This window comes from Onychomys torridus, chromosome 4, assembly GCF_903995425.1.
Source record: "Onychomys torridus chromosome 4, mOncTor1.1, whole genome shotgun sequence".
In the NCBI taxonomy this organism is placed as follows: Eukaryota; Metazoa; Chordata; class Mammalia; order Rodentia; family Cricetidae; genus Onychomys; species Onychomys torridus.
In genome coordinates, this window is record NC_050446.1 from 5199338 (window position 1) to 5271426 (window position 72089).

The following is a 72089-nucleotide window of genomic DNA, read 5'->3' on the forward strand; positions in this document are numbered from 1 at the left end:
AAAAATAAATTATTTAAATTCAAGAATGTTCAATACTGGGAAGAGGGCCTGGGCAATGTACTCAGTAAGCTAAGGAAATACAACCACAGTCCTGTCACCCACTGCAGAAGGTGCATTTAACAGAAACCTTAATTTAGGAGCCTCTGTAAGCACCAACCTTATCCTTATGGATAAGAACAAGTCAAGGATACAGGCCTGTGACCACCATTTCCTCACCGTGCACGGAGGTGTAAGCCAATGTAAGACATGGAGGAAAGGCAGAATACAGCTGAGAAGGAGAGGCTTGGCCTGTTATGTAATCATCTGCAGAGAAAACCAAAAGGAACCAACAAATGGTCAGAATGAAGAGAGGTGAGCAAGGGTGTCAGACATAAGACGGCCATCAGGAAAGGTCTGTGCTTCTCTGTATAGAAGGCAGCTGACCAAGAAATGAAATCCAAAGTCTTTCAAACAGGCATAAATATATTGAGGAATTAACAAGGTGCAAGTTGTCTGTGGAGATTTATGAATACATAAAAGCAAAGGATGTCTAAATTAGTAGAAAGGCCCTATGTTTTTATTATTATCATTATGAGTTTGGATGTTTGCAGGTATGTCTGTGCACCACTTGCATGCCTGGTACCCATGAAGGCTAGAAGAGGGCATCAGTTCCCCTGGAACTAAGTTAGAGTTGTGGGTGCTGGGAATTGAACCCAGGTCCTTTGGAAGAACAGTCAGTGCTCTTAACTGCAGAACCATCTCTCCAGCCCTAAAAATACCCTATGTTACCTTAACATTCTAAAACCATTTTATGCTTCATAAAAGCAAGAATTATTAATTACTCTTAGCTTAGACTCTAATGATCAGGACCATGTTTGGCATAAGATAGGTCCTTGGTAATTATTTATTGAATTAATGTGAAAATGCTGCCTTTTCCAACTAATATGTTCAGTTCAAGTCAGCAGAAAATTATACAACTTTTAAAAATTATAAAATTTCTAAAAATGGGGCTGGAGAGATGGCTCAGTGGTTAAGAGCACTGACTATTCTTCCAGAGGTCCTGAGTTCAATTCCCAGCACCCACATGGTGGCTCACAACCATCTGTAATGAGATCTGCAGCCTCTTCTGGCCTGCAAGGACACATGCAGACAGAATACTGTATACATAATAAATAAATAAACCAGAAAGAAAGAAAGAAAGAAAGAAAGAAAGAAAGAAAGAAAGAAAGAAAGAAAGAAAGAAAGAAAATCAGATTTGATGGAGGAAGAACCCCCCTTAAAAAAAATTCTAAAAGTAAAAATTCATGCAAGAATCCTGCTAGCATTTGACAGTTATTCTAAAATGCTCAAGTGTTTAATGAAGGTTAAAAGTCTACATTAAGCTTGTCCAAAAATGTTTTTATTTGTGTATATGTGGAAACACATTAGTACAGTGATGTGCATGTGGAGGTCAGAGGTCACTTCCAGCAGTGGGTTCTTCCCTTCCTCCACGTGGGGCCTGGGGATCAAACTCAAGTCACCAGCTTGGCAGCAAGGATCTTCCCGCATAGAGTCATCTCACTAGCTCAGCATTAAACAGTTTGGGCCCCTTCTGAATACTAGGCAAATGCACTTTTCTGAGCTATAGCCCCAGCTCTAAACCTGTTTCAAAGAGGGATTCTTTCTTCCAGATACAGATACTGCACAGCTAATGAAACAGTGTGTCACGGAGAGACGCTACCTCAGCAGTTAGGAGCACTGGCTGCTCTTCCAGAGGACCCGAGTTCAGTTCCCAGCACCCACACCAGGCAGCTCATAACTGTCTGTAATTCCAGCTTCAGGCTGTCTGATGCCTTTGGCCTCCATGAGCACTGTACATGTACAGACATGCACATAACTGAAAATAATGAAATCACTCTTAAAAATACATACTGTCACCACACTCCTGAGGGACATTAATAAGAAGCAAAACTACATGCAGACTCTGAGAAATGGTGCTTTTTCTACAGTTGAAACTGTCCTATGTTCTTTAAGGTTTAAAAGCAGTGTGGCCCTGAATCGGAGGTAGGGGACAGGATGTTCCCATAGACCCATTTCCTTAACTAAATCCTAGGTCTTTCAGGCTTTTAGCCAGTGTGAACTTGCATCTTGTGGTTGAAATGTGTTTCTCTGTTGACAAATGGAGCTGAGCTCATTTTCATATGTCTATGGGTCATTGGTAACAGCTATGCAGGCCTGAAAGTCTTTCCTCAACTGTGGGGGCAGGAGAACTTTTCCCTCTTCTCTTTACCCTGCTTCTTTGGGGCAGAGGGTCCCACTCTGTTGCCCATGTTGGCCTAAAACATCTCAGTTCAAGTGATCCTTCTGCCTCAGCCACCCAAGTAGCCAAGGCTCAATGCCGCCACACCTGGCATGTGGTGTTTATACACATTCAAAGGGACTCCTTTGCTGTATTTGTGTGCAATACCATTCCCAGCTCCATTTCTTCCTTGGCAGTTCTTCCCATGAACATAATAATCAATCTGGGTCACTGGTCCATCTTTTCCTCTACAGTTAGTCTCCTATGCCTTAATTAAAAAACCTTTGTCTGCCATCTGTGATCCCCATGCTCCAGAGGCAGAGTGAGAGGGTCACTGCAAGTTTGAAGCCAGCCTGCTGTACATGGCACACTCCAGGCCAGCCAGGGCTGCACAGCAAGACCTTGTTAATTTTAGAGACAAAGGGAGATACGGAGAGACGGCACAGTGGGTAAGAGCATTTCCTGTCCTTGCCAAGGACTGGACCCAAGCTCCCAGCACACATGTCAGGAAGCTTATAGCCACCTGTAACTCTAGCTCCAGAGGATGATGTCCCCTCCTGACTTCTATGAGAGCGCACGCACGCGCGCACACACACACACACATAACTTAATACACACTTTTTTTTTTTTAAATCTCCTTGTCCTCTCAAATAGTTTTAAGGTGGATGTTATCCTGACAATTTATTTCTTCCAAGACAGGTGAGAGATGGGTGGAGAAACTTCCTGGAGGATGGAGGTATGCCCTGAGCCTGGGGGCTGGCCCAAGATGGCAGCAGTCACTGGGTGAACACGTGTGAGGGGTGAGGAGATGCTCTTTGGAGATGATGAGGAATGCCAGTGTTCCAGTGGATGTGATCAGCAAACGAGGAAACTGAGGCCTAGGTGATGCCTAGAAGGTCCCATCAAACCAAGAACAGTATCCCACACAGCCCTGACTCCAGTGCCTGAACGTAGCCCAGAGGGGGTCATCTAAAGGGAAATGTTCTGTTGTAGAGGTTATGGGGACAGGATGGCTCCTGAAGTCAGGCAGTTCAGGCCTGCCACCTCTCATTCATATGATCCAGACCTGGGAGTTCCAGGTTAACAGCCATCAGCCACTCTAGGACTTTCTGATGGAGGGTGTGAGGTCAGGACAGTGAGCACAGTGCTGGAATGGGGTTGTCCAGAAAAAACACCATCCACTGAAGTGGTCCCTAAAAACCCCTCCACTGTGGGCAGGAAGGGGTCTGAGGATGTAAGGTTGTGACCCCCTGCATACCTGTGCACACAGGCACCCTCCTCTTGCTCATCACCCATTCTTGTCAGACATCCCCAGATCCTGTCTGAAATCTACTTTCAAGCTAAACTGAAATTCAACAGACTTACCCAAAGCTGCAAGAGCCCAGCACAGGACTCCACTGCTTAAAGGGGAATCCTGGGTGGGTCTCTGAGTTCCAGAAGTCCCTCTTTTAGGTCCCCAGAGAAGCAGCACTTCACAGCTATATAGGCCCAACCTGGTCCTATGGGTGGCTGTGAAGTGGGTCTCTAGTCATTTTCGATGAAGTGAAGGCTGTTATAGCACCTTGCCTACAGGGTGTGGGCTAGCCTAGATGGGGACCCACTGTGTCCCCAGCCTTAGCTTGGCTCTGGACAGCTGGCTTGCACCTAGTCAGGCCACACTGGACTGCTGGGGTAAGCACATGTGGCCTGGTGCCAGCCCTCACTGGACCCCTCACTGGCCTCACACGTGCTACCATGGACCTTAGGCCCTCAGAACGACGGTCTCACAGGGAAAGGAGCACTATGTGGGACTCCTTTAATAGATGGAAGACAAATCTACTGTCTGCATGCTGCTGACGTGTGTTTGGAAAGATGCCAGCCCACAGTGGGGTCCTCGTCCTCACTGCTTGGGAGTCCCACCATTGCCAGCAGGGCTTGGAGAAGTCAGCCTTGAGCCTCAACTTCTGCACAAGTAACCCAGCGAGTTAACAACCCCTTCTTTGAAAAGGTGTTTAAAAGGTTAAGGAAGTGTGTCACTGTTTCTTGGTTTCCAGCGCTTAGGCAAGCCACCCAAGGCACATCCCTGAGCCTCAATTTGCTCTGTTGGAAAGTAGGCTCAGTTCAAGCCCTTCCAGGCTTTTTCTTCCAGGATGTGAGTAAACCTGTAACACACCTCCATAGGTCTCTGTGCCCTCAATAAACAGGGCCTTTGGAAAATGGAGGTCTGGCCACTGCCAAGAGCCTGCACCCCAAGAGTCTATGCTAGAAGCCCAAAGTCTTGGAAGTGACTTGATGTGTGGCCCTGGGGTCTAGTGAAGGGCATGGGTAATGCTCTCCCCTAGCTGGTCTTCAGGGCCCTCTCTGCTCCAGAGGCCAGGAAAAAATGCTCAGCCTTTGACACCATCCAGAAAATGAAAATGTCCCAGACGGCTAATCCCTCCGTTCAGCAACTTAAAGGGCTCTGAAACACAGCCAAGACCTTGGACATAGTGTGAGCAGTCAAGCCAACATGGAGGCCTCCTGCAAAGCAAGGTGTGAGGACCTGTGCCTCAGAGCAAGGGGCTTGACTGGGCCCAGCCTCACCAGGCACCTACAAGCAACCTCAGCCCCAGTGGTCTACACCACAGCATGCCCCTGGAGCCCAGCCTGAGGGGCACCCCAGGAACCTGACTGCCTTCCCAGATAGGGCTGCTCTCCACCCCCTCCCTCCCACCCCCAGAAAAATATTTGGAATGGTCTTTTGACTGAAGTGAGATTAATCCTCCGTTCCCTGACAGTGTCTCTGGGCATGTGTTTTTATAACCTCCCTTTCAAACAAGAACCATTTGTCGTTGGGAGGTTAAGGAGACCCTGCCCGGACTGCTGGGCCAGGCATCACCAGCACCTGATTGAATGTCACGGGCAGTGCAAGGGGGCAGGGCTGGGGTGAGAGCAGCTTGTCCCTTGCTGGCCCCTGCCCCGGCCATTGACGTAGGCGCTCTAGCCCTGACTTCTCCAGTACCACAACATCCTCTTGAGGTGGTCATTTTGTCCTCTCTCACCTCACTTTCCTTGTCTGACAAAAGGGGAGGGGTGGCCCATGCACCCCGAGGGGGATGCCCGCCCAGGACTGTTTTGGAAGATTGTAGATCAATGTTTAATAAAGCCGTTGAACAGTCTTAGCTCCTAGTGGAAGGCAAAATGCCCTGGCTGGGGCCTTCCAGGGGCCTGCAAAACCTTCTCAGTGTGGCTTGAGTCTCCTCCCACTTCCAGTCTGCCAGCCGTGAGAGCTGGTGGCCCCCGCAAGCAACAAGCAGTGGGCTTTAATGTATGAAGGGCTGAGTTTATAGGTGTAAGCACAGTCTCTTTAATTAACTCGGAGTCCTTGGTCGGTGGCCTCCTCTCTCTGCACAGCCCCCCATCCTGTTTGAAGTTTGCAAAAAAAAAAAAAAAAAAAAAAAAAAGGAAAGAAAAAAGGAAAAAACCCTCCCCACCACCCCTGCTTGCTGAAGCTAGCTGCAGACCCTTAGGGCTCAGCTGGGAGGGATTTATTGGGGAATTTCAATCACAGGGTCTTGGCTCAAACTTGTTGCTTCCCCAAAAATTCTGCCCAGAAGTTTGATACATGTGTGACTGGTGCATGAGGGGCACTCTGATGATCTTTTGGCTCAGAAGTCCACCTGGGCCTGTGGGAGCGTCACAGCCCAGCACACTTGGAGGAAGAGAACACTAGACACGACAGCCAGAGAGATGCAGGTTCTGGAACGATCTGGAGGTACTGGGACTCGCTGGTCTAAAGGATGCCTAGAAACTGAGTTTCTAGGCTGGGGTCAGGGGAACAGCTCAGTAGAGGAGCACTTGTTTAGCAGACATGAAACACTGGATTCCAACCCCAGCACTGCCGACAGACAGACGGACAGACGGACAGACGAGGAGAGGAGATTGGAGGATTTCTGTCTTGGCCTTCTCCCACAGCAGGGACAGGTCCGTGCAGGTGCCTGTGCTCTGTGTGACAGCTTCTTGTTGGTCCCTGGCGGGGGGGAAATAGGGGAAAGTTCTGAGCTACACAATGGGACAACAGAACCTGGTGACATGCCATTCTTCTAAGCTGTGGCTTGGCTCCCCCAACAGCATTCCCTTCTCAGACTATATTAGCCCACGCCCTTCCATGGGAGCCCAGCCAGAACATGGAGGACAAGGAGGCCCTGAGTGCTCACTTCTCCACTCTGGGCAGCTTTGACTCTTCTATTTCTCCATACGGCCTTGTGACGGATAGGTTGTGGTCCCAAGTGCCGCAGCCCAAGGGACAACAATCATCTTTTGGTCTCTCCCGCCAGCCTCCCACTTCTTGCTTAATAAGTGTAGAAAGAAGCATAAACAGAAATTCCCCGGGTCTCCCGTGACTAACGAGATGACCACATCAGGCCGACAGTGCTTGGGGATAAAGGTCCCCAGAGTGAGGTGTCCGATTCCCAAGACGCTCCACTAACTGCGCTTTGAAGCTGAAGCCGAGCCTCAGGCTGGGGTGGGCCAGCGGGGCTGAGCTCTGAGCCTCCCCGCCCCATGACATGCACAGATTGCCCCAGATAAAGGACCCTCAGCGGCTTCACCCAACTTCTGCTGAATCGTGCTTTTCAGAAAGTCTTTTCACGTGTTTTCACTTCTCTGGCCTCTTTGTTGAAAGATGTAAAAATTTCAAACCACCACAAAGTAAACATTTCAAAACCCTCGCTTTTCAAAATCACTCACATTTAAAAAAAAAAAATCCCTTGAATTCCATCATCTCCCCTCCACCACTACCACCCCAAGACTTTTTCTTTTGCAGAATGTGGAATTGGCGTGGTTTTCATTAATTTCAAAACAGCCCAGGTAACGCCGGTGACTTGGGCTATGTTTTACAGGCCGGAAGTAGCTTTGTTACTTGGTAGATAGATAGATAAGTGGCTGTCTTGTCAGAGTAAGCAGGTTTTCTTTATTACAGCACAATCCTAATGAACTCATCTGCTTCTAATATTTATAAAGAGAAGAGAGGCCATTAATTCTACTGCTTGTGAATAAAACCATCTGGGATTTCTCTCCATGTGATGGGTTTTGGTTTTAATATACATTTTTCACAAATAAGCGCAGAGATTTTTTTTTCGGTGTGAATGTCACAATTTGGGATCTCATAAAGAAAGAATGCAAAGAGGGGTTGGGGAAACGGAATATTTTGTTAGCTAAGTAATTTCTCACCTTGCAGAGCGAAGGGGACATCAGAGCCAACTTTAGCACATTAGGTGACGGGCTCGCCGGCTGGACGCTAATGCAATCCATGGTATGTTACAAGGCTAACCGAGTCCGTTTTGAAGTTTGTTTTCCTTCGGGAATTACACAGTTCGTTTAACCTAATCTGTCCTGACACTTGAATTATAATATTATGGGCTTCTTCAGGGAAGTAAAACAGTAGTTGCTTGCCTAAAAGCAGAGCAGAAGTTAATAAAATGGGCAAAATGTCAAGGAAAAAGGCTAATCGAATCATGGTGTCATTCTCTAGAGAAAATACAGTCAAGTTGTACTTTTTTCTCTCTCTCTCTCCAGTGAAAATCTTGGATGCCTAATGACATATTTTTGTCCAGGAGGAATTTTGAACTCTGAAGGTGCACTTGATTCAAACCCCAAACTGTGAGCCGTTGCCCGATGAAACCTCCCGAGACTTTGACTCCTGGGTTTTGGAGCTTAATTAAAATATTCACCCAGCTGCTCTCCCCTTGCCAAGGGGCCCAAAGGAATTAAACCAATAAGCTTAATTCTGTTAGGTCACCTGCCTGTGTATACAGAGACACCGAAGACCATTTACCAGTTCAGAAAAAAATGTCAGCCCCACTCTGCAAACCCAGCATGGACCACACAGTGCAACGGTCCTTCAGATGGACAGCAGCACTCCCAGCCACCTCAGCTTTGGACTTGGAACACACTCAGTTTTTTTCAGGTCTCTTCCAGGAAAATCAAAGTGACACACCAGCCAATATATGGATTAACATGTGCAGATTGATTTATGTGTCGTTTATGAAACACAGGATTTAGCGACGTCCCTGGGCTGTGCTTACATCTCAAAGATGTGAATTCTATTGTTCTGGCATCACTCCACTCAGCGGATGGGGAAACTGAGGCTGTGAGATGGGCCATGAAGCCCAGAATTGCCCGCCCACAGAACCCACTCAGCCCTTAGTGCAGAAAAAGGAGCGCCTGGGGACATTTGGATCTCTGTTTTCAGTGTTGACCCATTTGCTATCACATGCACACATGGTGTGACATTCGAACGGCTCAAAGGCGATGAAACGGAGTCAGCTCCACTGCCACCTGCCCTCAGACTCCTCTTCCAGTCCTCCAGGTAAGCTTTGAACAACTTCTCACGCCCCTTCCCATCTAGAAGGTGGAGACCAGAAAATAGGTGTGTGTCTTTTGGAGCACATAAGCACACAGCTGGTGCACAGCTCTATAGCTTGCCTTTTTGTTTAATAATATACCTTGGTGTAGCATCTCCATCTCTCTCCTAAGACTGTAAGCCACTCCATTCAAAGGATGTGTTAGAATAAGTTCACACATGACCAACATTCAACCACTCACAAAAATGGCAATTACCATTAACTACCCCATACCTTCTTCTCTGGTTCATCTTCAGTGATGGACATGGAGGCAGCTCCATCCTTGATGCCCTGCTCAGCAGTACTGATGTGAATGCTTTCTCTACCTCCTACAGAATAAACTTCTAGAAACACCCCTAACTCTTGGGTAGCTCAAGACTGTGATCTTGCATCTTAGCTATAGCTTTCCTGTCGCAGCCTCAAAACTGCCATCATAGCTCTAGCTCAGGGTCCCCCAGATTAGTCTGCAAACAAATGTCTTCCTGCCAGTGCTCACAAGTCCCCAGCTGGCCCTACTTGTCACCCAGGAAATGAGATCTATCCCTGTGATTAATAAAAATGGAACAGAGATCTATTCGGGAACAGCCATGAGCCCTGTCTGCAGTTAAGGGGACCTGAGGGTGGCGTTGCCTCACTCCAACAATGCCAGCAGACTCGGGGTTCTAGTTTCAGAATCTGTTTAGTACAGAAGTGAGAGTGTGAGTCCAGCCATGGACTCATGCAGCATGGGCAGGAACCACGCAGATTTGTGAAGCTAGAACCTGCCTGCCACTGCCTGTCCTCAGCTTCCTGCAGGCCACCTGGTCAGAAGCAGCCAAATTTGCCAGCTGGACTATGGTGGAGCTGGCATGGCCGGCTAGCCAGTGTCTGCAGTCACAGACCTGGTTATTTACAGCTTGCTATGGTCCACAGCCATCAAGCAGCTGCAAGCCCAGGTACCTGGGCAGAGCTGCCAGGAAGTGCAGGAAGGCTGCATGGAATGTGTCCTTTCTTATTGTCAGTGAATCTAGCGATAGGGTAACCCAAGTCCATCCAGCAAAAACTTAAGACTGAACATGGGGGAAAGAAAACCAGGACACTTAGCCCCAGTCCTGCCCACACAGCTGAGCAGCCACAGTGGGTTCCATCTTTCCATCCTGCTATTGATTCGATAATTATCTGCAGCTACAACTGGGGCCCAGAACGGTGGCGGCGGCAGCAGCTTGACCGGGAGACCGGATCGGCAGGGATTTCTTTCCAAAGATTGGATATGTTCACTTATTGTTACGTGTGTACAATAAATCAAACTTTTAAATAACCATTGGCAGAGTCTTATTCCCTCTCTTTAAAAAAAAATCTTTTCGAATTTTCTCTCACCTAGATGGCTGCTTCTTGAAGTCAAATGTGTCACTAAGAAGGTTCACTCAGGAAAGAGCATGTCACCACATTCCTTCCCTGCCCGCTGGGATGTCTATCTTGCCACTTAGAAAGGTCTTATCCTGTTTTTAAAAATTAGAAAAATAAAGGCAGGGTAGATTCATTGTTTATGATACATTGTGTCTGAACCTATGTAAATATAGTTAGTCCTCTGGCCTTTTAAGTACCCAATTCGTTTTAGGAATTTTAAATACCATGATGGATTTATTGTGACTTTTCCAAAATTGCATACACCAAAGCCTTAAACAATCAGGCATCGAAGTCCCTCAAGGACTCCAGTTAGGCTAGCCTCCCTGCTCCCCACCCCAGCATTGCCTCATGGGTGCCCTTGGACCCTGGGCCGCAAGTCCCTGACTGGAGCTATAGCTTAAAACTAATCATGGCCGAGGCAAGAGGTCAGCAGTTGAGGCTTTCACAGTGTGGACTCAGGCAAGGTCCGAGCGGTCTCTGGGAAGGATAGAACAAGTTGTAAAAAGGGCAGGGGGAGGGGGTGGGGAGAAAGGCAGAGGGGAGGAGGGCAGAATTACATTTTCACAGTTAAGTATATTCATTTTTTCATTTAGTTAATTTCCAGCCGCTCACGTTTATTGCACATTAATTATGCATACAGCTTTTGTACGACTTAAAAAGTGAAGAACGAACTCCTTTATCCTTTATAGAGGCTCAGCTGCGGAGCTCGGCTGTGGTGGTAGCAGTGGCTGGGAGAGCTTCAGGACAGAAGAGGCAGGAGCCAGGCAGGGGCTGGCACACTAGGCTCCCTATCTGATGTCTCCTGTTCCCCCACCTTGTCTTTCTTAAAAACATTTCCCAAAGCACAGTGGTGGTTCAGGGACATAGGAGTCCTGCACAGTTGGGCAGATGTGCTCTGGACTCTCTGGGGACAAAAGGACCCAAAATAACTCATGGCCAGCCTCATTGGTTCCTCTTGCCCAAAAATGTATGCACAAAAGTAGAAATGTGATACATGAGGTGGTTCGGGTAAGGGACACATTACATGCCTAAAGGGGGAAGCAGAAAGTGGCGGCAGCGGCGGCCAGAGACCGCATGGGAATGCAGTGATAAGAGAGAGACTCTTACCAAGTTCAGCCCAGGAAGGACTGGCAGGAAGTCCCTCTGCCAAAGGGCTGTGCCCTACTCACGAAATGATCATGGAAACTGCTCTGCGTGCCTGCCCCTGTACTTCCCATCTTGCAAAGGCCACTATAACCACGGCCCTGCCACCAGGAGCTAGTTTCCCAGCTCAAAACCCGAAGAGCCAAGTTACAATTGAAGCGGGTTTCACTAACCTCGGGGTGGAGCTTCAGTTGAGAGTACAGACCCAGGAGCTGAGAGGCACTCACTCCACCTAAGGAGGACAGACCCTCCCGGTTTTGCAAAGGTACATCAGTGTAGCCAAGACCACTTAGCTCTGCTCAGAGCAGGACTCCCCACCTATCCTCAGCCCTGAAGTCAGGTATGGAATCACCTCCTGGGCGAAGAGCATCCATGTCAGCGACCCAGTGAGGCAGGCACAGTGTTTCCTGGACGCATACTTATCAGACAGACCTGGGGTTACTGCAGCCGACATGGGGTGGGGGTGGGGGTACTGAAAGAGAGGCCTGTGGATGTGGGTGGGGCATCCCCTCCATTCCCTCCAAAGCACCCAGCCCAGGAGCAGACCCAGAGGGAAGGAGTCCGGCACAGCCTGAGGGTATCAGGGCCAGCTGTGGGGTGGCTCAGGGTCTCCCCCAGGCCCCATAGACCTCAGCATGCTGAAAGCCCTGAAAGCCGTACTAAGCCCGACCCTCGTTGGAGATCTGCAAAGGGAAAGATGCCACCCAAACAAGGAACAGAGTCAGAGCATATATTACCGTGGCGTCAGCCGGTAGACACCAGCTCCCTCTGTTCTGGTTGCCATCAGTAACCACCAGCCAAAGCTCCAGAGCCAAGAACCCCAGAACTGCACCACACAGACCCCTGACAAAAGAGGGGCTGGGCCTCAGCAGTCCACTTTCATTTCAAATAAAAGCTGGTTTCCCCCTGGTTCTTTAAGACATTACTCCCCTTCTAGAATTCTTCTAGAACCCGCAACACACACACACACACACACACACACACGCACACGCACGCACGGTACTGCAGTCACTCTGTGACAAACTTTTAAATAAGACTGTCATCATAAAGAAATCCACTGTGCACAATAATAAACAACATGCTTAACATTTATGGTCCTACGTTTTGACAAACTGGAACGTGCAAACACGTCGGAATTCAGGTTTCATAAAACAGTTTTTCATCAAGGTCCTTGCCTTTGACAAAATGCCTCTGATGTTGCTGGCTGGAGGGACAAGCTTCCAAAGGCAGAAGTGATGGGTCTCAGGGCTGAGTACCCACATGCCCCTCCAAGCGTGCCTTTGGCACCAGCTCAGTGTCTCTGTGACTGACAGTATCTGGCCTTCCTGGAGAACAATGGGCGGTGATCCATCATGTCACCTGGGGAGCGGGGGCAGGAGATGGCGCCACCGTCCTTCTGAAACGGGAAGCCAGGGAGAGCAGCAGCCGGGACACCAAAACCTCACCTGTTCTGTTTTGTTTAATTATGCTGTGCTTCAATCCATGTAACAAGATCCACTAAGTCTTTAAACACAATTCAGGGACACTGGGCACACACCCAGGTGCCCACGTCCAACTCCAGACTTCATCTTAGGAAACAAAACTCCTGACCTCTCCCTTTCTCCCTCTCCCAGTCCTGACAGCTACCATTCTGCCTCCTCGGCTGCCTTCGGCGGCCACACCTCAATGTTCCTTGCCGTTTCTCTTCGTGACTGGCTTCTTTCACTTAACTTAAAGTTTCCTAGGCCCACCTATGCCTCAGCCTTGGTCAAAATTCCTTACTTCCTTCTTTTTTTTTTTTTTTCTTTCTAAAAACAAACAAAAACCACGGTTTCTATAGTGCAGGCTTAGCTTCAAACTGGCTGTGGAGCAAAGGATGAATTTCAGCTTCTGCTCCTCCTGGTTCTAACTCCCAATTGCTGAAACTGCAGGCGTGCACCCCTGCATGCAACTTTTTAATCCTTCCCCTTTGAAGGATAACATTTATTCACTGACTCAGGTCCTGTTGGTGATATCACACAGGAATACAGGTCCATGTTCCTATATGAAGATCCACTTGGACATGAACCCCAAGTTGCCACGTATATAGATACACACTACAATAATACACTCTCTGCTCCATTTTTTTCACACATGGGCACAGATGTGGGCACATGTAGGCCACTCTCCTAGACCTGTACGAAAAACAGTCACACATCAGTGGAGACACACCTGTATATAGGTCTCCATATGCTGATACATTGTCAGGGGTACACATGAAGGGTCAGGTAAACAGCCCTGCAACACTGGCCCAGGTAGGAAGGGGCTGTGGGAGATTTTGCAGGCTCTTAGATATCATAGCTGGAAGCCCCAAGGACCCATCCCCACACTGAGAAATGAGAGAGGGGGCATTCAGGTACTTGAACTCCAACCTTGTTTCATGTGTCCCCATGTTGTCTTCGGGTTCCCACCTCAGGGGTCAAAGCAGGGGCCACTGCTCCATCTTGTCTAAACTCAGCCTCCAAAGTCCCAGGAGAGCTGGGACCCTAGTCAGCTTAAGTCTCACAGGAAATCAAACCCAGTTCCAGGCCCTGCAAAGCTCCCCTCTCCCACCAGCCCCTCTCCTCTGACAAGGCAGAGCTAAAACAACAATCCGGAGGCCAGGCTCTGTGGGGGAGAGCTTCCCTTTCTACTCACAGTTGAGGGGTACAGCTGAGAGTCTGCTGTGTGCCAACCAGCCTCAGCTCTTGTGAGCCTCTCCAGCTTGGACTCTATAACCCAAGCATCTGTCTATCTTCCCCCTGCTGCCCAGCAGGGGACAGAAACCAAAGGGAGACTTCCATGGAATAGTACTCTGTAAAGCCCAGGATTTCAAACTGCGATACTGTACTGGTGTCCCAACAACCCTAGGTCCCTCCCTCTCCGATTGCTGTTAATTTTCTTCAAATGGTTTGTGGTTAAGAGAATACCCTTACCCACAGAAAAGCACACTGAAGTGTTTAAGGATGGCGTCTGCAGCTTACTTCCAAACATGTAGACATGTGTATACACAGACAGAGAGCTGGGGCAGCCAAGGCTTTATGTGTATGGGGGCGGGAGAGCGTGCATTACAGGAACTCTTTCTCTGGAAATATGTAGATACACATGAACCTCTCCTGGGAGAACACCCAAAGACAAACCAAAATGTAATTCTACCAAAGGCCTACCTGGGGAACCAGTGAGATTCTTGGGCTTGGTCACAGAGTATGGGTGCTGCTCCCACTAAAAGCCTTAGTCCAGCACAGGTGGGAACTCCCCAGGGCTGCTGAGAGGACTTTCCCCTTCAGTTAACCCTCCACACTCACATGCTCTAACAGCCCCTGAGACCACAAGGCCATGTGTGGGGAGGACTGAATTTCACGCATAGCTGGGAGGTGCAGGAGGGGATGAGGTAAGGGTGTGACGACCCTTCCCACACACCCCTGCTGTGTGGAAACATCAGCAGTGAACAGGCCCAATCTTTCAGGTCACTTGAAGTGGTCTGCCACTCTGATGAATATGATGTTTATTAGGCTCAGAGGACAACTCTCTACAACACATGTGAGCGCTCGCTGTATAGTCACCCCTCTATCCACTGAAGATACATACTAAGACCCTCATCTCGTCTGCGATCACCATTTGTGGATCATGTACAGACACTTATGCACACATTGTGTATTCTTGCATATGTCCCTATGATGAGTTTATTTTATAAATTATGCACAATAATATCTTATAATAAAATAACATGACAATATAATATAATAAAAGTTATGTAAGGGACCAATGAGATGGCTCAGCAGATAAAGGTGCTTGCTGCTGACCTGTGTTCCATCCCTGGAAGCCACATGATGAAGCCACAAGAAGAACTGATGAATTATCTTCTGACTTCCACACATATGTACACACACAGACATACACACTAAATAAATTAATTTAATTTTTAGAAAGAAATAGTTATACAAATGTGGTCTTTTCTTCCAAGTGAGTCATATTGAGTATTTATACTTTGGAAACCAGGTTTTTTACAAAAGACTAACAGCAGAAAGCCAGATGACCAGCAGAGGATCTGTCAGGCTCCTTAAACTTTTGCTTTTCTGTATTTGGATATTTTCATATTAAAAACCTGGTGGAATTTTTAAAATATATTTATTTATTATAATTTTTTTTATTTTACATACCAACCCTAGTTCCCCCCACCCCACCCCGCGCCTTCTCCCGACTCCTCACCTCCCTCCCACTCTGCCCCCATCCACTCCTCAGATTGGGTAAGGCCTCCCATGGTAGTCAACAAAGTCTGGCATACCAAGTTGAAGGAGAGCCCAGCCCCTCCCCATTGTATCAAGGCTGAGCAAGGTGTCCCTGGTGGAATTTTTTAAAGATGAAGTTAGGAGGAAGGAACTGGGAAGGAGGAGCTGGGGAAAGGACCACATTTCATTGTATACATACAGGACATTCTCAATAATAAAGACAAAATCTTAAGTTGGGGGGTTCTTCCCTCTCGCCTCACCCCCCCTCTTTACTTCTCTCTCTGGAGTCTCTACCCATGGAGAAACCTTGTAGTGCTCACAGGTGTGCCCAGATTTCCTGCTCCTCACAGAGACATCCTGAGGTCAGCCTGTGAGCTGTTGTGGGCCCACCAAGATGGAAACATGAAACACCCAGTGTGACATCCTCACACCCTCCTTCCCCAGGAGCAGCCACCAGAGGGTCCTTGGCTTCTTCTGCCACAGCATGGCCACACTCTGGGCTTCCCCAAGCAGCTGCACGGAGGAGACTCTAATGTAGGGGCCACATCCCTCCCTGACCCCCACCACCCCCACTGGCTCCTGGACACAGGGCGATGCTCTAGAGAGCAGTCACAACCCTCATCCAGTGTCCTGCTTCTCACAAGAAAGTCAAGGCCATTCCTCACAGAGCAGCAGCCTGCAGAGAGAAGGGATGAGTGGCCGGGATGATAGGGGACTGGCCACCCTGCCACCTGCCTTCTTGGGCAGCAGCAGTGGGATATAAGCAAGCAAGCAGGCTGGCTGCCCATGAAGGCAGGTGCCCAGGAGAAGGATGTGGAATCCCGGTGGAGAAGCCTAAAGCACCAGCTGCTGCCCAGGGCAAGAGAGGAACAGCTGGGGTCAGCAGAGGAGGTGCAGGTCCCTGGACTACAGACAGGGCTGCCGTGACCAGAGCCGGGCACTTCATAGCTGCTTTGGAATCAAGGCCAGACTGGACATACCAGCCACAATCTGCTGGATGTCTGCTGACCAGGAAGGAGGGCATCCTCAAAGGAGGAGCCGCCCACCCAGAGGGAGTTGGTTTTAATCACCAGAGATCAAAGCCAAGGCCCACTGGGCTGCCATTCCTTCAGGGGACAGCTGCAGTGTGCAACAAGCCTCCCTCGCCTCCTGCCTATCCACGTGTGGCTGGCTCAGCAGCGCCTCTTCCAGAGCCTTGCAGGCCAGTGAGGGCTCAGAGGAGTCTGGATGCTGTGTTCTATCATTAGATGGGGAGAGAGGCAAGGACAGGCGCCCTGGGATCCCAGAGCCAGGGTGCTGCTGATTCACAGACATGGTCTTGATGTTAATAAGACACAAATACAGGCAAGAGCAATGTACAACCAAAACTGAGGGTGCTCAGGGGCCTGAAAACCACTGGGGCTCTAACCAAGGATCTGTCACCTCCTGCCTCTGCCCAACAGACCATCTAATTCTCTAAATTGGTTTATCCTCTACCAAAGGGCATGATTGCTTGGAGGCTGCAATCGATGGTCCTTGTCAGACCATTGGCTTCAAGCCTGGTGCAGAGAGATCCACAGACAGTAGTCAGCAGCACCAATACTGTTGTGATTCAGGCCTGTGACTGCACCCCAAGCTAGCTGGCGGGCTGCTGTGGTTTCCTAAGCTGCCTACGCACCCCTGCTTGATGGACAAAGACGTTGGAAAATGCAGTTCCCCCAAGTCCCCTTTTGACCTACTGCTAATGACCATGGTCTTCCTTATCCCCCAACACTGGGGTATCCTGGGAGGTAAGATGGCCTGCACCAACTGAGGCCAGAGGCTAGACACTTTGTCCCCACTCTGCAGGCCATGAAAGAACAAAACCACCACAAGGTTCAAAAGGGAAAGGAATGGGACCCAGTAACTCGTCCCAGACGGTCTGTCCACTTTATCAAAGCCAGTTTCAGGGAGTGAAGTTCTCATGGTGAGAGGCCACAGCCTCATTAGGGCATTCAGAAAGGGTGAAAAAACGTCAAGCTGCTATGCACATCCCGGGGACAATTAGGCCTTGTCTCTCCTTCAAAGGGGAGGAGCCCACTGTCCCTGCTTGCACCAGGTAGGAGCTTGTGACCACATCTACCTATATGAGGCTCTCTTTCCTCTCTTTTATCGCTAGTTTGTTTTGTGGTTTTTTTTGAGACAGGATCTCCCGCTGTAGCCCAGGCTGGCTTGGAACTCACTATGTAGACCAGACCAGCCTCAAACTCAAGATGATCTTCCAGAGTGCTCAGACCACAGGTGGGAGCTGCTAGAGCTCTTTGATCTGTTTGTGTTTTTCTTGATGATTCTCTTTCCAGCCTCATCCTCCCTAGGCTTGGCCCCAATCTCCTCACAAGCCCACAAGCCTTCTGCCCACAAGGAGAACCTTCTCAAGGTATCTCATCCCTACAGTCTCCTCTCCTAGCAGGTCCCATCCTGGGGGAGACTCCAGGACACTGCTTCAGCCCCCAGTCTGGTGAAATGGCTAGCAGGTGCAATCTCCTCCCATGCAGAGTCCCTGTCCTGAACTCAGATTATCTCCTGCATCTGAGCACATGATACAAACTAGTTGCTCCAGGCTCAGGTTTCCAGAAGCCTCTCACAGATGCCAGCAGCACAAGCTAACCCGGATTCTTCAAATCCCAGCTAGTAGGCTCCCTTGGCCCAGCCCTGAGGAATGTCTGGGAGTTAGAACAAGGACAGTCACATTCTTCCACTTTCCTGGATGCTGCCAAGCCTTGATTTGAAAGGCTTCCTACTCCCCACAGACAACGGGCTCACTTCAAGAATGCCACCCAACTGGAGCCAAGTGTCAAAAGCACGCAACCTCGGCCTGCTCACATCCCTGCTCTGGCATCGTGGAAGCTCCCTGTTCTACCTACTACTCATGAGGTACATGTTCATATGGTGGGCCATTATTTGCAGGACCCGCCTGTTGCTTTAAGTTCTACACAACTTGTTTTTGTCATAACACCAAAGGAAGCAGGCGCAATATTTTTGAAATTAGAAACAGCCCCCGAGTCTTTGTCCCCTCACTGACGGTGCTTCGTATTAATCCATTAAGGCAATCAAAACAGCTTAAATAAAAGTCTGAAGCCTGCAATATACATGTCAATGAACAAGCAGTAAAGTTTCCTGCAAAGGTGATTTCAAAGCCATATTGCCCACGCTTGGCAAATTGCATATTTAATTACTGTGTCAGTCCTCCAGCTCTAATCTTTGGGGAAAATGCCTCAGGCCATGCGAAACCAGTTAGGATAATTAAGGGACTGTGGGATTAGGTGTCGGCTGATTTCTCAGAAAGATGCCATCCTCTAGCCTGGTATGAGATGTGTGCCTGCCCCAAAAGGCCGGCAGCATGGTGATGTCTGCCTCTCTATGGTGAGATCAAAGGTCTTTTACCTCTTTCAAGATGTTTGTAGAATTTGTTTCCCAATTATCCCCCATTTGCGCACTGGGACATCCTAGTTAACTCTTCAGTGACTCCACTGCCACTGGCTGTACACAATCTCATGGTCTTCCTGGCTTCACCGAGGTTCCCATCCGAGATCTGAGCTCAGGCAGAGTGGAAAAGATGGAAATGGGGTAAGGCCAGGTACAAGGCCCGAGTTGGCCGCTTGGGCTGCAGCCGTGCTCTGTTCTCAGCACTCCTCTTCATTCATCTGCCTTCACCGCTGCACTGTGCAGCGGGGAGCGCCGACGTCGGTGTGGACCGGAGCTAGGCTTTTACCAAACTTAATGTCCTAAGATCAGAGCATGGCTGCTCTTGGAGACTATTCGGGAGAGGAAATATCGTCACTATGTCAGCTTCTCACACTGCAATATTTCTCCTAGTCCCACATTTCTTTCAGCCATCAAATCGTTAGAAAGAAATTTGTGAGAAAGTCGCCCACATTTGGACTGGAAATGTTAGGTATGGCTAATGGTACACAAAACTGAAACGCAAACATTAAGATATTTTTAAGAAAATCTAATAGGAAGACTCTCCCTGCTGTGTGTTGTGTCCACTTTCAGGTGAATAGCCCAGTTGCTATTTATCCATCTTAACAAATGGTTAGCTTTTTCCCTGTTTGCTTAGTTCAAATAATCGGTCTTCAACATCTTTGTCTTTGTTTAAAAGGAAAAAGAGAGAGAGGTCCAAAGAGAGAGAAAGGAAAAGGCTTCTTAAGCAAACAGAACAGCTCTTTTGGAAATAATCTTTTCAAAAATCCCTCAACAATTTCAAAAATGAAACTGCATTGCTGCAAGGAGCTATGTGTGCCCGGGGCCATGTGGCGGACGACTCAGCTAGCACTTGGAATCGCCCTGTCTTCCGTTTTTAACGCTGAAAACCCACCTGTGCCCCAGCAAGCAGTAAATCAAGGCACTTAGAGCCCAGAAGTTGAGTGGGGAGATGCGTCTTTATGCCCTGGACACTCCTTTTTTTTTGTTCTTTAAATTGCAATGTTACCAAAATCACACATGTGTGCACACACAGCACACACAGCACACACAGCGCACACACACACACACACACACACACACACACACACACACACACACACACGCACCACTACACTGGGGCCACCAAGAACAAATTCAAGAGCACCTTGTTTCCCTGCTCATTCCCTGGAGAGGGAGCACCCCAAATATATATGTATATTTATGTTTATAAAGAATGTGTTTTTCTGCTCTTTGCAACAGGAAAGGGGCAACTTCAATCTCCTGATGTCATTGTAGGCTGAGAGCAAGTGCCTCTATCTGGCTGCACTTTCTATCACCACAGAAGGGGCCTGGAAGGTCCCCTTTGTGAGAGTATGGGACAGTCCCACCAGGGAAGGGATCCTGTATCGGACAGACAAATTTAGCAAGTAAAACTAAGGACATTCCATGCCATAGGAATTTTAAATAAGGAATGATTTTTTTTTTTTTTTGCATCTAAATATGTCCCAAAGAGCACAGAAGAAAGCACTACACAGACCAGCACTGAAAACCGCCTTCACTTGTTTGTGAAGCTCTGTTTCTTCCTGTCACCTGAGCCCTGGGTTCTAAGTGCTTAAGGCTGAGTGAGGATAGCTCTATTCCTCATCCATCCATCCATCCATCCATCCATCCATCCATCCATCCATCCATCCTTCTGTCTATCATGTATGTATGTATGTATCATCTATCTATCATCTATCTATCTATCATCTATCAATCATCTATCTATCTATCTAGAAACAGAATCGAGGCCAGCTAGGAAACAGTGCTCTGTTCAGGCAGGTGATCTGTGGCTGGCTGTGATCTTCAGGGAAAGGGGCTTCTTTGCCCTGGTGTCCATTCTTGATAGCAGAGAAGGTAAGATCAGGAGGCAGGAATGGAGGGAGGATTTCCGTGTCTGGCTGAGCCTATCTTCCAGGGCCTCTGTGTGAAGGTATAAATGTTCTAAGGAGGCAGTGCTGGCTTGGGTTGCCCACTAAACAGCCCCATGCACATACTACCAGCAAACACTGGAACCTATAAACTTCTTAAGGTACCAGCAGATTCCTGGGTGAAGAACCAGGCCTCAGAAGCCTTCCTAACTCTGATGGCCTGGATGGCCTCTGGGGTGGGGTGAGGTATAGGAGGGGGGTACTGTGACATTTCAGAGGTGTTGACCACCAAAGGCTTTGACTTAGTGGTCCCTGTGAGTAGCAGGTCCAGTACCCTGAAACTTGAGGTCTCCCAAACGTACCTCTTACTGCACTGAACTCAGGAAAGAGACTGCAGAGGGCCCTGTGGGTAGAGTGAGACCTGGCACCACAGGCCCGCCAGGGGGCCAACTTGGTCTCCACAGCAGAGACATGGGCACAGTTGACTTCTGATTTACTTCACATCTCTAGAAAAGGAGACTGTAGTTCTCCAGGGTCATTTCTTTTAAGTGCCCCTCCTTGCCATCTCTAGAGGGCACACTGACCAGGGGTAGGGTTCTGGGGCTAAGCCTTTCTCAGCCCCTAGGACCCAGGCAGGAGCTGGCATCCTACCTCTTACAGCCTCTCTTCAGCTCCACCCAGGCATTCAAGCAGCAGTTCCTTCTCCTATCCTCCCTAACTCCATCCTGCTGTAGGAGAATCCCTTTGGTCCTGTTTGGCCTCCAGGGAGACAGAGAACAGCTGGCCAGCATCTGGTGCTCTCCATTAGCCAGGGCCCCTGCCCCCTGGGCCTTCCGCTCCCCGGGCAGAATAATCCTGTTTCCTCTAACCTTTGGGCTGGGCCCCATGCTCCCAGGCTTTCATCATGGCCAATGTGCCTCTGAAGCCACTCCAGGGGTCCCTGGCCCTCCTATGTCTTGGCTGGGCCAGGCCAGGCTGGCCAGCAGGAGTGGGGCAGGGGTGAGTGACCTCTCTCCCCTGCTGACCAGGCCAGGGGCGGGGCAGGAGAGGGCAGCCATGCCTCAGGAAAGGGGGCAGATGCGGGGGCAGATGCAGGGCCAGCCCCCCCCCCAAGCCAAGGTGAGTGTCTCTGTGAACTGCTGAGAAGCCTGGCCAGAGGGGCCCAGAGGTGGCTCAGCAGAGCCCTCAGCTTGTGCTCCAGACCACCTTTCTCTTTTCACCTCTTTTCCCTTTTGGAAGTGTGAGGGTTGGGGGGAGGGAGTGGAGGGGGTTGGTATCAAGGTCCTGAGGAGCTGACCCCAGTGAGTGCTGGAGGACTTTGAGACTCGCCTTGACCCTATGACCACGTCCTATGCTGAATTTCCCATCCCAGGCTCGCAATGAGCCTGCCTGCCAGGCCTAACTGGGTTCTGGCCTGCTGGAACTTTCCAGAGTCTCTGCCTGAAAAATATAGTAGAATCCTATTAAGGATTTTTCCTTTCTCAACAATTCTCTAGCCACCGTAACCACCACATGAGGGCTAAATCCATGGGTGTCCTTCCTCTGTCCTCGGCTGAGGAGTTTCCCAGGTACATGCCCCACGCTCTCCCTGGCAAGCCCAAGGGATTGAATATCCACACTCAACATTTACAGAGCTCAACAGTCACCATCCAGATCTCATCATGGCCTCCTGAGCCCCACCTCCACAGAGGTGCCCGGCAAATACCAATGAATTCAAATCTAGAAACAGTACACACTACCTTTGATTTAAGAGTGGTCAAACCTTCCTGACTCCTGGTCCTTAAAGTCACCTTGTCCTGGAAAGGGCTACACAGGGCATCTTGTGAGCCCTCAGCTCATGACCTCAACAGTCTCTCTCCCCTGGGGCCTCTATGAAACCCCGGGACCCTGGGACTGGTCCCCAGCTCACATCTGCAGGCAGGAAGAGCCTTCAGAGCATCCACAGTAGCCCTGCCACACCATCTAGAACCCCAGCAAGGACGTCACAATTTGTTCAGTGATCAAAAATTGGAATGGACCCAAAAAGCAGAGCAATACTTATTAAATGCAAACTTTTAATTATTCATTTAGTTGGGTTCCTACTGTCTGAGCTACAATGTATGTTTCTAGCGATTATTGGTAACATTCGAGAAGTTGCCCTTAAGATATGCAATCCACATTTTGCAGGAACCCCACTTGAAAGAGAAACTCTCTCTCTCCTCTCCATAGTGATTATTAAGAAAGTGGGAAGTTAAGTGTGTCCCTAATCACAGTTCCTCAGCGCCAACACCAGGAGGGACTGGCAGCAAAGGGGCAAACGAGGTTGGGGGAGGAAGCTGACAAAGAAAATGGGTGTCCATAGCTTTGTGTGCTGGGGAAATCCCTGCTCAAGCATGCAGACTCCAGGGGCATTTTCCGCTAACAGCAGAGCCCTGGCCCCTCCCAAGGCTCTGTAAGTGGACCAGGGAGGTTAGAGGCAGCAGAACTTACCTGTCTGACATCTCCAGGGGCAGGTTGGGGGCAGATTGAGGACCAGACCAGGGCTGGGCCTCAGGAGGGAGAGGCAGGCATTGTAGGCCTTGGCGGACAGGTGCACAGCCCCATTGGTCTGCCACGGTTACCTGCAGATTACTGGTGGTTTATTAGTGGCTCCCGCAATACCACAGGAGCACCTGCAGGCAATAAAATCCCTCACATGTGTGAGGCCTCGAGGAAATTAACGGCTCCTCCCTGGAGACGCATATTTTGTGAAGATGTTTATTACAGATGAAGTACTCCCGGGGTGGGGCATTAACAAGTTGTGGAGTGATAAAGGGAATTTTATCCCTTTCTCGTGACAGAAGTAGGAAGAAGGCTTTGGCGGAATCTATAAAAGGCTCACTCTTAATGAATTTTCTTAACTCTTTATTAATAGGGTTGACTGCATGGAGGAGGAGAGATGGGCTGGATTCTCAGACAAGAGAGATCGGGGCTGAACCAGAGGTGTAGGGCTGGACACAGGGTGGGTAATGCGAACGAGTCTGAGTGCAAATCCTGAAGCCCGGCACCTGAGACGCCGACCTCGTTTGAGGGCTAGAAGGTGCTACCCCAGGAAACTCGTTTGAGGGTCCTCTGATGCTGGTGAATGGAATCACAGGCAGGGTCCAAGCCTTTCTTAACCCCATGCTCCCCACTCCGGCCTGCAGGTCATTACCAAGATGAAAGCCCCGGCCATGCCTCTGGACCAGGGCTGAGGAATCTAATTGAATTATATGAACACAGTTAAACGGCTGCTTCAGAGAGGCAGGGCTGCCTTCCAAGCCAGGCTGCTCAGGGAAACTAATGGGCTATTTGAACAATAGCGGCCTAGGGCCGAGCACAGGTGGGCCGTGTTAATGACTTTATTTAGACCTGCTTTTTCCCCCCTTTGAGGCGCACAAGCCTTCCATTAATGCATTCATTAGAGTTTATGGCTGGGCTCTGGTTTTCTCCTAACGACAATGTCCAGAGCCGCCTCCCGAGCTAATTGAGGCCAGCTGCCCAGCTTGCCCCACCCCAGCCTCAGGACCAGTGTCACCAGGATCAGTAGCCTGGGCCAGAGGAGGGCTGAGGGGAGGGACTCCTGAGGCAGGGGAGGAGGGGTCAAGGGCACCTGGCTAGCTGCTGCCATCCTTGCCCCCTCCTGGCCTTTCTCTTCACTGCAGTCACAGTGAGCCTCCAAAAGGCTGCCTAACACCTTGCTGAGCAGCCTGCCCTGGCTCCCTTTAGACTTGAAGGGAGTGCAAACTCACATTTAGCATCCGGTCTCCCAATCTGCAGGGCCCAGTTCAAATGCAACCTCACCCAGGAAACCTGGATTTTCTCCTCAATCAGAATCCTAGGAAAGGCTAAGGCTATGTAGCTCAGTTGGTAGAGTGCTCACCTAGCATGCATAAGGCCCTTGGTTCAATCCCCAATCCCCAGCACTGTTTAAACCAGGTGTGGTAGTGTGTGATTGAATTTCCAATATAGGAGGAAAAGCAAGGTCAAAACTTTAAGGTCATCCTTGACTAAATACTGAGCTTGAGGGTAGCCTGGGATACATGAAATCTTGACTTAACAAAAAATCTTATGAATATATATATATATATATACACACACATATATATATATCTTATGAATATATATACATATATATCTTATGAATATATATCCTATATAAATCATAGTATTTAGATTATATATACATATATATTCTGTCATTCACCTCCTTTCTCTGGAACATAAGTATGAATATCTTCTTTTTTGAGATAGGGTCCCTTTGTGTAGCTTTGGCTGTCTTGGAACTCACTATGTAGACCAGGCTAGCCTCTAACTTATAGAGATTCACCTGCCTCTGCCTCTCAAGTGCTGGGGTTAAAGGCAAATATGTATATCTTAAGGGCATGATCCATGTTTGTTATTATTAAAATAATGAGGGCCTGCAAGATGGCTTACCTGGCAAGGTGAGCCTTTATAGAGGTGAGACAATTGGTGAGGCATGCCTGAAGACGTGCCTCTGCATGCTTGAAGACGTGAGTTTAATCCTTAGGAATTATGGTGGACGGAGAAAACTGACTGCTGAAAGTTGCATGCACACACACATCATATAAATAAATAAATTTAAAAATAAATAAGCAATGATATCACAACAGTGGTCTGGTCCCTACTTACCAAGCATTTCCTGTTTGCTGATTGTTCTGGAAGTAGCTCAATCTCCCACACCACGGGAGGTACATTTTCTTGTTCCCCATGTTACAGATGAGAAAACTGAGGCTCTGAGACAGGAACTCACTTGTTCAAAGATATTCAACTGCACCATCTACTGTCTGGATGACTTGCTTCGCCTCCCTGGTAGCAGCATCTCTGGCTAGGAATTGTTTCCACGTGGTGGAAGCAGCTGGTGCCCGTTTATGAGGCCTCCTTATTAGATGTCTAGGAAATAATGTTGTGAACTGGGAGTGTGTTTAATTTTTTTTTTAATTATATAAACTTGCTGGTGGGGAGATGGCTGGGTCTGTAAAGTGCTCACCTTGCTAGTCTGAGGACCTGAGTTCAACCCCCAGAAGCCATGTGTAAGAAGGCAAATGTGATAGTGTACACTTGTAATTGTGAGACAGGAGGCTCCCTGGCCAGCCGGCCTAAGTCTAATTAGTGAGTTGCAGACTCAGAAACCAAAAAGATAGAGGATAGTGAAATGGTTGAGCAGTTAAGAGCACTTAACTGTTCTTTAGGGGGCCTGGCTTCAGCTGCCAGCACCCACAGGAAAGCTCACAACCATCTCTAACTCCAGTCCCAGAGGAGCTGATACCCTCTTGTGGCCTCCTTAGGCACTGCACACACACGTTGCATATACATACATGCAAGCAAAATACTAACATAAAATAAAAATAAATTTTAAAAAGGTGAATAGTGCCTGAGGAACCCATCGGAGGTTGTCCTTTGATCTCTGCACATAGGAACATTAAGTGTGCACACACCCATACACACACACACACACACACACACACACACACACAAATAAATTATCTAAACTTGCAATTAAATAAGTGATATTCAGATCAAAAGTAATAAAAACCTTCCAGCTCATCATTTTCCCACCATCCAACATCTTGCGATGTGCCCTATGGTTATGGTGTGAATGCTGTGGTTGACATGTGTGATGAGGCAGCTCTGTCCTCAGGTAATGGACTCACAGAGAGAAGTTTAATTGGCTTTGGCTTGAGAAGTTTGGTCCACCATCTCTGGGCCCCACTGCTTTAGGCCTGTGGCAGGTGTGCAAAGCATGCAAGGCATGCCTCTGTGCAGAAGCTCAGCAAGGCAGAGCTGCTACCTAAAAAGACCAGTGTCCCACAATACACATCCTCAGTAATCTAAAGCCTCCAACCAGACCCACTTGCTACAGACCCCACATTCTACACCCTCCAGGAGCATCATACTGGGATCCACATCTTTACCATGTGGGCCTCTTGAGAGGCATGACACTCCCTACTATTGCCCAACTGAGTGTTCAATGAGCTCCCATTTGGCGCTGGAGATCAGCCACTTACTTTGGGAGTGTTTACACCATGGAAACCACACTCCACAAATCAAGGCCTTTCTCTTTGGAAAGCCAATTGTGAGGTCTAGAAATACAGTAATAGGGAAATCAACTAAGAGCTCTGTGTACGGTGCCCGGCAGGTACTGAGCTCTTGATTTAATAATAAAAAAGGAATTGTTCTTGTGCTGGTAAAGGAGCTTGCTACCAAATGAACACCCTGAGTGCCATCCCCAGGACCCTCACAACAGAAGAGAACTGATTCTCACAAGCTGGCCCCTAACCCCCATATGTAGTATATATGCACACACAAATAACTAAACAAATGTGATAACATATTGTTTCTCTCATTATTTTTATGTGTATGGGTGTTTCACCTACCTAAATGTCTGTGTATCATATGGGTATCTGACCCACAGAGGCCAGAAGAGGGCACCAGATCTCTTATGACTAGAGTTACAGACAGTTGTGAGCCACCATGTGGGTGCTGGGAATTGAACCTGGGTCCTCTGGAAGAGCGGTCAGTGCTCTAACCCTCTGAGCCATCTCTGCAGCCCTGTTAGTTACTAATTGTTCTGGAGATTGTAAGAGTGGAGATGATGACAAATGAGTCCCTATGCACCTCCCCCAAGACTGCTTTCTAGTGTCAGGCACCTTACCCCGGTTCCCAGGGCCTGGCATGCCCCAGAGAACCACCCCCTCAAGGACCCCTGTAGGTGGAGTTTTCCTATGTCCTGGCACTTGCTCCCAAATAATCACAAAGAGGCTTAATATTAATTATAAATGCTTGCCCAATAGCTTAGGCTTGTTTTTAGCTAGCTCTTAAAACTTAAATTAACCCATTTCTATTAATCTATGTGCTGCCGTGTGGCTCATGGCTTGTTAACCTCATTTTGCACATGTCCTGTTCCTTTGCATCTGGCTGGTGACTTATCTGACTCCACCTTCTTCTCCCCAGTGGTCTCTCTACTCTGAAAATCCTGCCTAGCCACCAGCCAATCAGTCTTTTCTTAACAATGAGAGTAATACATATTCGTATTGTACAAAAGCATTGTTCCATACAGACGCCCAGGTTAGGGAGTGTGGCCTCTCCATCCCCATAGCCAGGGCTGCACCTCAGACTTGCTCCCTGTTCCCCCCGCCCAGCGGCAGCCTTCTGCCCCTGAGTCCTTGCCGTTAGCACTCTCCCTTACTCCCTGCAGCCCACCCTCCTTCAGACGGCAGTGTGACCATGCCCATGCAGAGCTCTAACCTTTTGCTGGTCCTTCTCAACTCCAAGGAAAGGTTTTGGCACCCCTGCACCACCGCAGTCTCTACCCAGTAGAGCTAATACCTGCCCGCACCAGCCTAGTTCCTGCCTCCCACACATCCTTCTGCAAGTGGGCATTTCTCTAGCTGCTCAGAACTACTAAAGCTTGAGTGTCTTTTCCAGGTGCTGAGGGAGCACAGGCTCAGAGGTCACTGAGGTGGGCAATGACTATAATGTTGTGACCACTAGATTTGCAGGCACCAGACTAGGAATTTGAAGAAGCCAGGCGTGGCAGGGGTGTCAGGAGAGGAACAAGAAGAGCCATGGGGCTGACTCTTCAGGAGCTTTGGCTCTGTGCTTTATCTGTGGACAGTGAGAAAAACTGGGTTGAGCCAGATTTCAGCTCTAAAGTGATGACCCTAAAATGGCCCCAGGCTCTGATGGTTGTTTGAGTCCGGAAAAGAGCAGAGACTATGTATGCCATCTATATATTCCCAAGGAATTGGGAAGATGGAGGCACTTCACTTGTGTTTTTAGGAAATTGGTACAAAGCAGGGCTCAGTGGGTAGGAACACTTGCTGTGCAGGCACAAGAACCTGAGTTAGACTCCCCAGCACCTGTGTAAACAGCCGGGCATGGCCTGCACACCTATAACCCCTAGCCCCGTGGAAGATGGAGGCAGGATGATCTTTGGGGCTTGCTGCTCACCTAGCTCTAAGCTATGACAGACCTTGTCTCAAGAGACTAAGGCGGTGAGTGAAAGAGTAGGGTACCTAGTATCCTTCTCTAGCACACACACACACACACACACACACACACACACACACACACACACACACACATTAAATCCCAAAGCAACATAAACCCTACAAATAATTTTTTCCTGTAAGTACTGATGAAAAATACAAAACCTAATGTTATCAGAGAGAATCAGGAACACTAGATGTGTGATCCACCGTGGGCCAGCAAAATGGCTCAGTGGGTAAAGGTACTTGCCACCAAGTCTATCCTTGGGACCTGTGTGCTAGGAGAGAATGGATTCCTGCAAAGTTGTCCTCTGACCTCCCCAGGCTCACCTGTTCGTTCATGTACACACACACACACACACACACACACACACACACACACACACACACACAAGTAAATGTAATTATAAATGTTTTTTAAAGTATAATGCATTGTGATTTCTTTCAGGTCTGGATGAGGGAAATCTTATATAATCCAACATTCTAAAACATACTTTTCCCAGTCAAATGTAATTAAGTTGGCTGCCCTCATTTAGGTATTGTGGAGACTCTGCTCTTAAATGTTTAGTGTGGGGACAGCAGCAGCAGCTCAGCAGTTAAGTGCACTTGCTGCTCCTAAGAGGATCTAGGTTCAATCTCCAGCACCCACATCAAGGAGCTCACAAGCATCTGGAACTCCAGCTTCAGAGGACCACTGTCTTCTTTTGCCCGCAAAGGCACCTGTGTTGGCCAGGGTTCTCTAGAGGAGCAGAACTGATAGCCTGAAGATAGACTATTCCAGTGGCTTACAGGCTGTGGTCTAGCTAGTCCAGCAGTGGCTGTCCACCAATGGAAAAGCCCAAGAATCCAGCAGCTGCTCAGTCCACGAGGTCTCCAGTGTACCCTGAAATCCCAAAGAAGTGGGCTCTAATGCCGGTGAAGGGATGGCCTTGCCAGCCAGAGCAAGCAGGCAGAGAGCAAAAGCTTCCTTCCTCCGTGTCCTTTACACAGGCTGCCAGCAGAAGGGGTGGCCCAGATTAAACCTGGATTGTCTCACCTCAAAAGATCAGAATTAGGGGGTTGGGGATTTAGCTCAGTGGTAGAGCGCTTGCCTAGCAAGCGCAAGGCCCTGGGTTCGATCCTCAGCTTTAAAAAAAAATCAGAATTTAAGGTGGATCTAACCACTTTCAATAATTCAATCAAGAGAAATCCCTCACAGGTATACCTAGCCACTTGGGTTTTAGTTAATTCCATATAAAAAAAGCCATCCCAGCACATACACACAGACACATAAATCAAAATCAATCTTATTTTTAAAAAATGAAGCTGTTTGTGGTGGCACAGGACTGTATTCCTGGCTACTGAAGCTGAGGCAGGGAAATCGCGGGTTCAAGGCCAACTCAAGTAATTTGGTGAGACTCAGTCTTGATATAAAAAGGAGAAGGAGGACTGAGGGTGTGGTCAGTGATGGAGTCCTGGGTTACATCTCCAGTACTGAAAAAATAAAAATAAAAAAGGAAGGGAAGGCAGAGGGAAAGGTGGTGCTGGAGCCCTTCTTTGATGGGAAATAAACTCCAGATGGAGTAAAGATTTAAGGTTTCAGAAGGAAGTTGTTTTAATTACAGGAAGAAAATATTGATGAATACTTATATACTCTTGAGTGTGGGGGGAAAAATCCTCCTAAGTGCAACTCCAGTATGATGTTCAATGTCTTTAATCCCATTCTCGGAGGCAGAGAATCCTGCAGGTGGATCTCTATATGTTCCTGGCCAGCCTGGTCTACGTAGTGAGTTCCAGGCCAGACAGAACTACAAAAGTGAGACTCTAAGTATAAAAAAAATTAAATCATTGAATATTAAGCCATGTACATACTTCTAAATAAAATTACATGTCAGACTATTCTGAAGGGGTGAAATATAAAAATTCTAAATGGGAATAGCAAATGGACAGAAGTGAATCTGGGGGGATGGCTCAGTGGCTGAGAAGCGGCTGTTCTTACAGATGACCTGGGTTCCCTTCCTAGCACACATGTGGTGGCTTGTGGCCTCAGTAACTCCAGTTCTGGGGGATCTGATGCCCTCTTCTGCACTCTTAGGCACCTGCACACACACATGCACTTACTCACATACAAATACACAAATATACACATAATTAAAAAAAATAAAGGTAATTGTGCTGGAGAGCTGGCTCAGCAGTTAGGAGCACTGGCTGCTCTTGCAGTGTTTAGGTTCAGTTCCCAGCACCCACATGGCAGCTCACAAGCATCTGTAACTCCAGTTCCGGAGATCTGATGTCCTCTTCTGGCTCCCTGATGCACATACACACAAAAATAAAAATACATGAATCTTTAAAAAATAAATAAACAAATCTTTGAAAAGGTCATGCTAAACATGTCTGTGCATTTTCACACACAGAGCTGTCAAAAATAATGAGGTGTACAGAGGACTCAGATAATAAACCATCTTTGCAAAGTGTATGTGCACATGAGTACATGTGCGTGAGTACCTGCATTTATGTGCATGTGTTGTCTGTGCCTGGCTGATCCAACATTTCCTCTTACCTTCACACACACACACTCAGAATGTAAACCCCTGTGTGTTAGTGTGTTATTATTACTAGTCCACTTCCTTTAAGGGTTCTCTAGAGCAGTGGTTCTCAACCTGGGGGTTGGGACCCCTTTGCGAGTTGACTGACCCTTTCACAGGGATCGTCTAAGACCATCAGAAAACATAGGTATTTACATTGCGATTCCTAATAGTAGCAAAATTACAGTTATGAGGCAGCAACAAAAAAAATTTATGGTTGGAGGTCACCCCAACAGGAGGAATTGTATTAAAGAGTCTCAGCATTAGGCAGGTTGGGAACCACAGCTCTAGTATGTATTTTGTGTATCTCATAATCTTTTGGTTGTGTTTGTGTTTGTGTGCACATGGGTGTGTATCATGAGGGACAGAGGTCAATGTCCAGTGTCTCTTCTCTCACTCTTCACCATAGTTTTTGAAATAGGATCTCTCCTGAGCCTGGGGATCACCGATTGGCCAGGCTGACTGACCAGCAAGCTTTGGGGATCCACCTGTCAATGCTCACACCCACTCTCCCAGCTCTAAGGTCACAGGTATGTATCCCAACACTCAGCTTTTGCCTGGGTCCTAGGTATCTGCTTTCCCAACCGAGTCATCTCACCGGCCTCCGTAAGTTTTTCCAAATGAAAAATAGACATAATAGTTTCCTACAGAATGCAGGTAATGGTCTGACCAATGGGCCAAGAAACTGACAGCTGGTGATATCATGGAGCTGATGTGCCTTGGTCAAGGGCAGACAACCCATGGTGCAGCCTGCCCAGGATGCACTCTCCCTCAAGGCTCCTTCCCTAGCACCCTTCCCACCACTGTTCCATTCTGAGCAAGTGTCAGGTCCCCCAGGGAGCTGTGGCCTGACACACCAAGGCCCCTTCCTCTCCACCCCACCAAATGTCTCACTCTTCCTGGAACTGACCCCACCCCTGCCACCTTCACACACAGTTCTGATCTGAGATGCTGCCCTCCTTAACTCCCATCACCCCTACCCAGGGACCTGTTTTCCAGGTATGTATCCAGCCCCCCACTGTCAAGTGAGCCTGGAGATAGCTGGCCTAGGATCTCCACACTGCCTCCTTACCTGCTCTGGCCTCCATTACCCTTCTGCCCCAAGTCCACCACTGGTAGCTGTGTGTGCATCCTGGAGGTAGGATGTTCTAGGCCAGTGGTTCTCAACCTTCCTAATGCTGCGGCTCTTTAATAAGATCTTCATGGTGTAGTAGCCCCAACCATAAAATTATTTTGTTGCTACTTCATAACTGAAATTTTGCTACTGTTTTGAATCATAATGTAAATATTTTTGGAGATAGAGATTTGCCAAAAGGGGTCATGACCCACAGATGAGAACATCTGTTCTAGGTAAACGTTTAAAAACCACCATTTCATATGGATATGGTTCCCAGTGCCCAGAGTGGCTGGCATTATCCTCCATCTAAACCACTGGTTCAGAGAGGCTCCATACATACCAACATGGAGCTTTGGTTAGAGGAGGCTCCCAGAAATCATGCTGTGGCACCTCCTAACTTGCCAAGCACCTCACACCACCCAGGGACCTCCTCGTGAGCTCTGGAGGAAAAGGTCCTTGCTTGGTCTGGTCCTCGGGGCTCTGGTTCTCTTCTCTTGCCCCTCCCTTAGCCCCACTCTCTTCTCAAGCTCCTCCTGGAAGCCTCCCCCAACCCTGGGCATCCTCCAGCACAAGCCTCACTGCCCCAAGCTCCCAGCAGGTGACAGCCAAGCCCCGATGTCCTGATGCTGGGAGGAGCAATGGAGGGACCTTAGGGTTAGCATGGCTATGCTGGACATGGCTCCTTGCATGCCCTCCATTCTCAGGAATGGCATCACTTCCTGCCCTCTCTCCCTCATGTTTACCAAAAGCCTTTCCCTCACACATGGAGGGACCCACCCTGGGATGGACACTGGGTATGAGGTAAGTCATGCCACCTGCTCTGACTCTGGGGCCTCAGGGCTCCAGCTCCTCTGCCTGTCCCTCTGGGTTGACCTGATGGCCCTGGGTCTGGCCTTGACAGAGACACAGTCCACAAGTGTCCCAGGTACCTTCACAGGCATGCTAACGTGATGGCCCCGCTCCCTTGGGGTGAGCTTGCCATCTGGTTCACCCCGAGGCACTCAGTGCTCATCCTAGCAGGACACAAAGACAGATGGTACATGTGTCAGCTCAGGTGAGGAGAGGGCATGGGGTCTATGGGGAGGGGGTGCTTTTGATTCTGTTTTGAAGACAGTCATCTATCCAAGGCCTTTGCTGAGGACTGGTTTGTGAGCTGTGTAGCCTCAAGAAAAGTCCTGACCTCTCTGAACCCCAGTTTCCTCTGTTAATAGACTTAACAGTCAGGCTTGTCATTGAGTCGTCATATGGATTAGATGAGAATTCTTTTTTTATAATTTATTTATTTTTATTTACTTTTTTAAAATTTGTTTTGCCTGCATATATGTCTGTGTGCGGGTGTCAGATATTGGAGTTACAGACAGTTGTGAGCTACTATGTGGGTGCTGGGAACTGAATCGACAGAAGAGCAGTCGGGGGCTCAGTGGTTAAGAGCACTGACTATTCTTCCAGAGGTCCTGAGTTCAATTCCCAGCAACCACATGGTGGCTAATAACCATTTGTAATGAGATCTGGCGCCCTCTTCTGGTCTGCAGGCATACATGCAGGCAGAATACTATATACTTAATAAATAAAAAATTATATATATATATATAAAAAAAAGAACAGAGGAGCAGTCGGTGCTCTTAACCACTGAGCCATCTCTCCAGCCCTAGATGACAATTCGTAACCCTCATCCCTATACTGGCTCAGAGTGCAGGAGTGGCAGGCTCTCCCTGTCACCCCAGTCCTCCTCTCCCTCCCACGCCCTCATCACATCTTCCTCACGGTACTGGTGCTGTCTCTGAAACCCCCCACATTCCAGGGTGATGTGGGATGGAGCTGTCCCTGGCACTGGACCCTGGAGACAGAAAGGACAGTCAGAACAGTGTGGATGCCCAGGAGGGAAGAACACAGGAATGCAGTCTTTGAGACAGAATTTGGCTACCTGTCCTCAGTGCCGGGACATCACCTCTGGGAGGCGGGGTAACACAGACCATTGCAGTGGGCAGAGAAGGTGTTGCTAGCAATAAGCAGCCCTGGGAGGCAGATGCAACTGGTGAAGGGCAACCGCCTGGCTTCAGACCCAGCTCCGCCTCCGTACCCTTTGCTTCTCTGCCCCTCAGAGGTCTTCACAAGGACTAAGCATGTGCACCAGCCATCGCCCACAGGAGATCACATTCTCCGCCAGCCTGAAAGCAGATCCATGTTAAGCCTAATGCCCCCACTCCAGATGAGGAAGCCCAGACCACAGAGATGTCTGTGACCTTGGGCCTTACGGGCCACAATGATGAGAAGCAAATTCTGGCAGCAGTCTGACTGTAGAGCCAGTGCCCAACCCAGCAGGATCCTGCCAACAGGCATGGCAAATGTGCCCCTGGTGACAGCCACTAGGCACAGTCTGATTGTCTGGAGTAACCCCAAGGTAGAGCCTCCAAGGGTCAGTAGGGACACCCACAGCGATGGAAATGTGGAGGCCTTAGGCCTGGAAGCAAGTCAGTTGCTTGACAGATGCTGATATACAGAAGTGACTCAAGAGCCCTGGGACTATGGCAGGCTTGGCATCATTCATTCATTCATTCATTCATTCATTCATTCATCAGCTATCCATGAGCCCCACTCCCTGCCATGCTCTCGTCTCCAGAAGGGATCCTCACCTGAAAATCAGGCTTGGGTCTGGGGCTCTGAAGCCGGAACTAAGGACAAGGAAGGATGCTGGACTGGACAGAGACGAGCTGGCAGAAGCTGGGGGTAGGCAGTGCTCTCAGGGACCAGTACCTGACTTTGAACTCCTCCAGCACACTTAGACCTGGAGCAGAGCTGGAGAGCTATACTTCCAGGACACAGAGACAAATCTGCAGTGGTCTACAGCCCCCACAAGGATCAGGAAGAGGCAGGAGCCCAGAGCTACAGGGAAGGAGTGTGGATGCTAGGCAGAGGATTCAGCCCTGAACAAAGAGATCACAGCGGGCATTGTAGGAGTGTGAGACACAAAGGATGGAGGTGGGGGCCACAGCTGCTACTCTGGCCTTGCCCAGCGATGGGCAGGGTGATAGCAGGCGGCAGTAGAGGGGGCTCACAATCTCCCCTGAAAGTTCTTTATCAGCAGGATGCGCCGTTGCCAGGGAGCCTGCTGCAGGCCCGCTTCAGCCGTTGCGGGGAGGATTATCAGAAAGATTTGAGTCTTTTTAATTAAATCCAAGCCAAATGCAATTCCGCACCAGCTCCGAGAGGCCCATTCAGTATCCTGTCGTCGCCCCTGATAGCTTTGTTCCGAAAGCCCTGCTATCGGGCACTATCTGGCCATGAGGCTGTCTCCTCTATGCCCCTGCCTCCCCCACCCCTCTGGCCCATAGCAGTTGGCACCTGGGAGTAAATGTGCCGGAAGTGGTTTCCCGCCAGCAGAGTGCTGACCTGACGGCCCCCTGGGAAGCTCTGCCCTGAGATGGGCCCAAAGCCAGCACCCTTCTCCCCTGACACCCTTCTCTCGGCCTTTGGAGTCCTCAAGACCACTGTACAGGAAGACCTTTCAGCTCTCTCAAGGCACTGGATAAGGAAAGCTGATATTGTCCTTCTCTGCACATGAGCACACACCCAGGGTCCACATGACCACTAAGTAGCGTAGTCAAGACTCGAACCTGAATCTTTCTGTCAGGCCTCCCACATTAACTCCTGAAGACACTACTTTGTGTGCCTGCCTTGGCTCCCCAGCTGCCCCAGCTGCCCCAGCTGCCCGAGGCTCTGTCCAGCTGTCTCACGAGGGGTCACGAAAGCCACTGTACTCTAAGTAGATGCTGGGTGTAAGGCCCTACCCATGGTGTGGGGCCTTACTCAGCTCAGGAGCAGCTGTAGCTGTCCACCGTCTGGATATTGTGATTAAAGACCCCAGAGGACTGTCACCTACACTCTCTCACTAAAGCCATGAGAGCCTCACCCAGGTCCTTTGAGTAAGGAGCAGGCATAGGGGCCTCCCTCCTCTCCCAAAGGAGGCAGCACATGGCCAGCTCTGAGCCAGGGTTAGGACTCATGGTCCCACATTGGCTTCGCACTGCAGAAGGCAAAATTAACTCGATAAATAACATGGGCATGGAGGGCATGCTCTTCTCGGAAAAGCCAGCAGCTCCAGCATCCATGCCTGTGTGCTAGCTTTATAAAGCTAAGTTTTAATTGCAGGTCCACACCTCAGCAGCAGTCCGCCTGCAGCAGGGACATGTATGCTTCTTAATTAAATCTGGTCACACAGCCCCTTAGCACAGCGTTAGCTGCTAGGAAACCACTGGCCTCATTGGGCACTGTGCCCTGAGCCCTTCCTCCAGCATCCTGCCCTGGCCTTGGCTGTACTTCTCACTACATCAATACTCTAAGCAAGGCATCCTCATCTCTAGCCCTACTGTGTGCCAAGCTTCTGCCATCCAGCACCCTTGCTAAGTCGGAAGCACTCTCTTACCCCAGAAGCCAGAGGTAGCCTAGGCAGGATGACGGCTGGCCCCTTGTGTGGCATGTGACCCTAGAATAGGGCTCAGGTGCCAGCCCACCTTGAAAAATATGTGCTGCACAGTGTCTGAAGGAGGGACGGCTGCTACCCCAGCTTCCAGTTGAGTAAACTGAGGCTCAGAAATGATGTACCAGGGACTATAGGATTTGATGGTAGCTAAGCTAGGATTTGAAAGGATCATTGCTTCAGTTTCTCTACCTGGAAAATAAAGATAACGAGCCTCACTTGGAGATTTAGGGCATCAAATAAGACAGTGGAGGGTATGATACAAGTTTCAATAACTGACAACACTTTTCCATGGGACAGGGTCTCATGTAGCCCAGTGTGGCTACATGACCTTGAACTTCTGACCTGCCTCCATCTCCCTCCCAAGAGCTGGGATTATAGGCTGTATCACCACTCTCCATTTGGTGATTCCAACATTGTCATTGAAATACTTGGGCCCTGTTATCGCCATGCTCTACCTGAGGCCACTGAGGCTCTGTCCCCATACCTAGACACCCTAACAGTTCCATTTCTCTCCACTGAATACCCAAAAGTCTCTCATTCTCTCCTTAAAATACCATATTCGGCCAAGCAGTGGTGGCACACACCTTTAATCCCAGCACTTGGGAGGCAGAGGCAGGCAGGTGGATCTCTGTGAGTTAGAGGCCAGCCTGGTCTACAGAGTGAGGTCTAGGACAGCCATGGTCACACAGAGAAACCCTGTCTCGAAGAAACAAAAAAGATACCATGTTTGGTATATGCATATGCACACAGACACATTAATTAATTCTAATTAATTCATTAGAACATGAAGCCACATGTAATTGTGCACTATTTTCTCTTAAAAAAAAAAAAAAACTTGTGTATGTCTGCAGTGTTGGGCTGAAGGGTTGTGCACGTGGGTGCAGGTGCCTTCAGAGGCCAGAAGAGGGCGCTCAATCTCTAGGAATTGGAGTTACTGGGTTTCATGAGCTACACGGGTGCTGAGAACTGAATGCAAACCCTCTGCAAAAGCAGCAAGTGCTCTTACTCACTGAACCACCTCCCTAGCCCCCTCTCCTACTATCTTTTTGGGGTTCATTTCTCTCGCTTAATTTTTCTGTTTTTCCATTTTTTCATTCGTTTGGAATGTATGCATGCATTCATTTGTTTATTCTTCCTAAGAGTTGAACAAAGCCCTCCTTCCAAGCCCGTCACACAGCGCTGGGGGAACTGAAGTGAGTGAAACCCCCTGGACTGCTGGGACACTACATACAGGAAGAGGGACCCACCCAGCCAGGAGCAGGTGAACTCCTGGGGAAGGGCCACTCCATCGCAGCCAGGGCACATGTGGACTTCACCCGTGAGATGTACCTCAGACCTTGGCAGTGTTTTCTAGAACTTCTGGCCTCACTTCTCCCAGGTGCTGTCTCCTGCTAGCCCAGAGGCACCTGCCCTCCTGCTAGCCCAGAGGCACCTGCCCTCTGCTGGCCTCCAGCCCCATCCACAGCTCTATTCTATTGCACTGGCTGTGAGCTCTGTCTAAAAAGCCCTTTCCTTCCTTCCTAGGACTGTGGTGAACTCCTATTCATCCTTCAAAACCCAGACCACCTCAGCTAGTTAGTTTTTCTCATCTTAGCACAAACTAGAGTTATTTGAAAAGAGAGAACCTTAACTGAGAAGTCTCCTTCAGACTGGCCTGTGGGCATGCCTGGGGGCATTTTCTTGATTGCTAATTGGGGCAGTTGCAGCCCACTGTGGGTAGCACCACCCCTGGGCAGGTGGTTGTGGGCTGTATAAGAATGTAAGTTGAACAGGCCATGGAGAGCAAAGCCATGAGCACTTCCCCCCATGGCTGCTGCCTCTGCTCCTGACTGAGTTACTTCCCTAACTTCCCTCAGTGAGGACCTGGGATCAGGACAGTAAGGCCACAAACCCTTCCTCTCCACGTTGTTTTTAGTCATGGTGTGTGTCACAGCCACAGAGAGGCAAATAGGGCACCCAAAGAGGTTGGGTGATGGCTGGTCTTGGTTGTCAACTTGACTACATCTGGAATTAACTAAACCTTCAAAATGGCTAGGCACACCTGTGAGGGATTTTTGCATAGCCATTTGAAGTGGGACAATCCACTTCTAATCTGTATCTTTGAGGTGGGAAACATACCTTTTGTTGTTGTTTTGTGTTTTGTTTTGTTTTCTTAACAGGGTTTCTTTGTGTAACAGTTCTGGCTGTCCTGGAATTCACTTTGTAGACCAGTTTGGCCTCGAACTCACAGAGATCTGCCTGTCTCTGTCTCCTGGGTGCTGGGATTAAAGGTGTGCGCCACCACACCTGACCTGGCTCTGGGAAGATGTACCTCTAATCCAGATCTTTTGAGGAGGGAGACCCACTTCAACCTATGCTGTTCCTTCTGCTGGCAGCCCACATAAAAGAGGAAAGAAGGAAACTCTCTCTCTTTGCCTGCTTACCCTGCTCTTACCTCATCAACAAGTCCTTTCTTTCACTGGCATGAGAGCACACTTCTTTAGGATTCAGACATCTACTGAAGACCATCTGAGACATCCAGCCTCATGGGCTGAACTATTGGGTGCTTGGACCTTCCATTCATAGGCAGCCATTATTGGATTAGCTGGACCACAGCCTGCAAGCCATTTTTAATAAATCGTGTGTGTGTGTGTGTGTGTGTGTGTGTGTGTGTGTGTGTGTGTGTAGAAAGAGAGATTTTCACTCTATAAGTTCTGCCCTCTAGAGAACCCTGACAATTATACCGGGTGTCAATGTCAATTATTTCTCCTTTCTGAGCCCCCAATGCTTTGGCTGTCTTATGGGTATTTTCCCATTGGTCCAGGTCTACAAGGCCTTGGAGAATGGCCCATGAAGGAGGGAGAGTTTTTGGCTCAGTCAGCTCATTGTGAGCAGTGAGTTCTTAGCACCAGTCTGCATGGACTCCCACTGCCAGGGAAGCCACTCCTTTAGGCCCATGTTCATGGGTAGCAGGTCACAGTGATGCCTGGCCCTGAACCCCTACCTTGTGCTTTGCTCAAGATGGAGTGGTCAGTCTGAGGAGAATCCTCCCAGGGCCAATGATCTACAGTGTAAGCTCAGGTACATCACAACCTGACCTGCCAGGTAGGATGTGCAGCCCTGGCACATGGCTGGCCTGCCTCAGTATTAAGATCTACATGGATTAAACCCAAGTGGGGTACCATTCCCTCTAAAAGTCCTAAACAATTCTCTGTTTCTCTCATTAGGCAGCTTTCTTAGACCAGGGGAGGTTGGCAGACAGGACACACTCAGAGGCAGTGTGGCTCAGCTTGCCTCCTACACCCCTGTTACAGGTATGCAGCAGGGTCCAGAGAGCTACTGTTGGGATCCCCAGTTCCGTGTGGCCTGGAACAAGGAACTGGAGCAGGAACACATGGATAGTAGTGGAAACAGAGTTCATGTATTGAGGGAGAAAAACATTTCTGGAGCTGGAGAAAAGCCAATGTCCAATAGCACTGGCCAGGGGAGTGGTGTGGCTTCATTTACATAGTAAATTATTTCCCATAATTGAATACTGCGGGCTTTTTTCAAAATGCTTTGTCCTTTACATGTAGCCTTTGGGGAAGGAGGAGGGGCTTCCAATCTTTTTTCTGTCATTGATTTTATTTATATGCTAGTGTGTGTGTGTGTGTGTGTGTGTGTGTGTGTGTGTGTGTGTACAAGTGTATGCACTTGTGCTCCCTTGTGTGCACGCATACATGGAAGCCAGAGGTCTGCACTGGTCTTTTCCTCCATTGTTCTCCACCTACCTTTTCGAGGCAGGGCCTGATAATGCACCCAGAGCTCACTATTTCTGCTGGACTGGGTCACCAGACAACTCTGGGGCTCCACCTGTCTCCACCCACTCTCCACTGTTGGGTTACAGACACATCCTGCGGCATCTAGCTTCTAATGTGGGTGCTGGGGATTGAACTCAGGTACTCATGCTTGCACAGCCAGGACAGAGCCACTTCCTCAGCTTCTCTGGTGCTGATCTGGTTGCCGCTCTCCCCACCCTATTTTCCTGCCAAGTAGCAGCGCCCTTTCCAGGGGCCCCAGCCACTCTGTGAGTGCTGTAGAAACCAGTCTGGACCAGTCTGCTGGAAAGACAGGCAGGAGCAAAGAAGGCTACTCTCCGAGGCTCCTACAGACATCTGAATTTCACACCAGGTGCCGCATAACTGAGTCATTAGCAGAGGATAAATTGCCCAGATATGACAGTGGGCCTCTGGCCCAACTGCCTGGGAGGCTAAAGCAGGAGAGCTGCTGGAGCCCAGGAGTTTGATGTTCGATGCCTGGATGACATAATGAGAATCTGTATCCAAATAAATCCTTACCACTTAGAAGTGGGCTGGGGATGCAGCTCAGTGGGCACATGCTTGCTCAGGTGCATAAAGCTCTGAATTTGACCCCCCAGCATCACATAACCCTGTGTGGCAGTGCACCCCTATAATCCCAGCACCAGAGGCTGAAGGCAAGAGATCACAACTACCAGGTTGTCCTCAGCTAAACATCAAGTTTATCAACATATTAATATATCTGAGACCCTCTCTCAAAAGAGAGAAGTAACACTTGAGAAATAGATGCTTTTCAAATGGTAAAATGTAAAAATTTTTCTCTTTATTATCCATTTATCAGGCGTCATCACTTCCTGGCTGTACAGCCTTGGTAAGCAGCCCCCGTCCCCCAGGCCACCCAACCCCCACTCCTGGGTTCTTTGTCTGGGAGTAATGAGACCAGCTTGTGTCATCTGCGTGAGCACATGGAGGGCACAGGGCTCCTCCTCCAGTCCACTCAGGGATGCCTTTATCCTCAGTCTAGCCTGGGTTCCCTTGCTCCCTGGCCACACAGTGAGCACTTTTAACCCTGGCTCCATCCGGGGTCCCTTATTTTGGGCTTGACCCTGACCATTTCTGGCTCCCAGCTGGACCAGGAAGCTTCCTCCATAGGCAGGGAGGCAGAAATGGGCTTCCAAGGAAAGAGTCCCCTCCAGACCTCAAGCCCCAGCAGTCCGCTTGCATGGCTCCAGCACTCTGGTCCGTCTGTGGGCTCTCTGGCCAGGTTTTAGGGCTCCTTACTTTATGCTTCCTTAATCCTCACTTGGCAGAGAGGAAGTGTGGGTCAGACTGGCCCCTCGGAGAGCAGCTGGACGGTCTGGAGGGGTTCACAGCCCATCAGAAGCGCCTTTGCCTCCAAGGCTGCCCTGTCCTTCATGAGGAGATAAATCACAGCATGGATGAAAGGCACAGGCAAGAAGCCATCTGAGGAAGAGAGGGGCTGAGGCGTCTTTCCGGGACGCCTGCAGAGCTGGCCTCCTTGGTTCAGAGCAAGTGGCCTCCAGGCCATCTCTCCTCCTCAGTCCCACACACTGCCCAAGCCCATGCCTTCAGTCCTTTACACTGTGCTGACATTGAGACAGCCCTGACACCCGCTTCTTCAGCCACCCACCCGGCGCAAGAGTCTGCCTTCCTGACCCAGACCTGCATCCTGCCGAAAGCCTGGAGCTCAGAAGAGCTTGCTGCCTTGCTAGCGCCCTGCTGGTACCATCTTCTGGCTCTTTTTTACATTTTTATTTTGGCTTAATTTTTTTTTTTTTTTTGATAGGGTTTCTCCGTGTTGTTTTGGTGCCTTTCCTGGAACTCACTTTGAAGACCAGGCTGGCCTCGAACTCACAGAGATCTGCCTGCCTCTGCTTCCCAAGTACTGGGATTAAAGGCGTGTGTGCCACCAGCCACCTGGCTTTTTTTTTTTTTTTTAAGACAAGATCTCACTCTGTAGCCCAGGCTGGCCTGGAGCTGATTATATAACCCAGGTTGGCCTCAACCTTTCATCAACCTCCCTGCCTCAGCTTTCTGGCTATTAAGGAGGTAGCATGCCTGCCTCAGTTGAAATTCTCAGTAACTTCTGCAGAGATCTCCACACTCTGCTGGCTCTGGGCATCATGGTAGCCCTGCATCCTCAGTGGGTGCTACCTGGCACAGCCTGCACACCTCTAGCAACAAGCGCTTGCTTCCTCCCAGCAGCACCTTCGAGAGCCCACAGCTCAGCAACAGATCCTCAGAGCCTCACTGCAGGGCAGCGCAGACCAGCCCCACATCCATCTTCACAAGGAAGCCAGTCACAGGTCAGGTCCTGTGCCATCTCAACACAGCCATTCCTCTGTGCCTACTCAAGGACAGTGTCAGTGTATGCTGTTAAGACAAGCTTCGGGGCTGGGGATTTAGCTCAGTGGTAGAGCGCTCGCCTAGCAAGCACAAGGCCCTGGGTTCAATCCTCAGCTCCAAAAAAAAAAAAAAAAAAAAAAGACAAGCTTCTTGAGGACTTAGGAGGAAATAGGTAGACAGACAGACAGACAGACAGACAGACAGACAGACAGACAGACACACACACACACACACACACACACACACACACACACACACACACACACATACACACACCCCACAGTGGCCCTCTGGCCAACCTGGAAAGTCAAACCTGGGATTTCACCTGGGCTCCACCCGGCAGGTGCCTTGTTCTCTGCTGCCATCTTCTGGCTGGAACGGGACACTGCATCACAGCTAGAGTTGAGACAATATCAAATACTTGTTCGTTTTGGGGATAATTAGAAAATGATGGATTCACCGTACAAGGACTTTCTAAGAACCTGATCCTAGCGTTGAGGATTTCCTGGTGAATGTAGAACAAAAGTTGCCGCTCTCTTAGAGCTGCCATCTGTGTGGGGGACATGAGTGAGAAACAAGGAAAATAAACTGACCACCGTCAATGATAAGTACAATGAAGAATTCAGTGAGGCAGGCTGGAGAGATGGTTCTGTGGTTAAGAGCACTGACTACTCCTGCACAGGACCTGGATTCAATTCCCAGCACCACAATTGTCTGTAACTTGAGTTCCAGAGGATCCAACACCGTTTTCTGTCTTCTGCTGTCCTCTGTGGGCACTAGGCAGGCACGTGCAAAATGTCAACACTCATCACACAAAAGTAAACAAACAAACAAGAGGGGGCCAGGGGATAGGAAACTGAGCCTGAGGGGAGAAAGACAAACAGGGTCTAGAAGCAGGCCAGGGGTGCCTGCCAAAAAGCTGTCTGGAGGAGGGTCAATGTGTGGCCTACCTTACAAGTCCCATCCCTAACTCCTTGTGACAACATTGGGAAACTTCCTTCCTTGACCTGAGACTCAATTTCCCCATCCAGAAAATGGGGACAATAATGGCTACTTCTCAAACTAGTGAAGTTATGGGGATATACTGGGATCCTGGATGGGGAGGGCTTCTGACCCATCATCCCGAGCTTGGAATGGATCACTGATGCTTGCTTTAGAACTGGTGAGCACTGCTGAGGGGTCATCCCACTGAACTCCTGGAGAGGCCTTGCTAGGTGGCACCCCTAGCTTGCTCCCCACTTTACCATGCACAGGGAAACTGAGACCCAAGAACTAAGTTTACTTATCCGAGGACACACTGCAGAAGTGGCAGAGCTGGGCAGCAAGAGGGCTATGGGTCCTCCCTCCCCCAGGACCACAGCCTGCCTGTCCACCTCCTCAACCCAAGCCACCTCATCTGCCCTCCCAGATGTTCTCTGCTGGACTTCCCTGGCAGTGGGCAGACCCAGGGTTCTCATCATAGGACAGCATGTCTACTGAGCCCTGCTCCCTGGTGCTGAGCCTGACCACTCTCTTGATGAGCCCAGTTTTCATGCTGAATCCAACTCTCATACCAAACCTGCTTTTCTAGCTCATACCAATTTGCCTGGACCTTGACACATCGTAGTCCATGTGAGGGTTAATCTCAGTTGTCAACCTGATGAGATCCAGAATCACCTGGCAGCTGGAGGGAGTTATCCTGATTAGGGTAATTGAGGTAGGAGGTTGTGCCCACTGTGGGTGGTGTCCTGGTCTGTATCAAAAGATGAGACTAAGCTGATCACTGGCATTCAACACTCTGCTCCTTGGCTGTGGAGGCCAGCTGTCTCAAGACAGCCAGTGTGACTGATATGATGGACCATAACCTCACACTGTGAGCCAAAACAAACCCTTTCTCCCTGAAGTTGCCTTTGGTGGGTGTCATATCATAGCAACAGGGGGAGGAACTAACAGCACCCCCATAGCCCAGGGCTTCCTTTACCTCCGGCAAGCCTGGAAGAAGACATTTTTTCCATTCTCCAGGTGAGAAAACTGAGCCTCAGAAGAGACACGCCTGTGCCCAAGGCACCCCACACCATAGATGGGCAGGTGTGTGGGCTGCAGAACTGATCCAGTTAATGTACCTGAATGGTCCCTCTGGACAGTGGGAGTCATAGAAGGTTCAAGACATTAGTAGGCTATGTCTGGGACTGACAGTCCACACAGCAAGCACCTATACAATCTCACCATTGAGTTATTGGCTGTGTTGTACCTCAAAGGATAACACTCTGAGCAGATGGAAACCTGCCCAGCCCCCAGGGAACCTCCCTTGTTTGGTCACATCTTTCAAGGTGAAGATGGAGAGAAATTCACCTAGGGTTAGAGGCCCTGAACACTCAGCCCATGGATGTATCATATGAGTGTGTGTGTGGAGGAGGTGCTCTGGGTTCCCCTCAGCATCTCTGGTTGACTTTTGTGACCTGAGGATCCATGATAGGGGAAGTAGAGGCCACAGTTTTTCCAGATGGCCCTTCCTACTCTACCTGAGATAAGTCAGCTTGTAAAGAAGAGGCTTGCTCCCACAATCCTCTCTGTGGACACAGCCCCGGTGGCAGGAGGCCCTCAGCAAGGCCCAGCCCCTGTGGGGCAAGCTTTTTAGCACAGGGGCCTCTGGAGACAGTCCATAGCAGCCATAATGTTGAAACTTAGGCTTTGGGCCAGACAGGATGGCCCAGAGCTTCCGTCAGCCCCTATTGGCCAGGGACGCACACATGACCTACTGACTTCTCGCTATGAGTCAGTGAGTAAGGCCTACTGTCCTTATTTTTCACAGATAGCTGAGCTAATACTGACAGAGAGTGTGACCAAGGCCCCCCAGTGGGAAGTCCCCGAGTCAGATCAGACCCAAGACCCTAAAGCCCTCACACGCTGCCCCCCCCCCCACCCCAGGCCTGCTTGCATGCTGCTGCTGTAGCCTGCATGGGCCCATGACCTCTGGGGCTCATCTAGACAGTAGACAGACTTCATACCTGCAGAGGAATTGGAGGTGTAACCCCAGAGCAGGGCAGTGGAAAATTGTTAGTGTGAACACTGCATTCAGCGTCATGTCCAGGTTTGTGCTTTGTCTGTAGCCTCTGGAATTGCAGCACCTGGACTAACTGAGTGATTGCTGCATGCCAGGCAAGTTCTCATTTACCTCTCACTAGTCAGGCTGGAGCGACAGTTCGGTTGGCAAAGCACTCAATGTGCAAACACAGGACCTGAGCTTGGTCCACAAATGCATGCAAAATACAAAACAACGAAATGGCAACGAGATGGGTGTGGTGGGTACTCGTAGTCTCAGTGCTGGGGAGGCGCAAACAAGCAGCTCCCAGGGCCTCACTGGCCAGCCTTGCCTAATGGGAGAGTCCAGGCTGATGAGAGGCACTGTCTCAAAAATAAGGGGCATGGCATCACTAAGTAGCAACATCCAAGGCTGTCCTCTGGCCACACACACACACACACACACACACACACACACACGCACGCACGCACGCACACACACACACACACACACACACACGCACACACACACGCGCACACACACACACGCACGCACACACACACGCACACACACACACACACGCGCGCACACACACACACACACACACACACGCACGCACGCGCACACACACACACACACACACACACACACACACACACACGCACGTCCAAACACATACATCCAAACAAAATAAAAATAAAATGACAATAAATATGGAATAAATTGGGCAGAGCATCTTCACCATCAAGGATTTCCAGGTGGGACACAGAATATCAGTCCCATTGAGGAGCACTCAGCTGCTAAACGGAAGAGCTGGTTTGAAGTCAGCTTAATTTGACTGGGAGTTTGATTCCCCAGTATGGAGAACTGTGGGGGCAGCTGGACCCCTGGAAAAGGCAAAGACAGGACCTGGAACTCCTGGCTTTCTAGAGCTGGACCTTTCTCAATCCTAGTTGGTCTTGACCCCTGGGAAGATGAGGACATTCCCATCTGATCTCTGTGAGGTAGGAGGTGAGGGCCCAGAGGAGCTGACCTGTGGAGATGCAGGGTGGGGGGCCGTCTTCCACTAAGTGGCCTTGTTGAAGGAGCCACACTGCCTAGTCCTGAAGTGGAGAAGACTGGAGAAGAACATGGTTCCTGAGTTCCACACAGATATGGGGTACCTGCTCACAGAGCCTGTTTCCCTGTGTAGAGTCTCAGAGTCCCCATTTGAGCAGAACCAGGTGGGTTGATTCTGTTCTGGATGGGGTCCAACCCCAGGCAGCCATGAGCCTGGCAAAGCCAAGGGACATAAGCAGGATGACAGGGAGACAGTTTTTTGGGGGGAGGGTCAGGAATGCTGCCTGTAAGAAGGTAGGGAAACCAGGCCTCAGGGAGCGGGAGTTGGCACAGGGCACCCCTTCAACTGCAGTCTAAAAAGCTAGTGAGGAAAGACAGTGGGTTGAGGGCATGGAGTGCAGAGCATGCCGGGACAGTGGGCAGGGACCTAAGCTGGCCTACTCTGAACTCTTTCCTGGAGGAGGAAGGAAAAACAGGAGCCAGGCTGACAGTGGGCAGCAGACAGAGGGGGGAGGGGCTGCAGAAGAGCAGCAGGTGGGGGTGGGGAGACAGGAGACAGATGAGGTCTGGACAGGCAGGAAACAGAGAACATGACGGGAGATAAGATTTCAAAGGCCCAAGCAGTGGCTGAGCAGCAAGGAGCAGCATGCTGCCAGGGGAGGGGCAAAGAGACTCCAGGAGGACCAGGGACAGCTCCGGGTCAGGCTCCCCAGGGTCCTTTCCTGTTAGATCCTAACATTGTCCCATTGTATCTCAGGTCTTGTCCTGCCGCCACTAGCCTCTGCCCAGGCTTGTCTCTAGTCACATGCCACTGCGTCCCTGACTGTCCAGTGCACATGCCTGCCACTAACCCCCTGTCTCCTCACCCATGCCCCTGCATGGCTGACTGGCCTTGCATGACCGAGAGAGGTCAGTGTCCCTATGCAGTAGAAGGGGAGTCCAAGCCCACCTAGCTGGACTGACCACAGGGAGGCCCATTCTAGTCTGACACCACAACTTCAGCAGGAGGGAATAGAGGGAGCTGAAGGGCACCTGAGAGAGGTCCTTCTTTCCCTCCTGCCCTCTGTCACCTGTCACCATGAGCCACCATGCTAAGACCCTCCCCAGAGGCTGATGCCATCCACCTTGGACTTTCAGCCTCCCAGACTGGGAACCACATAAGCCCTTTTCTTTATGAAGTAACCAGCATTGGGCCCTTTGTTGCAGCGACAGACTAGGACTGGGCCATTGCTCCCTCTTGGCTTTGGTTGCTGTGGTTTCCCCAAACTAAACCACGGAGCCCATACTATGAAGAGCTGGTCCGATGTGCTCCATCTTACCCTCCTCACCTCCCTTCTGAAGTGGGGGTCCTGTTCCTCGCTGATAACAAGATCCAACATTCCAGCCAATGCTACTGGTTCAAAGGTAAGAGGAGCCCAACATGGCTCGGTGGGCATCTTAACTTTTGGTTCAATGGTATCCTTATTGTACCCACTAGGGGCATCATCCTGCTGCTAGAACCAAGACGTCGAAATCAGCCGAGTGTAAAGACTCCAGAACAGGGCCGGAAAAATGACTCCCTGGGTAAAAGTGCTTGTGGCCAGCCCTGAGGACCTGAGTCTGTTCCCCGATCCCAAATAATGGAAGGCTAGAAAGGACTCTGGCAGGTTGTCCTCTGATCTCCACACACATGTTTTGCCATGCACATGCACACACTTAAATAAGTAAATAAATAAATAGTTTAAAAATCTAATCCATAAAAAGGGGAGGGCTGGAGAGATGGCTCATTGGCTAAGAGCACTGACTGCTCTTCCAGAGGACCTGGGTTCAATTCCCAGTACCCACATGGCAGTTAACGACTGTCTGTCCAAGATCTGACACCCTTACACAGACATACATGTAGGCGAAACATCAATGCACATAAAATAAATAAATTTTAAAAATCTAATCAGATCAAAGAGCAAATTCTAGAACCTTTAGAACCAATTTAGACAATCCATCCTTAAGACCTTGTTCCCCTAAAACTACTTTTAGTGCAGATCTGCTTCCTGATCACAGTTTTAGATATGTGAGCCTATCCCTGTGATGTGCGGAACTAAACCCATGCACACCTGTACTCCCAGAACTCAGAAGGTAGAGGCAAGCGGATTCAGCTACATAGAGAGTTTGAGGCCAGCTTGAGACCCTATCTTAAAGAAAGAAAGGAAGGAAGGAAGGAAAGAAGGAAGGAAGGAAGGAAGGAAGGAAGGAAGGAAGGAAGGAAGGAAGGAAGGAAGGAAGGAAGGAAAGAGAGTTGGGGATTGGGGAGAAACACATAATTAAAATACATGACAAAAATGATACCATTAGTCTCTAGAGCTGTACTGTACTGTCCAATCCCACACTCACCAGTCACATTAGTTACACAAAATTCAACAAGCCCTAACAGACAGTTGCTGTTAGTGAAAAGTGACCAGGCCTCAGATACACAGTTTGGGGGAAAGAATGTAAAATAGACATTTTTATATCAACTATGTGTGGAGATAATATTTCGGATACATTGAGTTAAAGAATATATTTTATTAAAATTAATGTCACCTGTTTCTTTTTAAATTAAGCTTATGTGTGTTTCTTACATGTATGTCTGTGTACTATGTATGTGCCTGGTGCCCAAGGAGGTCAGAAGAGGGGTTTAGATCTCCTAGAACTGGAGATACAGGCAGTCATGAGCCATCATGTGGGTGCTGGGAACTGAACCTGGGTCCCCTGGAAGAGCAACAAGTGCTCTTGACCACCAAGACATCTTTCCAGCCCCCCACCTGTTTCTTTTTTAATGCAGCTTTAGAATTTCTTTTTAGAATTTACTTATTTTTATTTTATGTATATGGGTGTTTTGCTTGCATGTATGGAGGTCAGAAAAGGGCGTAAGTTCCTCTGGGACTGGAATTACAGATGGTTGTGAGCTGCCATGTGGTCGCTGGGAACTACTGAACTCAGATCCTTCTGCAACAGCAGCAGCCCGTGATCTTAACCACTGAGCCATCTCTCCAGCCCATAGAAAACCTTAAATGACACTCCTCTGTTTCCATTGGCTGACATTGCTTGCTAACAACTACCCTCAATTATCATTACACTATTAGGGATCCAGATGAATGCACCAGGATCTTTATCTGATTCCCCGAGGGCCTTCCCAAGTACTCTACCTCAACTCCACAAAACACAGTCAGTTCTGCATGAGCATCAGGAACCAGCTAGGCTCACCTCACAATAGAAGCCACAACTGCACTCTCTTCCTGGAAGTCTCACAAGTGCCTCAGAAAGTCCGCCACAGGACTCATTCACTCTCATCATGGGTCCCAGCCCATGATCACCTCCTGGGATGCTCCTGGGAGCACCTTAAGATACCTTGGGAGCCGGTGGATTTTCAGTCCATTTCAGCCATCTTGGAGGTGTTGCCTGATTCTGTGTCCACTCCAGAGAGTTCCAGCAGGGCCTCACCTATGCACAGTGGCAATCCACTGTGCATACCTACACGTGCAGCCACATGCTCTGTGTGCTAGCTAGACATGTCCACTTGACACAAGCTAGAATTATCCGAAAGGAGAAGACCCCGATTGAGAAAATGCCTCCATAAGATTTGGCTACAGGACATTTTCTTAATTAGTGATTGATGGGGGAGAGCCCAGCCCATTGTAGGTGAGACCACCCCTGGGCTAGTGGTCCTGGATTCTATAAGAAAACAGGCTGAGATTAAAGCCCAGTGGATGAAGGACACTCACATGCCCACCCCAGGCTGTGGGGTGGAGAAACCACAGGCCTGCCAGGTGCCATTAGAACCCTGCAGCTGAAGGATACTCACTGGGCAGGCGGGTACCACTATGGTGAGCCAGTATATGAGAGAATAGGAGAGGGGTATAGGAGAGCAAGAGAGCCACAAAATGGCTCATGTCCTGCGGAGAAAGGCAGATCTGAAGAGGCAAAGACAGTGAGGAATGGGCTGGTGTGGGAGGCCTACGTGCCACCAGGATCCACAGTAACATCCAGGCCTAAGCTGCTGCCGTGTCTGGCCCTGCCATAGTCATGGTATATGTTGATAGCTGTGGCTCCTGTTATCACTGAAGGTCATGAGGATGCCCAGGGTCTGGGCTGCCACATGTGCTATGTTGGTACCCTAGGGCCATGCCACCTTAGGGGACACCTGATCTGAATGGGGCTGTGGAGGTATCTGGACCGAAGCTGCAGTGCAGGACCATGTCTGGGTCCATGGCCTTACCACAGACAGGGTCCGTGTTGATATCCATGGTACCTGTTGCCATTGAGGGCTGTGCAGATACCCAGGGTCTAGGCTGCCACTTCAGGCCATGTTGGTGTCTGAGGGCCACCCTGCAGCCAGGATGATGCTATTCTGAGTGGCCTATGCTGCCATTTGGGGCCATGGTGACATCTGGGCCCAGGCTGCTGGAATCCGGGTCCTTGGTCCCTCTGCAGATGGGGTCTGTGTTGATGTCCATGGCCCATGTTGCCACCAAAGGCCACAAGGGTGCCTAGATTTGGGGCTGCCACCTGTGGCCATGTTGGGGTCTGAGGGATGTGCTGCTGCTGGGACCATACCAATCTGAGTGATCTACGCTGTCACCTGACGTCAGGGTGTCATCTGGGTCTGGGGCCCTACTGCAGCCAGGGTCTGTGCTGATGTCCATAGATTCTGTTACCATTGAAGGCCATGCAACTGCCTGGGGTCTGGGCCACCACTGGGAGCCATGTTGGAGTCCAAGGACCTCACTACTGCTGGGCCCATTCTGATCTGAAAGCCTGCGCTGTCACCTGGGGCCATGATGACAACAGGGCCCAAGCTGCTGCTGCTGGCCATGTCCTGATGCAGCTGGGGTCTGTGTCCCTGTCCCTTGCCTGTGTTACCACAGGGGCCCATGCAAATCATGCATTGAAACCATGTGTTGAAGTACAAAGAGCTGTGATAAGCTGCCCCTCCTTCACTGTCGGGGAAAGCCACCTCCCTTCACTGGAGCTGACTCCCACTGGCCCCACTCCTCAGAGGCACTTGGTAAAGCTGGTGCCCCGCCCTCATCATGGGTGTGGGAGAGCTGTCTCTAACCCTCACCTGAGAGGGGTGGTCCCAGCAGCCCAGACTGACCAACTACCATCCAGGCATACATCCAGGGCTTTGAGTTGGCACTCCCCAGCATCTACCCCATCTGTGACCTGCTGGAGCACAGGAAGGGACTGGTTGCATGGAACCATAGCCACAGGGTCTCCATGACTCTGGGCAACAGCAGGATATCTGAGAGCAGATTTAATGAAGGTCCAACATTGATGGCCAGAGGCCTCAAACCAGACCAACAACACGCTACACAATGAACATTTGCAAGTAAAGCTGTTTGGTCAAAAGAGCGTACGTACCACATGACACACCACAGCTCCCAGTGCCACTAAGACGAATGAAGAGGCAATGGATAGGCAGGAAAGGAGAAGGAGCAGAGTGGGTTCTGTTTGTTTTTAATAAATATTCTTATTTGTGTTTTTTACTTTTTGTTTTTATTATTCCTTTTTAAGTTTCCTTTGAGGTGGGGGAAGGCTATGAGGGTAAAGAGCAAATATGGAGGGACCAGGAAATGAGTGGGATTGGGTTACATGATGTGAAATTCCCAAAGAGTCAATTAAAAAATATGCTTAAAATTTAAAAAGGAAAAAAGAAAGCAGGCTGAGTAAGCCAGTAAGCAGCCCCCCTCCACGGCCTCTGCATCAGCTCCTGCCTCCGGTTCCTGTCCTGTTTGGGTTCCTGTCTTGATTTCTTTTTGATGATGAACATCGATGTGGAAGTGTAAACCAAGTAAGCCCTTTCCTCCCCAGGTTGCTTTGGTCCTGGTGTTTCCTCATCATAACCATAGAAACCCAAACTAGGACACCCTGGAAAAGCAGACCTCCAGGCAGTGTCTCCCCTAGAAGTGGAGACAACAGCTGTCCTGTGGGACTCAACCACTGAGCAGCCCAGCTCAGGGACACACCTTCGTCCTGGCTCCTCAGTCCACTCCTCTCAGATTCTCCCTCCAAGAAAAAGGCTTTATTTAGGGCCCAACTTTCTAGGAAGTTCAGGCTAAGACAGCTGCCGACACTGTTTTCTGTGGCCCTGCCACCCCCGAAGTCCCAGGCTCTCCATCTCAGCACCTGGCTCAGCACTACCACCCCACCCTACCCCCATCAGCCACATCTTTTACACTTCAGACTGTAGTCAGTTTTTCTTTGGGCTACCAGCTCACAAATAATGACATGAAAACTTATTAATTATGAAAACTTGGCCTTATCTTAGGCTTATTTTAAACTAGTTCTTTTAACTTAAATTAACCCATTCTATTAATCCACATGTTGTCATGTACCACCCATCCTGCTTCCTCCTTGTCTCCTCGAGTTTCTCTCTCTCTCTCTCTCTCTCTCTCTCTCTCTCTCTCTCTCTCTCTCTCTCTTTCTCTCTCTCTCCCCTTCCTCTCTCAGCCCAGAAGTCCCACCTATACCTCCTGCCTAGCTATTGACCATTAAGCTCTTTATTACACCAGTCACATTAATCTATAGTCACAGTGTACAAATGTCCCATGACAGTGGACAACCATGGTCACTTGTTTGTTGACTTCCATTTCTCTCCCCACAGCTAGGCCACAGGTGCCATGAGACCCCCATCCCTCAGGTGTCCCCTGAGATACTGGAACCAGGCAGGTCAACGCTCAGTGCTCAGTAAATAGTTGTCCCCTCAAAGAAGGGATTAGTGACATGAATGCAAGACCAGCCCAGGCTACATAGTGAGATCCTGTTGAGACAGAGAGAGGGAGAGAAGGAGGGAGGGAGGGAGGGGAGGAGGGGGAGGGGAGGCATAGAGAGGAGAGGAAGAAGGAGGGGAAAAAGGAAGAGAAAGGAGGGGAGGGAGAAGGGAGGGGGAGGGAAAAGCAGCAAGGCTGGATAGTTCTTGGGTTTTGAATAAATGCTATTATTTGGTATTATTCTTAATAAAGAAATGTGGGATGAGGTCTGACCTGCTGGCCTGCTCCTCTCAGAATATTAGATTGAGAACCCCAAACTCTATTTATCAGCAGGGGTCAGCTCTACTGAGAACAGGTTCTCTAGTCAGTACCGAGCCTGTATTTGGGAAAGATGCCAATCTTTGTCATGGTAGGTTGTTACCTTCTTGTCCCCCTCCAACCCACTGTGCCCTTCAAGGTGGTATAGGTGATCGTTCTGAACAATTCTGAGGATGAATCTTCCTCCACCCTCAGGCTTTGATTGCCTTTGACCCATCAAGAAGAATCCACAGGCACAGAGAGCTGGTGAGCAAGCCAAGGACAGAGATTTCTTTTGCAAACTGAGGACACAGGTGCTGAACCTCCATGCCTCACCCACCTGCTCATGCATAGACACCTGGGGTGGGCATCAAAGAAGAGGCCACTTTATGACATTGACACACACATTGTTATCACCATTACCATCCCTAACCTTCCTCATCAGACCAAGGAAGCAAGTGCTGCTCCTCCTGGCAGACCGCAAAGCAGTGAGCCTGGAGCAGCATCTGCAGCTGCTGTGGCCATGCTTCACCCCCAACACAATCTGGCAACACCTGTGGCATTTTCTGCTGTCCCAGCGGGAAGGAAGATGCCACCAGCCTCCATGGGTAGAAGCTGGAGGCTCTCATCCTACTCGGGCACAGATCAGAAGTAGATCAGAATGGACTAGCCTCAACTCCATCTTCTTCAGATTTTGAGGTAGTCAAAGAGAGGCCGAGGGGTGGTTGGCATGGGAATGTCCCCCAGAGGCTCATGTATTTGAACACTCATCCTTATAGCTGCCACTGTTTGGGGAGATTGTGGGGCTTTGGGAGGTGGAGCCTTGCTGGAGGAACTGTGTCACTGGGGGTGGCCTTTGAGAGTTTGTGGTCTCACCCTAGCTCCAGTTTGCTCTCTCTGCATCCACTTGTGGACGGAAATGTGGTTTCTCAGCTCCTGCCACCGTGCCTGCCACTTGAGGCCATGCTCCACTTCTGCCTGTCGCTGTGACAGTCATCCCCTCATCCTCCTAGAACCATAGGCCCAAATCCACCCTGAGTTGCCCGGGCCAGTGTTTTATCACAGCAAGAGAAGAGTGAGCACTACTAGGCCTTGAGCACTCATCCCTCCTACAAAGACAGACAAGACAGCTACCTCAATAAAAATAACTGAAGGGGTGCTGAACTCTCACAGAGAAGCAGGGACCAGCTGAGAACCAGGAGGGGCTTCTGCCCAAGGGATAGATGAGCAGTGGCGCCCACCAACTCTCGCCATCATGCTGGGCACCTGCAGTTCTCTCTGCCTATGGTGGTCTGAGTGAGAACAGCCCACTTGGTCACCAGGGAGTGGCACTATTTGAAAGGATTAGGAGGTGTGGCCTCATTGGAGGAAGTGTGGCACTAGGGGTGGGCTCTGAGGTTTCCAACAGCCCATGCCAAGCCCAGAGTCTCTCTCTTCCTGCTGTCTGTAATCCAGACGTAGAACTCTCAGCTCCTTCTCCAGCACCATCTCTGCCTGCATATCAGTATGATCTCCACCATGATAAAGGACTAAACCTCCTGGAACTATAAGCCAGCCCCAATTAAAAGCTCTCTTTTATAGGAGCTGCCATGCTCACAGTGTCTCTTCAGAGCAATAGAACCCTGATGAAGACAGTGCCTCACAAGGTGGTGGGGAGGAGGCTATCCTGAGTCCACAGCTAGGCTTGCCTCTGTGGCCTGTGTTGTTACTGTACTGAGCCCTCTTGAAAACGGATCTACTGCTCTCACATGCCCTGCTCAAAGGACAAGTGAGGACAGCATTGTTCTGACCCTGAGGCTTAGCCACTATTGAACCACCCTGCCCTGTGGCCTGCCATTCCCAAGCCCAGCTTTTATTGCACCCTACACTAATGGCCAAGCTGCACTTCAGCCTCCCCAACTGCCCTCTGTGGGTACCAGAGAGGCTGCACACTGCCTCCTAGGAAGAGGAGGCCCATATTTGTCAAGGTTCTCTAGAAGAGTCAATGGAATGAATATATATTACAATATATAACTAATTTATATATATATATAATATATATAACATATTTTGATACACATATATACATATACACACATATTACAAAAGGGAATTTATTACAAAATTGCCTTATACAACATGGGTTGGGAAGTTCAACAATGGCCGTCTACAAGGATGGGTACCTCAGCAACCCCAATCTGAGGCTGAAGGCCTGGAGGGTTCCTGATAAGCTGATAGTGTTTAACTCACCTTGAAAGCTTGGTGAAGCTGGGTTCTGATGGGGGTGAAGGATGGCAGCAGCAGCAGCGGCAGCAGCAGCAGCAGCGTGGATGCCCTTACTAGCAGGAAGCAGACATGCTGCCTTTCCCTCAGACCCCCTTCTATCTAGGCCTAGTAAAGATGCCACCACTCCGGGTGAGGGTCATCTCCCCATGGTTAGTCCTTCCTGGAAATACTCTGACTGGCACACCAGAGGCACGTCTCATAGATGACTTCAGATTGAGTCAGGCTGACAATCAAGATTAGCCCCCACAGTGCCTTGACAAGTCACTCACTCTCATTTTTTCTGGCCCTGCTCGTCTGTGACGAGTGAATCTGCACACTGCTTCCAGGCAAGGTGGAGCCTCGACCACCCGGAGCAGTCTCAGCCACTGTGCTTCAGATAAATCAATGTCCTTCCTTCTGAAACAGCTTTGGCAGAGCCAGGACCCAGAGTGACTATGTTTCCCCGGGACCTACCATCACTTCCCAGAGACTGCCTTATCTGAGGGATTGTGCAAACCAGGCTGAGCTGACACAGCTCCCCAACCCAGGGAAACACCGTTGGCTTAGCTGGGAGACTATGCCCTATGGGCCAAGCTACATCTCCATGCAAGGCTCCAGCTCCCCTAGAACTGGATTAGGCCCCTGGCATCTCAGTTGTTGAGACATCTCCTCTCTGGAAAGTGGGGTCCTGACTGTACAGCCCGGGCCTCAGGCAGCAGCTGTGCTCCCTACTCCAAAGCTGCTGCTCCTGTGCCTACTTTTGTAGGGTCTGAGATGCTGCCGTCCCCTCTCACCCCTGCGTGATGCCCGGACCCTGAGTGGTCACTGGGCCCTGTGCCTGTCACAGCCAGGCTGGAAATGTACCCTGCTGTCCAGGTCTGTAAGTTCTGTAAAGTCTGGAAGAGGCTACTGCTCCAGACACCTGGACATCAGCACAGTGGTTCAAGAAACAAGAAAATGGGCTGGGGAGGCGCTAGCCCTGCCAGCCCAAGGACCTGAGTTTGATCCCCAAAAGCCATACAAAAAGGCCAGGCATTGTGGGTCACCAGTCAACCAGTCTACCGACTTGGCAAGCTTCAGGTTGGTAGAGACTGTCTCAAGAACCAAGGTGAGTGGGACCTGAGGAACAAGAATTATCCTCTGGATGCCACATATACATAAACATACATGTATACCTGTATACACATGACCATACATGCACACACACATACAAAAGAAGAAAACATGATACCATTCAAGGGACACAGTATTTCTTAGTTAGGGTTTCTGTTGCTGTGATGAAATACCAGGATCAAAAGCAAGTTGGGGAGGAAAAGGTTAATATGGCTTACACTTCAACTTTGCTGTTCATCACTGGAGGAAATCAGGGCAGGAACTCAAACAGGACAGGATTCCAGAGGCAGGGGCTGATGCAGAGGCCATGGAGGGGCACTGCTTACTGGCTTGCTCCACGTGATTTGCTCAACCCACCTTCTTATAGATTCAGGACCAGCAGCCCAGGGATTGCATCACCCACCATGGGCTGGGCCCTCCCCTGTTGATCATTAAATGAGAAAATGCCTTATAGCTGGATCTTATGGAGGCATTTCCTCAGCTGAGGCTCCTTCCTCTGCTGACTCTAGCTTGTGTCAAGTTGACACACAAAACAAGCCAGTACACAGTAACTTTTAAAATTTTTATTATTTTTTATGTGTATGAGTGTTTTGCCTGTCTGTATTATGTGCACCACATACATGCCTGGTGCCCAGGGCATCAGATCCCCTCCAACTGCAGTTATAGATGGTTGTGAGCCACCTTTACTGGCAATTGAACCTGGGTCCTCTGCAAAAGCAACAAGCGCTCTTAACCTCAGAGACAATTCTCCATCCTGAGACACAGTAACTCTTTAGGAACTGACCCCAAAAAGAAAACTTACAAATTGCCACAAAAGACATTCAAAGTAACAATCCGAAAGAAATTCAGAAAAACAGGAGAAAAATGCAAAGTTCGGCCAAATCAAAGAAATGAACTCAGGATTAGAATAAGAAACTGAGCAAATGCATACAGTACAAAAGAGCCAAACAAAGCAGGCAAAACAGGGAACACCTGCTGCTCAGCACATGGGATGTGCAAGTGGAAGGCTCAGAGGTTCAAGGCCAGCCTCATCTGTACAATGAGTTTGAGGCTAGCCCGAGCTATGTGAGACCCTCATCCCAAAAAGAAGCAAACAGAAATCTTAGAGCTAAAGAATTTAGTGATTGACATAAAAATACAATTGAGTGCTCTAACAGCAGACTAGATCAAGCAAAGGAGAGTCTCTGGACTGGAAGACAGGTCTTTTGAAATGACCTAGTCAAAATATGATAGATAGACAGACAGACAGATGATAGATATATAGGTAGATAGATAGATAGATAGATAGATAGATAGATAGATAGATAGAAGATAGATGAGACAGACAGAGAGAAACAGCCAACAGAACAGAAGAACAGATAGGATGTCACTAAGTGATCAAACCTTCACATTGTAGGTTTCAAGAGACAGGATAAAGGTAGAATCAGAGAGCTTCTTTAATGAAATGACTGAAAACTTGAGAGATGTGAAACTCAAAAGGCTCCCAAAATATTTGACCCAACCCAAAGTCCTCACTAGAGAATATAACTCCTCATGGGGTGCATATCTGTAGTCCTGGCACTTGGGAGGCTGGAGTGGGGGGGTGGGGGTCATGAAGGACCATGTACCACATAGCTGACCCTGTTTTTAGAGGTGGGGAAGGTGGTAAGATGGCTTAGAAGGTAAAATTGCCTGCCACCAAGGCTGACAACCCGAGTCCAGTCCCTAGGACTCATACAACAAAAGCAGAGACCTGACTCTCCAAAGTTGTCCATGACTTCCATGAGCTTTGATGATTTCCTCCTCAGAGGGAGGGACTAGACAATGTCTGTCCCTCTAAGGTCCCAGAGACAAACTAAAGTTTGACTCTACTAAAACCCCAAATCTGGGGCACCAATGAATTTATTGGGGTTTACTTACAGAGCATGGGTGACAGGCTGCTTACAGGAGTATGGGGGACCCCAAACCAGCTTTCCTGGAAAGTCTCCACCCAGCACAGATGATGGTTTCCCTATAGATAAACAGACAGAGCCCTGACCCTAGGCTTCCCTAACCTATATATGCTAGTTCCTCCCTGAGATCCCAAAGCCATGTGCAATTGGCAGAATTATATACACTGAGATTCTGGAGTGGCTGAATACTCAGGTGAGGGCCCAGTGACCTTCCCACACCTCCTAGGCATGAATATCAACAGTCAACAAGTCCAGCTGTGCTGACCTTCTGTAAGCAGACACAGCTGGTACTATGAAGATGGTGGTGTTCTGCTTGGAGGACAGTGCTGTGCAACAAACATGTGTGGTATGAAATACATACATACGTACATGCATGCATACATACATACATGCATGCATACATGCATATATACATGCATGCATGCATACATAATAAATATAATAAAATATTGTTAAAGGGCTGGCAAGATGGCTCAGGAGTGAAGAGGGCTTGCTACATAATCATAAAGACTAGAGTTTGGATCCTGGAACTCACACAAGAAGCCAGGCTTCCCTAAAAATGCCTGTGGCCCCAGTTCCAAGAAGGACAAGTTGCTTTTTGTCAGGTATGTTGGTGGCAGCAAAGAGAACAGTAACTAATATCATTGTTTTATGAGCCCAAAGGTGTTGTCTCTCTCCTTCTACATGGTACACAGACATGATGTAACAGTGGGAATCATTCATTTAAAACATGAATGTATAAAATTTACTGATATGTTAGAGTTTCTATTGCTGCGATGAAACACCATGACCAAAAGCAAGTTGGGGAGGAAAGGGTTTATTTTGCTTACACTTCCATGTCACTGTTCATCACCAAAGGAAGTCAGACAGGAACTCAGGCAGGGCAGGAACCTGGAGGCAGGAGCTGATACAGAGGCCATGGAGGGGTGCTGTTTACTGGCTTGTTCAGCCTACTTTCTTATAGAACCCAGGACCACCAGCCCAGGGGTAGCCCCATCAATTACTGATTAAGAAAGCCTTGCCTACAGCCAGATCTTATGGAGGCATTTTCTCAACTGAAGTCCCCTCCTCTCAGATGACTATATAGCCTGTGTCAAGCTGACATAAAACTATCCAGCACAACTGGCAAAGGTAAATATAGAATTAAACTCAGAATATTCCAGCACTGTTAGGGTACTATGTAAGTCTGATATCCTTAGTATGAAAGTGAAAGTCAAAACAGTTCTTAAAAACTGGTCTGGAGAAATGGCTCAGAGGTTAAGAGCACTTACTGCTCTTACAGAGGACACTAGTTCAATTCCCACACCAAGGTAAGGCAACTGACAACCAGATAACTCCAGCTACAGGGAATCTGATGCCCTCTTCTGGCCACTGAGGGCACTTGCACTCATGTGCACATACTCCCCCACAGAAACATACAATACATCTTTTTAAAAACAAATACAATGAGCCATACATTATATATATGGTACAATATATTAAGTACCTTAATATAAAGAAATGTAAATCATGACAGCAAAATGAGAAATAGTTGGGGAATATAAAAGTGTGAAGCTTGAGTATGCAAATAGAGATATCTACTCTACCTATCTGATGTTCTGGATAAGCTTTGTTGTAATCAGAACAGTATAGTACAAACCATAAAGAGAAAGTATTAAAGGAAATCACCAAGCCTAATGTGTCTCACACCTATACTCTAAGCACTTGGGAGGCAGAAGCAGGAGGATTCCCTCGAGTCTGAGACCAGCCTGGGTTACATAGATGGACTGGTCTATGCTTCAGAGGGAGACCCTGTGTCCACAAAGGGGGAGTGGGGGGGGAGAGAGAGAGAGAGAGAGAGAGAGAGAGAGAGGAGGCAGACCCACAAGGTAAGCAGTAAATAACTAACAAATGGGGGGCGCAGTAAGCCTTACCTATCAATAATACCTTAACTATAAATGGATTAATAAAGACATGGGGTGAGAGGAGACCTGGAGAGACAGCCCTGTCAACAAAGGGCTGCTGTGCGATCGTGAGGCCCTGAGTTCAGCTCCCCAGTATCCATGCAGGGAGGAACACATGAGGGGCAGGTATCTGAAGCTCAGCTCTCACCCACAGACAACAGACAACTGACTGTCACCAGGCACATGATTTCTGGGACACTGGTGGGGATCCTCAGAGCCTCTGGGAACCCCCTGTAGAAGCCAAATGCATCCTAGCATGTGCCGAAAACCCACCCCTGGCATCTGTCCCATAGCACAGGGACCAAAATCACTCCACACTCCAAACCAAGAAGCCACTGTGGACCCCACAGCACCTGGAGCAGGCAGAGTGCAGCAAGTGTCCATGCTTGCACACCCAGAGAAGCCTGGGGTGGGAGGCACTGAGACCCACCGACAGCATCTCTCCAGTCAAGAGTGATGTGGACACCCAGGCTAAACCTGCCACCCAAGGTGGGTCTCTGCAGCCCCAGGCTGGTGATCATGGCACAGTCCTTGGAGGAAATCTGTAACTCTGGCCCATGCAAAGGCAGAGAAGGAAAATCTATTCAGGGCCAAGAGCTCTGTCTGAACTCTGTCCTTTTCTCAAGCAAAAGAAAATATTATTTCACCCTCTAAAGAGAACCACACATAATAAGAGGCGAAATGTCAAGACCAATGTTGACATAAACCCCCAAGGAAAACAAACATCTCCGAACCTTCTCTGCGGCCTCCCCACCTCACCCTGCTCGGCTAGTTTAAACAGACCTAGCAGTGGGCAGAGGGAAGGCTGGGCTGCCTGCCTGGCCTGGGGCTGGGCTGCCTGCTGTTCAGTCCTCTAAGAACCGGTAGATGAACCTGGGAAGGACACGCAGACAGGCCCTATGTTTAAGATCTTGGACTGATTTCAGATTCAAGCTCACTCACTGGCTGTGTGACCTTGGGCAAAAAGCCTGACCTCTCTGAACATGTTTTCTCTTGGTAAACTGTAGGGAGAGATAGAATGGGATAATGGTAATGTAGTACAAAGGACTGAGTGATCACCACTCTGTGAAGTCAGGTCTTCATGGTGGGAGAAGGGGGTGGGGCTGGATCCTGCTGCAGCTGAGTGACTGAACACTGAGTAATTTCTGAGCGTTCCTCAATGCCCAGTACCAGCCCAGCTACCCTATGGGACCCAAGCAGCCCTGAAACATGGAGACTAGCCCTTGTTAAAGGAGAGGCAAGGAGGCGCCAAAAAAGTAGAGGGTCTTGTCTGAGGTCACACAGCCTGGAATAAGGATGAGACTTTAAGCCAAACCTTATCCAGGAAGTTGGAACATTCTGGGATGGAGGAGGGTAGAGTATGCATCCCAAGAGTCCTCAGGTTTGACTCAGTGTCCACTGAATAGCTTCTAACTCTCAGACCACCCGGCTCTAGGTTAGCCTGGAATTCAATACGTAGCTGAGGCTAGCTTGAACTTCTGGAATTATGGGATTTTTTTATCCTCTCCTTTTCTGAACTGAAGTCACAGTAAGGGTTAACAAAGACTCAGAATTGTATTCTTACCAAGTCCTGTTTCTAAAGAGTTCTCAGTGAGGGTGGGGAAGGAGACAGAACAATATGACTTCACTGTGGCTGTCCCATAGGTTTTCCAGGGGAACGGAAGGAAATCGGCTTTGGCATGAGAGAAGTGGCTTTTCTGGAGACAGAGGAAGGTCCGTGTAAATGCATGAGGGGCAAGGGTGCCTACCTACAGGCAGTGTTGATACTCAGTGTCCTGTGAGAGAGGATAAGCACCTGATAACTGACCTGAGCCCTGGGCCGAGGGTGTGGGGCTGAACCATTGGCCAGGGACAACCCCTGAGGAAGATGGCTGTGTTCACTGAGAGCAGAGTTTGGGGGAGGCTGGGGATGGAGGTGGTGAGGAACAGGCAAAGGAGGCTGGAGGACTGGGGGTGCAGCTCCAGGCTACGGTGCTGGCCTGGCACACAGGAGGCCCTAGGTTCCACCCCTAGCACCACATAAGCAGGGTGTGGTGCCGCACACCTTTAACCCCAGCATTGAGGAGGAGCAGAAGCTCAAGCTTGGAATACATAAAGCCCTGTCAATGACGATGACAACAATGATTGATTCTAACACTTGGGAGACAGAGGCAGGTGGAGCTCTATAAGTTTGAAGCCAGCCTGGTCTACATAGCGAGTTCCAGGCCAGCCAGGACTACATAGTGAGACCCTGTCTAAACACCAAATGACTAATAAAGTAAAATAAAGGAGAAAGAAAGTGGGGTGAGAGCAGTAGCCTTGGGAATTCTGGGCAGAGAAGACTCCAAGAGAGGCAGGAAGAACAGGCCCAGTGCCAAGCTGGCAGAGCAGTGGGTACAGAGTGAGGAGGAACTGAACAGGATGCTCCTCTGCACGGCTCACTGGGGCTGGCAGCAGTGCCCCTCCCCACCTGGCATGATAGCAACCCAAAAAAGTCTAAGGAGGAGTTCCATGGGGGCCTCTGGGGTGTCCGGTCAGAGGAGAAGCTGGGTTAGGGGTAGGCTTGGCTGTGGTCCCTGGGAGCACTGGGGCTTGAACACAGACAGGCCGTATTAGAAAGGGGGAGATTGGAGGGATTCAAACAACTAGTCACATAGAAGGTGACATGGTAAGGATGGAAAACAAAGTCACAAACTGGTCAGCGCAGCAGACACATCTGGCCCCATCACATGCATCCATGCCAAGCCCCTCAGAAGACAGACAGAAGCCAAGAGCTGAAGAGGTGGATAGGCACCGCGCTCAGGCCTGCCTGGTTCTGAGAAGTGTGGCAGGGAATGGAAACAGCTTTGGAGAAAGTGGCTTGGGGGCCAGGAGGGCTTTGATTTCAAAACAGACTTGAGCTATTGTGAGTCACAAACTCAATATACAGGAGCAGACAGATGCCCAAAGGTAGGTAAGACATAGTGATGAGCTGGGAGAGTCACCCAAAGAGAGGGCACAAGGCTGAGGACTCTGGTAGGGCAGCAGGAAGATGGGGGTGCCATGAACTTTGGGTTCTGGCCAGACTAGCTTTGTGAAACCCCACGCACCTACCACACAGACCTGCTGAGGACCTCCTGGTACCCCACACAACATGAGGACGGCCACTGTCCCTTCCCCATGGGAACAAATGCCTGAAAAGACACTTGGCACAGGGCCCAGCAAGGCGGGGACCTCAACAGATACTCTCGAATAAGAATAATAAATAACATGGATCAAGCCGAAGGGCCTTGAGGCCCGGAAGTGACAAGGTCAGGTCTGTGTTTTAGAAAGTCTGGGCCAGAGGAGGCAGTAGCCTTGGGGAGAATTGAAAGGTCGGGCCCTTCTGGAGGTATTTCTCTGAAGTCTGTGGGAAGTTTGTAGTGTCAGGTTAAGGATCTGATTGGTTCCATGTTTGGTTTTGATCCGGCTGTTTCCTTGAGTCCTTTGACTTCGGATATTCAAGTCTAAGCAGGAAGATGGTGAGGGCTGCTGTCCAGTCAGGCTGGGTGAGAGGGTCCAAGACACCTTCAAGGTGGATTTCAGCAATGAAATCAGCTGATGGGAAAAGGATTGAGAAAAGCAATAAGTTACATACAGCATAGATTTGGGGGAAGGGCCGGGGTGACAGGGTCAGACTCAGGGCTCCTGTCCCAGGACTGTGGGATTGTTAGCCCATTCCTTGGGGGACAGTGAATGTGGGGCTTCTCACCACACTCAGCCCTCCTTCACATGGCTTCTACTCAGGAAGACACTAGCATCTTGGACGAGCACCCTGGGTCCATGGCTAGTCCAAAGGTCTAGGACCAGATGAGACAGGAAAATGGCCACAACAAAGCATTCACATCATGCTCTTACCATACACCAAGCTCTTCTTCAAATTTCCTGACCCTTGGATGAGACGGAAAAAGAGACTGAAGGTCAGGGTCGGGGACTCGTGTTGGATTAGAACCTATTTCTTGGAGAAGGCTTCATTTAGACACACTAGAAAGAGCCTGAGTGCTGGTGATCTCCCCTTCCAGCTCTCTGCTAACCTGCTGTGTGACCTCGGGTGAGAGGTTTGCCCTCTCTGAACCCTCAGTCAGAAGTCTGATCCTCCTCTGTGTGTGTGTGCACACGGGTGCATGTGTGTGGTGTGTGTGTGTGTGTGTGTGTGTGTGTGTGTGTGTGTGTGTGTGCTGGGAATCCCATTGGCTCCCATCTGTCTTTAGCCTTGCACATAGTAGGTGCTCCATGGAGGCTGGAGCCCTCTTCCCAGGGTTTCCCTGTCTGGGGTGATTATCTCCATGGAATCCACGCTGTGAAAATAAACATGAACTCAAGTGGCCCCAGTCTCCGTGGCAGCCAAAGGGAAGCTCGGTCCCCAGCCCATGTCTGTTCTAGACAAGAACAAACGTTTCCCTGTAAGCTTGACTCCCCCCATTCACTCCTGCAGCCAGCTGGGATGGGGGTGGGGCAGGGGGCCAGGCCCAAAGCAGCGAGCTCAGCTGCCAGTCAAACCCAAACCTCCCTCCCTCCCTCCCTCCCTCCTTCCCTCCCTCCCTCCCCACTTCCCTCCCAGTCCCATCTCAGCACCCAGACAGGTAAAGGGCCTGCAGGGGCCAGCTGCTCCAGCGAGGGTTTGGGAAGGCGCCAGTGGGGGCCCCTGGCACGGGCACTGCCACAGGTGTTATGCTTGTCTCTCATCTTCTGCACCCACTGCACCCACTGGCCCACTGTACCCACTGGCCCAGAGCTCTCAGAGCTGGTGGGAAATGGAGCATCCCTGAAGGACACATCAAAACCCACACAATTTGGTATCTGAGAGGAACGAATTCAAATTCTGAGTCTATCATAACTAAGAGATCTTGGGAGTGTGTGGCCTCCCCTGAGCCCCGTCCTGCCTCTGTTGTGGCATGGACTGTGGGGAAGGGGCTGTGACATCCCAAGTCAGCACAGTGCTCCTGGCAGGCTGCTCTTTGGATTCATTAGAATGAGGGGTTGGGGTGAGGTAAAGTAAGACTCTTGTGGCAGCCTGGGAACAGGGAGATGGTAAGCTCAGGGACTGGGAGAAGGGTGGTGACCCTGAGAATCTTCCCCAGGAGTAACAGCAAGTCACACCAAGCCAGGGATGAGGAGCAGAGGGGCCTGGACACCACAGGGCTGCTGAGTGATAGTGGACACAGGTCTGCTGAAGAGGAGGAGAAAGGGCCCAGGCCTCCCTGTGGCCCTAGGAACCCTGTAAGGAGGACCCCCCACAACCAAACATAAGCCTGGAGAGTGGCTGTACCTTCCCCTCAAGCCACCAGAGTAAGGAAGTCCACAGGAGAGGCTCTGCAGGGACGGGACCCAGTAGAGCAGCAGCCGGAACCCAGCTGGCATCTTTTTCCCACACCAGGAGCCATGGTGGTGAACTGGGTCCCAAAAATTGGATGGCAGAGTGAGACAGAGGAATGTCCAGCAGCAAATTCACCTGAGAGATCAACCCCCATTCAGAGGACTCTGTTCATGCTAGTTCACTGGTAGGAACTGGGAATTCAACTGGTTTTCTTATTTTGCCCTTACATTTTGCAATCTTACTAAAGTTAGCAACTAGCTTGCTTGTTTGGTTGGTTGGAGACAATGTCTTATTTAGTCCAGGCTGGCTTTGAACTCATTATGCAGCAGAGGAGGACCTTGAACTCCTGATTCCTCTGCTGAATTTCCCAAGCTTTGTACTCACCGATGGGCATGCTAGACCTGGCCCCTCCCTCCTGTAAGTTTCCTTGTGGGTTGCATTGGATTTTTCACTCAGTTGGTTATGTCATCTACAAATAAATGTAACTTTTAAAAACATGTATTCATTTATCTATTGTGTGTGTGCATGTCTCTGTGCATATGTGTTCGAGCATGCATGCCATGGCATGTGTAGAGAGATCAAGGACAATTTTCAAGATTCAGTTCTCTTTCCACCACGCGGGTCCCAAGTCTTGAACTCATGTTGTCAGCCTTGGCAGCAAGGCTCTGTAGTTTTCCTTCCTTCCTTCCTTCCTTCCTTCCTTCCTTCCTTCCTTCCTTCCCCCCCACTTTCTTTCAAAATAAAACAGCAACCAGCACTAACCTACAGGAAAGACAGTCCCCTCAGAACCTCAGAGCGAGGCTGTTGCAGCCTCCTCATCACACTCCTCCCCTGGGGGTGTCAAAGGGTTCATGACATTAGAGCTGAGAAGGTGACTAATATGGGGTGGGAATGGGAGCCACGGAGCTGGCCTCTCTTTCCCTGTGGGTGGAGACACGTGGAGCCAAAAATCAGACATTTCAATACTCAAATCACAGTGGTTTTTCTTTATTTTTTGTTTTATTTATTTGCAGGAGGCATGCATGTATCTCATTGTACATGCAGAGTCTGAGGACGGCTTGTGGGAGTCAGTTCTCTCCTTCAACCATGTGGGTCCAGGGCTTGAACACCAGTCCTCCAGCTTGGCAGCAATCCCTTTAACCCGCTGACTCATCTAACCATCTCATCAGCCCTTTTTTCTGTTTTCAGCCGTGTGTGTGTGTGTGTGTGTGTGTGTGTGTGTGTGTGTGTGTGTTGTATGTGTTTAGTGGGTGTGTACCTGTTCATACATACATGTGTGCATACAGGTCCGTGTGCAAGTGTGTGCATATTTGGAAGCCAGAGGTCAACACTGGGTGTAATCCTCTCTACTTTACTTTGTGAGACAAAGTCTCTTATTGAATGTGAAGTGGGTGGTAGTGCACACTGGAGGAGTGAAGGCAGAAAGATCACAAGCCAGAGTCTTCCTGGGCTACACAAGACCCTGCTTGTTAACAGTGCACACCAGCCAGTGGCTGCCTGATGGAGATGCCGTCGTACAGAATAACTAAGCTCATCTAAATATCCAACAAAAACCTGTCTCCTGGCTACCATGGAGGACTGCAGACACCTTCATAATATGCTTGATTGTCTTTTAATTTTTAAAGTCATTTATTTGGGGCATATACATGCATATCACTGCACGTATGTAGAAGTCAGGGAACAATTACAAGGGTCAGATCTCGCCTTCTGCCAAATGCATTCCAGAACTTGAACTCAGGCCCTGGACCTCGGCAGCAAGCTCCTTTACCCACTGAGCCATTCTCCTTAGCCCAACATGTTTGATTTGTGACACTATGATTTCATTTTGGCACACACACACACACACACACACACACACACACACAGGAACACATTTATGTTCACCTGAAAATGTCTGAAAGATTAATATTTCAAAATATTTATCTAGCCTTAAAAGGTGTGTTTTTAAATGTCCAGTTTCTATCTACCTAATCTTTATTTTCTCTCATTTTCCTACATTTAAACTCATAAAATATAAATAACTTCCATTTATTAAGCGTTCACTGGGTGTCAAACACCATACCAAAAGCTTTATGCTGCCTTGGTGGATTTTTTTTACAGTATTTCATAGATACATATACTAGAGGTTGGCTATGTCTAATGTAAAAATCTGAACTCTGAAATGCTTCAAATTCAAGGCTTGGGGCTGGGAAGGTACCTAGTGAGTAAAACACCTTCCACCAAAGCGTGAGTGGGGGCGGGGCCAGAGAACAGCTATGAACTTGGTTCTCTGCATCCATCTTCCTGTGGGTGCCAGGGATCAAACTTAGTCACTAGGTCTGTGTGACAAGTGCCTTTATCTAATGAGCCATCCCTGCACAGCCTTCCTTGTTTTGTGAGTCATGACTGTCAGAGCCCGACCAGACAGAATACTCAACTGAAACCAGAGTATAGCAAACAAAGAAAGAAGAGAAGCCTGAAAGCATCCGTGGAAACCTACTCACAGCACTGCTGGGGCTCAGGACGGCCATCCACGGGAGGTTTCTCCTGGCCTCACCTGCCAGGGTAGCTTCTTTCTCAGACAACCAATCCTACCTGGGAGCCAGGTGACCCAGAAGCACCTGTGCCCCAAACTGCAAAGTCATGGCAAAGATGCACTTCAAGCAAAGGCCTGGAGCATCATTCTGTAAGCGTGGCTCGGGTCACTGACCATCAGGGGCCACTCTCTAGCCACAGTGATGGATTCGTTTTGATTGGCTTACACTTGGATCACATGTCCTACCCAGGGAGCCAGAGGATGAAGTCATTCTAAAGAAAGACATAGTGGGGGTGATGGATGTGGGATGGCACACAGAACAAAGCTGCACCCCACAGTTATGAGGAGAGCAGGAACCAGGATTCAAAGTCCACAGATGGGAACCTGCCATGTGGAGCCCTGAAAACCATGAATTTGGTGACTGCCTGTCCCTGCTAACCCAGCTGCACACACACTGTTTAGACATGGTTTGAAGTAGAATGCAATCATGAATTCCCGCTAATGAACTGCGGTGCGTTGGGGAGACGGCTTGACCCCAAGAGTGCTGGCTTAGAACCGTGGCTCCCATCTACTGCCATATAAAGCAGGCATAGCAGTGCTTGCCTATAGTTCCAGAACTTGGTTGTTTGGAGGCAGGAGGATCAGGAATCCCGAGTCCTTCTAAACTACATAGAGACTTGAGGCCAGTCTGGGCTACATCGGATCCTGCAGGGGAAAAAAAATTGTTTTGTTTTTGTTTTTGTTTTTTCAAGACAGGGTTTCTCTGGAACTCACTCTGTAGACCAGGCTAGCCTTGAATTTAGAAATTTTCCTGCCCTCAGAGATCTATCTGCCTCTCTGCCTCCTAGAGGCTGGGATTAGAGGCATGCACCACTTAAAAAACAAAAAAACAAAAAAACTTTTAAAGGAGGAGCTGAAGTTGTTTAAGCTGTGGTAGGGTCTCACACCATGCCGATATACCCTGGCCAGTGCTTCCAGCCCAAAGATAGGTGGCTGTCACACTGTGACTCCCTAAAGCCTGGATTATCCTTCTACCAAGACAACAGCAGGCCTGCTAGAGAATATGAATAGCCATTTACAGGAGGGCAGTGGTGTCACATTCCTTTAATCCCAGCTTGAGAGGCAGGTGGATCTCTGTGAGTTCCAGGACAGCCAGAACTATACAGGGAAGCCCTGTCTCAAAAATAAAATAAAATTTCAAAAACCTAAACCTTTGAAAGAATGTTTAATTATTGGTAGTTTATGAAGCAATCAGGAGTTGAGCTCCAGGGCCTCTCCCTGCCCAGGGAGTGGAGACCACTCACAGCCTGCGCTACTGAAGTTGAAAACCAAGGTCACACAGCCAACTCAGTGTATGGTGCTGAGGGCAAGAGTCCTAAAGGCCTTTGTGCCAATAACCCTCTCTCCAGACAAGAAGGAGTCACACTGCCTCCAGGACCCAGAACTGCAGAACACCAAGTGTGAAAGAGACCAAGGCAGGCAGGTCGGTGCCTCTGGGTACTGTCCTTGCTGCATTTCCCTGGCCAGCTGAGATACCTTGTGCAGCCTCCCAGCCTGCTAGATAACCGTCTTCCTGTGACTGCAGCCGTCATCTCTGCTTGACAATTATTTTATGTGGTGAAGGATGTCATCACTATGAAAATAAATTCAAGCCCTAAGTAGACGGTGAAGTTTAAAGGGATGTTCGGTGAAGAAAACCATCACGATAGACTGTTAGCAGCAATTGCCTGAAAATGCAAACAACACTGTGTATACATGCATAAATGTATGTACATAGACGTGCATATGTAAAGATTCTAATGATTTATAAAAGGCTGTCTTTATATGGGGCCAACCACAAATTTAAACTGGTATCATGACTATTTTTATTATCTCATTTACTACACTTTCCAAATAGTCTTTAGTACATTATATCTATAATTTAAAGGTTTTTCAATTTTGTACCAAAGTTTCTCAGTCCAAGAGGCTGAGGATATCTCTAAGGACCACAAGCTTTGTTTTCCTTTTCTTTTTCATTCAACAAATTTACATTGATTTCTGCTGCACTGAGCATTGTTCAGGATGCCTGAAAGGGTTCCTGGTGCTGTGGATAGACAGACAGACAGTCCTACATTACAATCAGGTGTAAGTGAGGCATGACTGGCCCACTTAATGTTAACTCTGTGTGAACAGGACCATGCCTCTGTCTTCTCTGTCCCTGATTCCCAGGGTGGAACAGGAACAAGGCTAGGCACTCAAGTGCCCACACTTAAGACTAAGTCCTGGGATGGATGCCAGCTTCCTGTCCTGTAAAAGGTAGGTTGGGAACCTTTGCATGGGTTATGTGAGGTCTCAAGGAAGATGCAAAGCATCCTTTTTATAATGTCCGGGAAGTGCTGGACTATCAACAGTGGCAGAGTGGCTGGTGTCAAACAGGATGAATACAAGGATGGGCAAAGCCTAACTTGACTTGAAAATCAAGCATTTTATGTGCCATAAAGTGTAACACGAATTTTAAAAGGTCTTATTAATAGAAAAACCCAGAGCCAGGTATTGGGGTGAATTCTGAAAGATCAGAGACATAGAACAAGCCACAGCTAACCTTACCTCACCAACTTCTCAGCTAATCCTGTTTCCTCAGACTGGAAGCCTTGGAATCCTCATCCAAATGGATCTCAGCTGAACTGCTGCTAAAAGCTTAAAAGCTTAAAAGTTCCTGGTCCTCATGCCTTATATACCTTTCTGCTTCCTGCTATCACTTCCTGAGATTAAAGGTATGTGCCACCATGCCTGGCTCAGTTCCCAGTGTGGCCTTGAAATCACAGAGATCCGGATGGATCTCTGCCTCCAGAATGCTAGGGTTAAAGGCGTGTGCTACCACTGCCTAACATCTATGTTTAATATAGTGGCTGTTCTGTTCTCTGACCCCCAGATAAGTTTATTGGGGT